At 38.3% G+C, this 70,796-nt stretch overlaps 5 protein-coding genes across 7 annotated transcripts in view; 3 read left to right on the forward strand and 2 right to left on the reverse strand.

Annotated features, from left to right (window-relative positions):
- Window positions 1-1,191: 1,191 nt before the first annotated feature.
- On the reverse strand, window positions 1,192-8,737 carry LOC133873496 (uncharacterized). The gene is made up of 3 exons (XM_062311196.1): window positions 8,472-8,737; window positions 1,674-1,752; window positions 1,192-1,517 (listed from the first exon to the last, which is right to left on the reverse strand). The coding sequence occupies exons 1-3, from the start codon at window positions 8,621-8,623 to the stop codon at window positions 1,449-1,451; spliced, it is 300 nt and encodes a 99-aa protein (XP_062167180.1). The 5' UTR covers window positions 8,624-8,737; the 3' UTR covers window positions 1,192-1,448.
- Window positions 8,738-28,527: 19,790 nt separating this feature from the next.
- On the forward strand, window positions 28,528-30,592 carry LOC133873986 (transcription initiation factor TFIID subunit 8). The gene has a single exon (XM_062311804.1). It carries the CDS (start codon window positions 29,216-29,218, stop codon window positions 30,323-30,325), a length of 1,110 nt encoding a protein of 369 aa, XP_062167788.1. The 5' UTR covers window positions 28,528-29,215; the 3' UTR covers window positions 30,326-30,592.
- Window positions 30,593-34,327: 3,735 nt separating this feature from the next.
- Window positions 34,328-39,970, reverse strand: LOC133872931 (membrane magnesium transporter-like). Its single transcript, XM_062310593.1, has 4 exons — window positions 39,763-39,970; window positions 39,570-39,622; window positions 39,382-39,482; window positions 34,328-34,670 (listed from the first exon to the last, which is right to left on the reverse strand). The coding sequence occupies exons 1-4, from the start codon at window positions 39,833-39,835 to the stop codon at window positions 34,577-34,579; spliced, it is 321 nt and encodes a 106-aa protein (XP_062166577.1). The 5' UTR covers window positions 39,836-39,970; the 3' UTR covers window positions 34,328-34,576.
- A 155-nt stretch (window positions 39,971-40,125) lies between these two features.
- On the forward strand, window positions 40,126-60,050 carry LOC133872929 (uncharacterized). Of its 2 annotated transcripts, XM_062310591.1 has the most exons (15): window positions 40,126-40,185; window positions 40,376-40,560; window positions 40,643-40,683; window positions 41,400-41,670; window positions 41,866-42,209; window positions 42,342-42,627; window positions 45,721-45,788; window positions 46,412-46,663; window positions 47,810-47,885; window positions 48,196-48,272; window positions 48,393-48,442; window positions 57,293-57,377; window positions 58,528-58,626; window positions 59,017-59,415; window positions 59,697-60,050. In XM_062310591.1, exons 2-14 carry the CDS (start codon window positions 40,407-40,409, stop codon window positions 59,245-59,247), a joined length of 2,034 nt encoding a protein of 677 aa, XP_062166575.1. In that variant the 5' UTR covers window positions 40,126-40,185; window positions 40,376-40,406; the 3' UTR covers window positions 59,248-59,415; window positions 59,697-60,050. The 2 variants fall into 2 exon arrangements, with proteins under 2 accessions (XP_062166575.1, XP_062166576.1); XM_062310592.1 differs by lacking the exons at window positions 57,293-57,377; window positions 59,697-60,050 and having other exon boundaries at window positions 59,017-59,151.
- Window positions 60,051-63,736: 3,686 nt separating this feature from the next.
- Window positions 63,737-70,796, forward strand: part of LOC133872757 (TSL-kinase interacting protein 1) — an 11,405-nt gene continuing 4,345 nt past the window's right edge. The window contains exons 1-8 of one of the 2 annotated variants that reach the window (XM_062310354.1): window positions 63,737-63,920; window positions 65,506-65,542; window positions 65,689-65,923; window positions 66,033-66,115; window positions 66,195-66,242; window positions 66,337-66,446; window positions 66,812-66,896; window positions 66,998-67,277. In XM_062310354.1, coding sequence (XP_062166338.1) covers window positions 65,797-65,923; window positions 66,033-66,115; window positions 66,195-66,242; window positions 66,337-66,446; window positions 66,812-66,896; window positions 66,998-67,277 — 733 coding nt within the window. In that variant the 5' untranslated portion in view covers window positions 63,737-63,920; window positions 65,506-65,542; window positions 65,689-65,796. The remainder of the gene's footprint in view (window positions 63,921-65,505; window positions 65,543-65,688; window positions 65,924-66,032; window positions 66,116-66,194; window positions 66,243-66,336; window positions 66,447-66,811; window positions 66,897-66,997; window positions 67,278-70,796) is intronic. The other variant, XM_062310352.1, reaches the window with a different exon arrangement.

The following is a 70,796-nucleotide window of genomic DNA, read 5'->3' on the forward strand; positions in this document are numbered from 1 at the left end:
AAAATTACATGCAGCAGATTTCTTATAGTTTCCCTAAGCATTGAAAATTTTGCAATACTTCCCAATATGTAAGGAATCGAAAAAACTTTCCTATGACCTCTCTCTCCTCTCACCTCTCTTCTCCTTCTCTTCTCTCACCTCTCTTCCCTCTCCTTATAATAAAGTAAAAGTATGTATATATATATATATATATATATATATATATATATATATATATATATATATATATAGAGTTTAGGAAAAAATTAACGGAAATTATTGTAAAGCATTTTTAAATAAGGAAGCAAAAAATAGTTTTATTCCATAATAAAGCCTATCTGTTCAGTTATGTCATTTTGTTGTGGTGTATAAAGGGTGACAAATATTCACTCCCTCAATCAAACCTCTAAAGCCTTAATCTTTTTATCCAATTCATTTTTCTACTTCAACTTAATTTTTTTATTATTAATTTTTTTTAAAAAAATTGTTTCAACCTCTTTTTTTTTAGGGATATTGTGGAAAGATTTGTTCCTAAAAATCCACATGCCTATTGCATGAATTTATTTCTATCAAAAAAGACGAACTTAAGTTAACAGATGGGCAACATTGAAAAATTTAAAAACTTGATGAGAATACATTGCAAATTTGTATACAATTGAAGGCAAAATTGAACAAATGATAAAACTTTAGGGAGATAAAATGTATTTTTCCCAATAAGGATCATGATTCCAAGACCGAGCTTTATTGAACTTCAGTTATTCAATAAAATTGTAACCCTTGAAGATACAAACAAATCTTCCAGGAAACCTAATACCATAAAGCCCTTGATTGAATGAAAAAAAATCTTCCCGGAAACGCAATTGAAGAACGTTTTATTTCTGACAAATTGGCAGGATTCTGCAAAACTTGTTCCATTCACTTGTCAAGCAATGTGAAATTGGAAGTGTTGAGATTGAAAATGACTCGCGATACGGGGTATGCTAGCCCCTTGGCCCCTAAAACACAGCTTGGAATTGCTCCATGAAAGACTTGAAAAGGCCCCCAAATAGGATCAAAGCCAAATTGGGGAGTCATGATTTGAATAAGTCCAGCAGGAAGCCTTCAGACCCATTCATACCCCTAAATGTAAAATATATGCAAATTTTTTTTTTTTAGGTGTAGGCCTAGCACTCCTTCAGAAAAAGAATAATGCATGTCTTCAAGGCAAAGGCATTCAAATAACCATATTTTAGGGGTGATGTCACAGTAGTGCCACCATCTGCATTGTAAGTAAATAATGTTCCAAAACATCTTTCATACAATACAGATTAATCAACCCTTAAACATAATGGCTACACAGCTTAATGGGATCAAATGAATCACTACAAACAAGAAATACGGCTTTTATTCAAGTCTTGAAATCCAGGGGAAGAGAAGGATGGGCAATCCAGGTTACACGAGTCTCATTGTTCTCAAGCTTATTACAAAGCCTAAGGGAAGTAAATGGGCCAATTAAAATAATATGCATCACGGTGGTCCTTGTCCATGTACTGGTTCCACTGCAACAATGTAAAGTTTAAACAGAACACTTTTCACTTGGTCACATCATAACAAGCATAATTCAAAATTAACACAGTACTTAAACCTCAGATTTTGAGAAATCACATTTTTTTTTTATAAGAGAAATCACAGATTTAGAAAGTGAAACAATATACCTTGAATTTGTAAGGCTGATTCTTCTCCATTGCCTTTTTCCAGTGGTACTGCTCAAACAACATTGCTTTGTCGTGCCAACTGCACAATGAAGAAACTCAATATCTGAGAATAAGAAGAACGAAGTAGAGAAATAAAGGAAAACACACAAGCGCACAGAAACTGATGGAGTTCACATCATCAAAGCAGCCGAACACAAACCACAAGATGGACATGTAGAGTCCAAACTAACAAACAGATAAAACTGCAAATAAATAGAGAAATTCAGCTGTGTACTTCCTTGTGACCCAGAAATGACGCAAGCAAGGTGTAGAATGAGGAACAAAACTTCAACCGTTTGCCATTGAAAATATTCATCACCTGCGAAGCATTTCACTTTTTTTCCACCTTCCTATTGGTTACTGGAATATTCAAGATTTGAAGTATAATTTTATGAAAGTCAACAACAATAATTCTCTCAAAGTGCACCATCAAAGCACAACACTAACTCTTTAATGAGATAAAAGATGAAATCCATATTTGGCAGGGAGACAGATGGAGGGAGTGAGAAAGGGCTAGGGCAGCCAAGCCCATCTGTTTCATACAATAAGTCACAACACTAACTCTTTGATGCCAAAATTGTCAACCAAGTTATATGCTACATACCTTATTCTGTTAGAGCACCCACATCAAGCTCTCCAAAATTTTCTCTAAATTTAACCTAAACAATCTACTTTTTTGATTTTATCTCACACTTTTGAAACACTTTCTACATCAAACTCTCTAAATATTTCTTTATTTTAATTATATATTATTTTTTATTAGTTTTAACACCAACCAATTTAACTGTATAAATTATGAACATCAAATTTTTCTACCAAAAACAATCCCACTACAATCATCTACGCACATAACCACAATCTCAAAATTACACTATACCACTAAACCGGCCTTTTTTTAAAAAAAAAAAAAAAAAAAAAAAAAAAAAAAAAAAAAAAAACCGACCTCCTGCTGTAAAACACAAACTGCCCAGCTCCATCCAAAAGCCGCCACGTATACTGAAGATGACACAGTGGCCTTATCTCCAAAAGCTTCTCAAGACTTCCTAAACTTCATCTCTTGCTTAGTCTTCACTTCAGTTTGTTTCTTCCCTTCACTTTAGTTTTAGCTTCCTTCCTCAATAACCGCATTCCTTGCCTGATGATGAATCAACCCGTGACAAGTTCTCTCTTCCCACTCATTCTCCAAGCAACAACGCCGTCTGCGAATCCACAGAGTCCTTTGTTTCAGCAACTGTCCTCCACGGAGCTAAAAGACATCGCGCCAGAGAGAGATGATGCGGAACTTGAAGGCGCGGAGGAAAAGTGAAGACGCGCGGGAAGAGAAAAAAAACGATATTAAAGTGAATGGCGTAAGAGCAAATGGGGTTAAATTTAGAGAGAGTTTCTGACAAGAGTTAGTTTGTGGAAATAATAGAGAGCTCAATGCATGGAGGTTTTTGAAAAGTTTCTCTAATATATGGTGAAAAGTTCAAAATGGAGAGTTTGATGCTGATGCTCTTACACGGCAACACAACTTGATAAGGGAAATTACAACCCACACCACCACCCCCCCCCCCCCCCCCCCCCCCCCCCCCCCCCCAAAAAAAAAAAAAAAAAATTGGCTCTATTATGACAAATGAGGATCTGAGTTTTTGACAATTAAGGATTTGAGTTTTGACCATAAAACTGGACAGAAGTGCCAGCTAGCATCTTCTCCATGTAAGACTGATGAAATTGCCCCATGTGTATTAAAAAGCCATGTCATCATATCACATATGCCCAAAAAATAGAAAATATAAAAAAGAAAAAGAAAAGAAAGGAAAAGATGAAAAAAAAAAAAAAAAAAAAAAAAAAAAAAAATTAGACAAAAGGTTTGGCTTCACCCTTTAGCCAACCTCACCAACACCCTCGCAAGGGGGGCATTAAGACCCCAAACAGTGGAGGTGGCTTGCGCAGCCACACCCCAGCTGTGAGTTAGTCGCCCGGCCACCCCCATTGCACCCCCAATAATAGGGTTGGCTCGCCGACCAACCCTAGCAACAGAGGGGTCCACCCCCCCCCCCCCCCACCCCCCACCACAACCCAGCTATGAGTTAGTCGCGCGGCCATCCCCATTGCACCCTCGATAATAGGGTTGGCTCACGCGACCACCCCTAGCAACAGAGGGGGTCCATCCCCCTCCACCCACTATGAGAGTGGAGGGTTGGAGCCACTCTTCTTTTTTGCAGGGGGTGGGAGCCACGCTTGTTTTTTTTTTTTCAGCCGTGATGAGATAGCTTCTAATCATGTGGCATGATTGGTTTTACATAGATAATATGCAAGCAACACTTCTACTGTTAAAAACTGGACGAAAAAAGTTGACGAGAAGACTTATTTGACACATGGCCAAAACTTAGATCTCTAATTGTCAAAATTAAAAACTGATGTCGTTATTTATCATAGGGCTAAAAAATCCAAGGGGGTATGGGGCAATTTCCCTATTAAGAATGTATATCTTATAGATAAAAGCTCCCTCCCTCCCTCTCTCTCTCTCCTCACAGCATGCGGGCCAATAAGCGACTTAAATGTTAAAAGTTATAAGGTAGTGTTCTCCAACTATCAACATATGCAAAGCCAAGAAGGAATACTAATGGCTTGTTTTGAAACAACGAAATTCCTCCTCTTGTGAGATGCTTTTCAATAATGATGGTCTACATAAAGAGGAACAAGAACGTCAAACAAGCCAAACCAATGTTCCCACTCTCAAAATTAAAGATCTTTCAAGAAAAAAAATTGCTTGTGCAATATATGCGAACTTTCAAGTTCACAAATACTCTACACATGCATGCAGAAGCTCATCGGACATGGGAATGGCATAGCTCATTGGACAGTTTATCAGATAAGAAAAAAGGGCTGGGGGGCACACAGTTTATAAGTTGAAGACTTCAATTGCCCTCTTGAAAGGAAAAAGAAATCGAAAGAATTTCTCCGGTTCAAACAAGATAAGCAATCATGTGAGTGCACACCATAAAATCAGGTTACTTGGGGTTCTAAGCCCCCCAAGTTCACAGATTACGGAATCGTAATACACATTTCAGCTGAATTATGCCCTATTTTGGGCTGAGTAGCTGAATGTTAGCTCCATCAATACTTGTAGAAGCATAATACACAAAATATCATAAGGAATGAAAATTTACTCCAATCCTATGCAATTAAATCACCCACTACTTCCTTTTCAACCGAACAGGCCTAACGTGATAACCCACAAAAAGAAGAAGAAGAAGAAAAAGAATATATAGTCAAGAACGCAACAGACATATTGTACCTTTAAGCTGTTTCAAGTGCTTCCCATATATGATTGAGCATATCATGGAAGGTCTAGGGTCAACACAGCAATACAACCACGTCCATTGTCCATCTCATGAAAACTCAATCACTTAAGAGTGTCTCCTGTAATGTTTTATTACTATTTTTCAGGCGAATCCATCCAATTAAATGGTTCTAAGGCGTTCTTAATTATCATCCCGTCGTTTCAACTTTGAAAGGTAAGAGTTTGTGGTGTGTTAAGGTCCCACAGAATTGCTCTTGGTGTTGGAGAAAACTTTAGAAGATCCGGGATGCAGCTAGAAGATTTCTCCAATATAACGTTGGAGATGGTAGAAACATTTTTCTGTGGTATGATTTGTGGCACCCAGATGGTGTTTTATATGAGGTGTATGGGCATCGTGTTGTCTATGACTCTGTTTTGAGGAAGAAAGTGTGTTCTTGGCCACCAGCTCGATCTGACAGTTTAGTGCAAATTCAGAATCGATTGCATGATATGGAAATAGGGAATGAGCATCAACCTGATTGGAATTGCTCTAAAAAGGGTCAATACTCCTGCTCTGAAACTTGGGAGGCAGTACCTTTTAGACTACCTCTGGTTTCTTTGTGGAAGATGGTTTGGTTCAATTTGTCTATTCCTCGGCATGCCTTCATCTTATGGTTGGTGGCTAGGAAACGCATTATCTACTGATGGAAACTTGCTTAAATGGAGTTATGTAGGTAATGTTCTTTGCTTATTCTGTAGAGGTAGCATTTTTTTTTTTGATAAATAATGATAGTTTTATTGAGAGCGTAAGGCGCCCCTACGTACACTAGAAGTATACAACAGGAAACACCTAACTAGAAAGAGCAAAAGAAGCAAGAAATTCAGCAAAGCTGATAGATAAAGGGTACAGATAAGCCATCGACCAGACATACAATGTATGGAGAAATAACTCCAGCACCTCCTCTAGGGAGCTCTCTAGGTTCTCAAAATGCCTAAGATTTCTCTCTCTCCAAATACACCAAAAAAGACAAACAGGAACCATCTTCCATGTAGTAGCGCTCCCCGGTCTCCCAGACTTCCACCAACCATCAACTAAGTCCCGCACACTCCTAGGCATGACCCACGAAATACCAAAGCGGGAGAAGATGTTGTTCCAAAGAGAATAGGCTAAGTCACAATGCAGAAGAATATGATCCACTGATTCCCCATCCCTCTTGCACAGACAGCATCTATCCACAATAATAATGTGCCTTTTCCTAAGATTGTCCAAGGTAAGAATACTGCCTAGAGCTGCAGACCAAGTGAAGAAGGCTGCCCTCTGGGGAGCCTGAGACCGCCACACACACTTCCATGGGAACCACGTATCTCCAGAACCCATCATAGAACCAAAAAATGACTTCACCCCAAACAGACCTTTCTTGGACGGAACCCATTTGAGACAATCAGCCCTCTCAAAATTCACCTTGGTATCGCCCAGTGCCTGGAAAAAGGAGGAAAAAACATCGACTTCCCAATCATGAGCCTCTCTAACAAAGCTCACGTTCCAATGAGTAGACCCTCCCACACTTTCCACATTATCGGCCACTGACGCATCCTTCACCCGAGCAATGCCAAATAGATCAGGAAAGACATCTTTCAGAATTGAATCCCCACACCACAAGTCATGCCAAAATCTAACCCTGCTCCCATCCCCCACCTCGAATCTAAGAAGGTTAGAGAATTTCTCCCATCCTTTCCTTATAAACTTCCACAACCCAACTCCGTGCGCCCCAGACACCTCTCGGGAACACCACCCCCCCCCCCCCACAAACTTCCATATTTGGAATCCACCGCGACTCTCCACCAAGCATCTCTATCCATGCCATAGCGCCATAACCATTTACCTAGCAGTGCTCGATTAAACTGAACCAACTTCCTAATGCCCAGCCCCCCCTTCGAAATAGGATTACAAACCTTCTCCCAACTCACCAAGTGGTATTTAAAATCATCACCCATTCCACCCCAAAGAAAGTCGCGTTGCAACTTCTCAATGCGCGAAGCAACGCTCACCGGCATAGGGAACAAAGACATATAGTACGTTGGCAAGTTAGAGAGCGTGCTCTTGATAAGGGTCACTCTCCCTCCCTTGGAGAGGTATAACCTTTTCCATCTAGCCAGTCGTTTATCAACCTTCTCAATAACTCCCTCCCAGATACGAGTAGACTTGTAAGGAGCCCCCAAAGGAAGACCCAGATACATCACAGGCAAATGAGCAACTTCACACTCTAAAATCTCGGCTAACCTTCCCACGTGAGCGACATTCCCCACTGGAATAATGCTGGATTTAGCCAAATTAACCTTAAGACCCGATACAGCCTCGAATAAGAGCAAGAGAGCTCGCAAATTCCGAACCTTAGAAGAGCTTGCATCACAGAAAATCAATGTATCGTCAGCGAACAAAAGGTGGGAAAAAGAAGCTTCCCCCACACTGAAGCCATCCAACACACCCCCACTCACTGCCGCTGTAATCATCCGACTCAGCGCCTCCATAACAAACACAAACAACAGTGGGGACAAAGGGTCTCCTTGCCTCAGGCCACGCGAGCTGCTGAAAAAGCCATGGGGTGAGCCATTAACTAGCACTGAAAACTTGAAGGTAGATCCCATACGTTTTTTCATTGTAGTTTTAGTAGACGTATTTGGCAAGAATATATGAGCTCTAATTTGATTATAGATCCTCAGATTTCCTAGGATGAAGTGGTGGTGTGGGGGTGCACAGGAGTTGAAGGGGTGTGGTTTGAAAACTAGTCTCTGCCGATTGAGTTTAGGGGCGGTGGTCTATAATCATTGGAAGCACCGTAATGATATTAAGCATGGTAATACCCCACTCTCTGAGGATAGAATTATTCAGAAAATCAAATGGGAAATTTGCACAAGGATTCTGTCTAAAGGCAGATTCAAGTTAACAAAACAGAATATGGAAATATGTCACAACTGGAATTTACAATTGAAGATTCTGGGGGAGGTGAGATGTTTCTGATAATTGGTTGAAGAAGCTGAGTTAGTTCTGCAGATTGTGTGGTGTTAATAAGTTTCCCGTTTTGTTTTGCTGTTTTGTTTATAGATAGATATGGTTTAGTGCTTATTCTGCACTAGAGTACATTTTCTTTGTTGGGATAGGGTCGTCTGGTTCTTTTGAACTGGAGGTTCTAAAGCGGTATTCCAGCACTTTTGCGTGCTGGAGTGTTTCATCAATACAAATTACTCATTCGACTAAAAAAAAAACAACAGAAACATTTTGATTTTCCAAAATGTTATGACAGCGAAATGGACTAACTCCATTCCCTAGTGCTGTTATGCTGACATTTTATCCCATTCAATGACATCAACAAAAGCAAAAAAAAAAAAAAAAATGAAGCTCCAAAGAAGAATCTTCATAAACCCTAAATTATCTTTTAAGGGACAAAAGAGAGAGAGAGAGAGAGAGAGAGAGAGAGAGAGAGAGAGAATACTTGAATTGATTGGAGAGTTGCCACATGTAAGGGTTGAACCAGGTGATAGCGGAGAAGGCAGCAGAGCCTATCCAGATGTTGACAAATGCGTCTGGGTTGGCGTGTGGGACGCCTGGGTCACCTCGGTACGCGTTCCCGAAATACTTCTCCATTTTCGCTCTCGAGCTCTCCTCCCGTCCGCTGTGAGAGACACTTTGTCACGGGTAGGGGCCAAAAAGTTGCGCAAGGAAGACGGGAAGAAAGCTTGGAGTTTGAAGATTCTGGAAGAAGAAGTAAGATAAGTTGAAGTGGGTGATCTGTTGTGCACGTGGCAGCTAGTTTTTTATTTTTTATTTTTGATAGGCGGCAGCTATTTAGTAAATAAAAGCCAAGTCGTCCTCAAGAAGAAACTCAATCGGTTGAGACCATGCCCTATGAAACAGAAGTTATTAATTTAGATCTTCATTTTCCGTCTTGTGTGAACATGTCAAAATAAATAAATAAATAAAATAAAAGGCAAGTGCAGTCCAGTTGGAAGGCACTTTGCTGGACTAAAACGGTGCGTGGAAGATGTTCCCCACCGCTACGTTTTATTTGTTGCTATTTGTCGTTTTCAGCTGGCTTAGTATGTTGCGTTTTATGTGTTAGTGATATGCGTTTTAGTAGCTTTCCTGTAAGGCCGGTATATAAGGCCATAAGGATGTAACAAAAGGGATCTTTTGATGCTGTGAGAAACAGAATTGGAGGGAAGGCATCCTCAAATTTGCCTATTATCTGTAATTTCCATTTTATCAATCAAATTCCTTTGAATTTCTTCATCCATTTCTTCCTAAATCCATCCTTAATCCAATAACAGTGAAATTACCTGTGACACACTTCTCTAACATTTATCTTATTATTGTCTTACTCCGTGCCCGTGGACCCACTTTTTGCCGGAGCAATCCAAGACGCTCCGGCTGTTACGTATGTTTAGACATAACCTAACGGTTATGTTTGATGAAAGGGTGTTGGCGATTGGCGATTAGATGATTAGGTTTTGCTAAAGAAGTTAGCACAGCGGCGACTAGAGTTGCTAAAGAAGAAAGAAGAGTATAGGATGAGAAGGAAAATGCGTGGATGAGTCTAGAATGTGGAACGAGTGTGGGCCAGAATTAATGGGCTGTTAGGAGTTTCAGTCAGGTTAGTTTGAGAACATGCGTGGGCCTTAAATGGTAGGCTGTTAGTCAGAATCTGTTGAGTGGTTTGGGCTTTATATAGCCTTTAGGAAGTCTGATAGATGAATGAAATGACTTGAAGCTTGTTTGTAGTTTTCTCTGGAGAATTAGGGAATCTCAAATATCCTGTTATGTTACTTCTTTGCAATTCAATCAATATACAGTTTACTTCTCTTTGATTCATAAATACATTGTGTTCATAATGTTGAAAAGTGAATGACTCATATTGATTAACGAAAAGTTCACATTGGTTAATGGAAAGTTCATATTGGTTAACGAAAAGATTTTTTGTATGCCTAATATTTGATTGCTCTCTTTAAAGTTTATCTGCAAGTTTTAAATTTGTTATTCCTTCAAGGCACCGATTCATCGAATGACGTTTAGTCTTCCAACGTTTACAATAAGTTTCTCAATGTATCTTTCATGCTATTATTTTTTTATAAAATGGAGTTTGTTTCAGGAACTAAGATATAAATTTGTGAGAGAAAATTGAGTGTATTTGTGATATGGGTTTGTGAGTGTTTAACACTCTTTTGTGTACTCCTCTTTTTTGATATAGTGAAATCTCTCCATGTTGTTGCACTGTGAACGTAGGCAATTGTCTTACTCACATTTGTTCCGCTTGAGTGTTTGTGTGAGAAATTCGCGACTTTTCGCACAAAAAATTAGTATCAGAGCTTTGGGTTTCGACCTAGGCAATTTTTTTGCTTTGGGCTGATTTAAGTGTTTATTAAAAAAAAATGAAATACTACGATAGCTGAGGGATCAACTTCGAAATCTGTTGGTTCTGCACCTGTGGTGAGATTAGTTATCTCGAATGCTAAATTTGATGTGGAAAAATTTGATGGAAAAAATAACTTCGGCATGCGGCAGTGCGAAGTTATGGATGTTTTGGCTCAATAAGAACTTGATGTGACTCTGGAAGATAAGCCAGAGGAGATGTCAAAGGCAAATTGGAGAAACCTTAATCGTCAAGCTTGTGGAATAATCAGGCTCTATCTTGCGAATGATCGAAAGTATTTTGTTATGAAGAAAACTATGGCAAGGGATATGTGGAACAAGCTGGAAGACAAATATATGACCAAGGGCATTGAAAATAAGCTATTTTTGAAGAGAAAGTTTTTTGGCTTTAGGTATGTTGAAGGTACTTCTATGCCAGAGCATTTGAATAATCTTAATAAAATACTTGCTGATTTGCAAAATTTAGAAGTTGAAATTGCTGATGAAGATAAAGCTATGGTGTTAATTAATTCGCTTCCAGATACATATGAACATCTTGCTACTACTTTAATGTATGGTAAAGATACGCTTAGATTTGATGATATATCTAATGCTTTGATGAATGATGAGTATCGAAGGAAGGATAAGCAAGCCCACAGCGAAACATCAGGAGCATCAACAGTAAGAGGCAGATCTGAAAGTAAGAGGCTCTTGGGTAAACACCGCTCTGCTTCAAGGAAAAGAGGTACTTTGTCAGACAGGAAAATTTCGGGGAATGATGAATGTGCGTTTTGTCACCAGAAAGGCCATTGGAAGAAGGATTGTCCTAAGTTGCAAACTAAGGGCAAGGAGCATAAAGCTAATCTGGTGCGCACGAAAACTGGGGATTCAAATTCAGATATTGCTTTGGCTAGAACATCTTTTGTTTGCAATTCAAAAGGATGGATTATGGACTCTGCTTGTACCTTTCACATTTGTCTAAACAATGAGTGGTTTTCTAGTTTGGATTTGATTAATGGTGGAGTAGTTCTTATGGGAAATGACGTCACCTGTAAGACGAAAGGGACAGGAAAAATCCGTTTGAAGTTACATGATGGATCGGCTAGAGTTTTGGAAGAAGTTCGGTACGTAACGGACATGAAGAAAAATCTAATTTCTGTGGGAACTCTTAAAGAGAAAGGCTACAAGATCACAATGGAGAATGGAGCCATGAAAGTGATTTCTGGCACACTAGTGGTGATGAAAGCTACTCGACAAAATGATTTGTATCATTTACAAGAGACTACCATTGTAAGAGCAGCTGCCACAATTTCTAACAACTCTAATAAGGTAATCCCTGATAATAATAAATTATGGCATATGAAATTGGGTCATGCAGGTGAGAAGTCTTTGCAAGGGCTATCAAAGGAAGGTCTGTTGGATAGTTACACGACAGGCAAATTTGGATTTTGTGAACATTGCATTTTTGGCAAACAGACAAGAGTCAAGTTTGGCATAACAGTTCACAACACGAAAGGGACTCTTGATTACATTCACACAGGTGTTTGGAGACCTACAAAGGTTCAATCATTGGGAGGTAAACATTATTTTGTTACATTTGCTGATGACTTCTCTAGAAGAATTTAGGTGTACAACATGAAGCATAAAGATGAAGTCTTGGGAATTTTCTTGACATGGAAGAAAATGATTGAAACTCAAACTGGCAGAAAAATTAAGAGACTCAAGTTAGATAATGGCGATGAGTACACATCAAATCCATTTTTGAAGATATGCCAGGATGATGGGATTATCAGACACTTCACGATCAGCAGGACTCCGCAACAGAATGGAGTGGCAGAGCACATGAACTGTACTATTCTGGAGAAGGTACAATGTATATTGTCCAATGCTGGATTGGACAAGAGTTTTTGGGCTGAGGTTGTGAATTATGCGTGTCATCTCATAATAGGTTGCCAGCTGATACGATTGATGGAAGATCTCCTATTGAAGTATGGTCAGGTAAACTGGCTAATGATTATGATAAATTGCATATTTTTGGTTGCCCAACATTTTTTCATGACAGAAACAACAAGTTAGATCCGTGAGCCAAGAAAGCTGTATTCTTGGGATTTAGCTCAGGTGTAAAGGGCTACAGACTCTAGTGTCCTGATTTGAAGAAAGTTATTCTCAGTAGAGATGTAACTTTCAATGAAGATGAAATGGTTAGTCAGTGTAAGGAGTATAATTCTCAAATTGAGGAATCTGATCATTCTACAGAGAAGACTATGTAACAGGTGGAGCTTGAGGTTCCCTTACATCTCTGAACGCGGCTACTGAATTTCCTGGCAGCTAGCTAGTCACCTGAGTACAGGTTCAAACAATTATTACTACACTCGTAATTGGACAACATACTGATATAACTATTGCTTGGTTTGCTAGCCTATTGAGAATGGATTCCAAGATATAATTAACGACATTAACTGAAAATATTCAGACCATTAAATAGGCAACAACACACACACACACACACACACACATATATGGGTCCATACACGCTAACCAAGGAATAAAAGAAGTGAGAAGACAAGGGACATGGTCCACAAGGCTACGGTTAAAGGAAAAAACAAAATATATATATATATATAATGGGTCTCAAGTATAGCAGGAAAAAGGAAGGAGACAATAAAATTATAATATATATAAGCAAGAAGTAAAGGTGGGTCTCTCTCTCGTACAACAAGAAATGAGAGAAAAAAAAATAATAATAACAAGCAAAAAAAATAAAAGGGTAAAGGACTTGTCCCACACTGAACAAGGAAATAGAAAGAAAGAAATTACAAGGCTATAAAACAAGACAAGGACCGAAAATGAAGGAAAAGAAAAGGTGAAGAGGACAGGTCATGGGTACGGTGTACTAGGTGTACATAAGTCTAGATCTAGCACTTGAAGAAGAAGAAGACAACAAAATAATAATAAGAAAAGCAACACATCCAGTACAGGAAATAAAGAAGAAATACAACCAAATATAAAAGTATTGAAAGTGAGTGAAACAAGAAGATAAAGAAAAACAAATCAGTAGCAGAAGGGCAAGGAAATGACCGGCCCCACCATTTGTGTACCACAAACCGAGAAAAGGAGATAATGAAGCTAAAAGACAGCAAGATCATTAAATAAATATCATGTCTGATAGCACAAACGGAAATGTTAAGATACATAACGAAAAGGAAAAATAAGCAAGTGATTGTAGAAATGTCAGATAGTAAAACAAGGAAGGAGAGGTATAAGGAAATTACCTTGTTGCAAGAGTCAAAAGTTCTACAAGGGGGGATGTGGCTGTTAGGGTTGTGGAGGAAAAATAGTACTGACTATATAGATATATAACCAAAATAGTTGCTAGAGCTTATAGACCAAAAAACAGTTGATAGGGTTTATAAAATAAGTAGTAAAATATAGGTATTTCAATAGTATTAAAAAAAAAAAAATCACTAAAATCAAATATCTATTATTTGAAAATATTAAATCACCCCCCCCCCCCCCCCCCCCCCACACTTTTTTTTTTCTTCTTTTTTAAAGCCATTCTCATTGCTAAGTCAAACCTTCAATTTACTAACTTAACTCTAAAGGAAGATCTAGATTATTACAGTCAAAGTGCTATTCATTTGGTGAAAAATAAAGTTTATCATTCTCAAACAAAACACATAGATGTCCGTTTCCATTTTGTTCGTGAAATCATAGAAGAAGGTGATATTCTTCTTCAAAAGATTAGAACTGCCGATAATCTTGCAGATATGCTAACCAAAGTGGTTGTTGGAGCTAAGTTCAAACATTGTTCGGACTTTGTCAATATAGAGGAAATTTGAAACATATTGGGAGTGCAACAATAAGGTGGAGAATATTTGCCAAGGTGGAGAATTGTTGAAAAGTGAATGACTCATAAAAGTTTACATTGGTTAACAAAAAGTTCACACTGGTTAATGGAAAGTTCATATTGGTTAACAAAAAGTTTTTTTGTATGCCCAATATTTGATTGTTCTCTGCTGTTGCACTGTGGACGTAGGCAATTGCGTAACTCACATTTGTTCCACTTGAGTGTTTGTGTGAGAAATTCACGACTTTTTGCACAACACATAAGAATTCTAGTAAAGTAGCAGCAAGTTCTTTACACCCGCATTATTATTATTTATTTATTTATCAACTTTAAAAATTATCATTAGATTTATACTATATTCTATTAAAATTTTGATCCAATAGTAATTTTAAAAGTCAAATTAAAGGAAATAAAATGAAATAGAGAGGAACCTATTATTGTTAAAAGAAGGGCAAAATTGCCTCAACTTTAAAATTTGCACAATTTTACTCATTGTATTTGCACTAACTGGCTCTTCTCCATTTCAAATAGGGTCATTCTCCAAGTCATATAGTGTAGGAGTAAGAGAGTATGTATTTACTCTTTTTTGCTTTGTCTACCTCACATCATGCCCTGCAGATTGTGTAATCATTTTTTATGGAGTAATGTTGTACTTCACCCTCATTTCTCCTTATTCTCCAAATCATATATACTGTAGGGGTGTACAAACGGTTATAACCAACGGTTATTTGCTAAAATCGCTAATCGTTAACCGCCTAGCGGTTATTGTATTTTACCAACTGCAATCGCTAATCTCCTAGGCGGAGGCGGTTATAAAAATAACCGCCGGTTAACGGTTATTGAGTAGATGATCGGCAGTTGTATAACCGATTTTCAATCTGAGTTTTAGGCAGGTTTTGGACCGATTTTGGGCCCGTTTTGACTCGATTTTGGGCCAGTTTTGGCCACTTTTTTGCCGATTTTAATGCAGGTTTTAAATCCAAAATCCATAACAGTAACAAATCCAAAACCAATTATAAATATAAATCCAAAACATAACAAATCCAAATAACCAAATACAAACAAATTCAAAACCCAAACATTACAAATGCAAATACAAATCCAACACATTACAAATCCGCTCTCTTCTTTGTATCTTTTGTACGTCGCTTCTTTCTCCTTAATCTGTGTAAATAAACTTTATCAGTACTGAAGATACCATGTCCCAGGAAAATTTGGATAGTGTAGTAATCTGTAGTCATCCTTCTGAGACGCAATCCACCACCCCTCAAAAGGTTGGTCAAATGGCTCGTAGTAGATCTATTCATTTGACAAATACTCCATGAATTATTATTTTTATTGAAAAATAAAATAGAAAAGAAGAAGAGATGAAAGTGTCAAACATTTTCAGAGAGAGCGGGTGGGGCTAATGAAAATCTTACCACATCGAAAGCGCAGATCTGAGAGGCATGAAGCAATCACCAGTGCTGCTATCACCTGTTGGAGTGGATGGATTTTTCAGCTCCCTTCCATCGCCAAACCCTAACCCAAAGCCAGCCCCCGAATCAGAAAAAAAAAAAAAAAAAAAAAAAAAAAAAAAAAAAAAATCAAACAAAAGGAGGAAAGTTTTTTTTAAGAATAAGTGAGCAGAGAGAGGGAAAGAGTAAAAAGAAAGAGGCGAGCAATGCGTAGATCAAATTACCTTTCCAAATGGGGGTGACTTTGACGCTCCACTACTTTTTCCCCTTTCAAAACACAGAGATGAACATATTCGAAGTGTCCATTGTCACTTCGGTAAGGGTGGGTTGGGGGTCATTTTTCTCCTTAATCAGTGCTGGGCAAAGAGGAATGGCAACAAGGCTGGAGAATGGAGACTCGAGAGGAGAGGCTAGAGGGGCGAGCGGCGATTGAATGAGAAATGAGGAGAAATAAAGTATGAAATCCTAAAAGATGTTTATATAAATCTTCTTTTCTGTCCAAAACAACGTCGTTTTGGGATTCAGCAATGCCCAAAACAGCGCCCCTCTCCTAGGTTTTTAAGTTATATATATAAGCGGTTAGCAGTTATTAACCGCTTTTGCCAAATCCTATAACCGCTAACTGCCTTCGCCTAGGCAATTAGCTGTTTTAAAGTGGTTATAACTGCTCTGTTTGTACACCTTTAATATATAACGTGGTTCCTAGTAGCATTTTGTGCATAAAAATTGGTTTTTTGGTTGAAGACCGTGTCATATGAGCTTTGGGGGGTAGGAGATGGGGAGCGATAAAACATAATTATTTTATTTTATGCCGTGTTTAACCAGTTTGAATTATGGGTGACAATTTTTTATGAGACCAATTCGATATGAGCCAAATACGAAATTAACAAATTATGGTTGATGGTTTGACATATTTAAGTAAATAAGTCAGGTTATGGTTGACCTATATACTCTTATATTCATTCATTGACATGACTCAAACCCAAAATGCAACATTTATGGCTGACAAATTTTGATATAACCCACGAACCTGACACAATCCCAACATGAAATTAGTAAATTAGGCTTGAGATGTCTAACCCGCTTAATTAAATGGGTCGGAGTAGAAGTGACCTGTACAATCTTATACCCAAGTCTCGATATGACCCGAACCCAACACTTGAACACGAATTGTTACTTCTTGTTTGAACATATCATTATCATCTGTAATTCTTATTACAACAGTTGATTATATAAGTTTTTAGAATAAAATTATTATTTTTAAATTAAATCATTTAAATTTGGTATATAAATTTTAGGGGTAATTACCTTTTCCCCTATCAACTACCAGCCATTGTCAACATGCCCCCATGAATTGACACCTCGACCAAAAGAGAGCATCCAACTACCAACTTTACATACTTTGCCCCCCTCTGTCAGGGAATCCCGTTAACTTGGATGGAATATTCCATTTTTTGGCGTTAATTTTGGTTTAAAGACCAAAATGCCATCCAACAGTAATTAATAATAAAAATATTAAAATTAATATGTTTAAAAAAGTTGAAGGCATTTATGTCATTTTTGAATTTGAGTTAGGGTATTTAAGTCTTTTTATGAATTAAACTGACGGAATGGGGCAAAGAATGTAAAGTTGGTAGTTGGATGCTCTCTTTTGGTCGATGTGTCAGTTCATGGGGCCATGTTGACAATGGCTTGTAGTTGATGGGGGAAAAAGGTAATTACCCCTAAATTTTATCATTTTTTAAAATATAATGAAATACAATAAAATAAATACTAATATACTAATATATAAAACTCCTGTAAATTTAATTATTTAATTTCAAATAATAATTGAGATTTAAGGAATTCCATATGATAGAATATTCTAAAAATAGAAAAAATCTCAATTATGTCTTAACCATTAGGGGTGTACAACCGGTTGTGATTGCGCTTTATTTGGTCATAACCACAATTGTAACAGGGTATCCAATTATTCTCATTTCAATAATCGCGGTTTTTACCAACTACTGGTTATCCGGTTATTTAACCGGATAACCGGTTTTGAATTAAGTATCAAAGTCGATTTCATATAGTTGTGAGGAAAATGTTGGGAATTAGAATGTTGTGGATCTTACCCACTGAATTTGTTGTTTTATTGTTTCCTTTTTGAGATTGTGAGTCTCGCTACAAGTCAACAAGTACAAATCCATTCCCTATGGATGATATTAATTAAGAAGACACAACTATATATATGAAAAAATCAATTAAAGAATCCAATTCTATTACAACAGTATGTTTAAATTTATAAAGGAATTAAGCATTGAAATTCCTTGAACTCTATTTCTCTGGCTTTCAAAATGCAATTATGCGTGTGTACCTGTCCTTCTTCCAACTAACACTATACAAGTCCCCCAAGCAAGTGATGTACTCTGGAGGGGGAGAAGTAGGGGTGAAATAACTACCCTCTAATAATCGTTCGCTAACCACTAACCGTACAATCGCAAAACCGCTTTAAAAACTATTATTCGCAAACCGCTCTAGTGGGGCGGTTAGCAATTATAACCACTAACCGCCTTTATTTTTGTGTGTATATATATATATATAGATGAAACGACGTCATTTCACCCTATACCCTAAAGAACCAAAAAAAAAAAAAAAAAAAAAAAAAAAAAAAAAAAAAAAAAACCTCAGATAGTCTCCTCTCTATTATCTCATAATCTCATTCCGCCTCTCTCTCTCTCTCTCTCTCTCTCCCCATCGCATTTTCAAATGGCTTGGAGCTTCGCATCCACGGAGGTGTGGAAAGGCTGGTACTTGGAGTCCCCGTGGTGGCGGAGGTTGGGGAAGTTGAGCCTGGCGAAGTCACCGCAGAGCTTGTAGGCTGTCGTAGGCCAAGGCGGCCTCTTCGGCGGTGTTGAAGGTGCCGAGCCAAAGCTGGGTACGGTTCTTGGGGAGACGGATCTCGGCCACCCATTTGCCCTAATGTCGCTGCCTCACTCCTATGTAGAGCTTGGTGGGTTTTGGGGGTGACCCCACTTGCTTCATTGGGATGGGTTTGGTAGAGGTGAAAAACCATGTTGCTAGTTTTGGAATTGGATCTGGGCTTAGATCTGGTGGGTCTGAGATGGGGTTAGTTGGTTTAGCCTGATTGAGCACAATTGCTGAAAATCGATTAGGTTTTCCATCGAGAATTTGTCTAAAAACATTTGGGTCATCGAGGTTGAGCAACCATCTGGGTAGAAAGCTCCAAGCCATTTTCAATTTGAATCGGCATTTTACAGGTATACTGTATTGGATCACAAGACTTATCTTCTAGTGAGAAAGCTAAATTAGTTGAGTTAGACTAAGTGTCTTCCTATTTTAGATAAATGTTAAGTTGTTAAGTTGTAAATATATTAGGTCTCTATGTTAAGAGATACGATTGATGAGATTAGATAGAAGTTGTTTTGATGTAAATCGCATCTAGAGATAGAAGTTGTTTCGGTGTAAATCACATTTAGAGATTATCTAGATGTTTTGGTTCTATATATATCAAGGACTGCAATACAATTGAAGTATGCAGATTATCAACAAACACTCTAAATCCTATATGGTATCAGAGCCTCTCAAGACCTGCGTCTATGGCTACCCCTACTTCTGAAACTGATTCCTCCCTAACTTCTCCATCTCTCTCAAATACTTCCTCTTCCGCCTTACCACCTCAAATCCAGAATGTGCATGCTCATATCTCCGAGAAACTGACCCAAGACAACTATATTCTCTGACAGTTTCCCATGGTCCCCTTCCTAGAAGGCCAAAATCTGTTCGGGTATGTCGATGGCATAACCCCCCGACCTCCTCAGCTCCTGCCCGATCCCACATCTGGACTTCTTGTTGCAAATCTGAGCTACCACTCATGGTACCATCAAGATCGGATGATATTCAGTGCTACTATCCCCACCCTCTCTGTCGAAACTCTCCCTCATGTCATTGGACTCAAAACTTCCTGTGAAGTCTAGCTCACATTGGAAACTCACTTCTCTGCCCAATCTCAGTCTCGGATCATGCAGCTCAAACAACAAGTGTCCAACATGAAGAAAGGATCTCAAAAAATCTCCACTTACTTCCAGAAAGCACAGGGATTTTCTCATCTCCTAGTAGCGGTTGGCAAACCAATCGACGCCTATGAACTTGTCTCTCACATACTCGCTGGACTTGGTGCCGAGTATGACCCTTTTGTCACATCAGTAACTACAGGGCAAGATTCTATATCCCTAAATGATCTCTATGGTTATATGTTGTCCTATGAGCTGCATCTAGAGCAACGCAAGTCTGCTCTTGAGATAAATATATCCACTGCTAACACGGCTTAACGCCAAAGTCTTGCCTATTCCCACAACACCCGGGGCTACAATATTGGATATCGCAACACAAATTTTAATCGAGGCAGGGGTTGTGGACCACTCCAGCAGTTTTCCACATCCAGCACCAGTGTGTCCCAGTGCCCAATTTGTCAAGTCTGCCACAAACTCGGTCATACAGCAGCCACATGTTGGTTCAGGTACGAGCAAGGCAACTAGGCTGACTCTTCTCCGATGCAAGTCAACATGACTTTAACAACCTCTGCCTTTGACCCTTCCTGGTATCCAGATACAGGCACCAAGTTCATCTCACCAATGATCTATCAAATCTCAATTTGAATGCTGAGGAATACACAGGCACAGGCCAAATTCGCGTAGGCAATGGACAAGGTTTGCAAATCTCACATTCTGGCCGTGGTCTCTTACCAACACCTTCACATAATTTCAATTTATTCTCCCTATTTCATGTTCCTCAGATTTAGAAAAATCTTATTTATGTAAATCAATTCACTAGAGATAGAGATAACCATGTTTTCATTGAATTTCATCCCAATTTTTTCTGTGTTAAGGACATTCCAACTTGGCAGCTCCTCCAAGGCCCGAGTAAGTTCGGCCTTTATCCATGGCCATCCTCAAATGTTCATTTTTCCAAGTCTCTTGCTGCTTTTGCTGGTGAAAAAGTATCCTTGGATCAATGGCATCTCTGGCTTGGCCATCCTGCCACTCCCATCGTCAACCAAGTCATTCAATTCAATAAGCTGCCCGTGTCTTCTTCCAAGACTCCTTCCTTCTACTTTCCATGCCAGCAAGGAAAAAGCCATTGTTTACATTTCAATATTTCTCCTTCCACCTTCAGCAAACCTTTACAGTTGCTGTTTCTTGGTGCATGGGGCCCTGCTTCTCAAAATTCTGTAACCAATAAGAGATTTTATCTAAGTGTGGTTGATGATTTTAGTAAGTATACATAGCTTTATCCTCTTGAAACTAAATCTGAAGTTTGTGCTACCTTTCTTAGGTTTAAACAATTGGTTGAAACCTATTTCAATACCAATATTGTTTCTGTCTAGAGTGATAGTGGCGGTGAATTTAGTCCTCTTAAGACCTCTCTCACCTCTATGGGAATTTCATATAGACTAAGTTGTCTCCATACACATCATCAAATGGGAACGGTAGAAAGAAAACATAGACATATTGTTGAAATCGGCCTATCTCTCCTAGCTACTGCCAGCATACCCTTAACCTTTTGGGACTTAGCCTTTGAAACCGCCACTTATCTCATCAATAGACTTCCTTCTAAAGTCACACAGAAAAAGTCTCCCTTTGAGTTACTGTTTCATCAAACTCCTGATTACAAACTCTTAAAGATCTTTGGTTGTGAATGCTGGTCATTTCTTCGTCCATATAATTCTACTAAGTTTTCTTTCCATTCCACATCATGCGTGTTCATTGGATATAGGAAAAATCATCTTAGATATAAATGTCTCCACATTCCTTCTGGTAAAATCTATATTGCCCGACATGTTGTTTTCAATGAAACAAATTTTCCCTTTTCCAAATCCGAAGTCCCTAACAGCTCCTCCTCCTCAAAATCTTATTCTTCTATGACTCTCCCTTTGGTTCTTCCTTCGTCACTTCCTCTGTCTAGCTCCAGGCATGACTCTCCTGACATTCCAACACCAAATCCACCTTCTCTTGTCTCAGTTCCCACAGAAACTGACACTGTCTCTCCAATAAATTATCACATTGTTCCCTTTGAGTCATCTACTGAAATTGAGTCTCTTCCTCCAATCCGGGTTTATGGTATGACCACACAGTCTCAGAATTTGATTTTCAAACCTTTAAAGTTTACTGATGGCATAATTAAATATCCACTTCCTTAAGCCCTCATGGCTTCCATTGCTCTCCATGAAGAAGAACCGACCTGTTTTTCTCAAGCCACCAGAGTGGCTCATAGCAATGAATACCGAGTTTGATGCTCTTCTCAAAAATGGCACTTGGTCTCTTGTTCCCTCCTCTCCAAACATGAATATAATTGGTTCAAAGTGGGTATTCTGCATTAAAAGGAGAGTTGCTGGGCAAATAGAAAGGTACAAGGCTCGTTTAGTGGCAAAAGGGTTTCATCAACAACTTGGGATTGATTTTGCTAAAACCTATAGTCCTGTGGTTAAACCAATTACCATTAGAACTGTTCTAGCTATTGCTGTCTCTGGAGGATGGGTTATACGACAGGTGGATGTCAGCAACGCCTTTCTACATGGACTTCTTCAAGAAATGGTTTATATGGCTCAACCTCCTGGTTTTCATTATCCAAATCATCCCACAGCAGTTTGCAAGCTTCACAAAGCTATTTATAGTTTGAAGCAAGCCCCCCGCGCATGGTTCTCGTGCTTAAGTGCCCGGTTACTTGAACTGAAGTTTCATAGCTCCAAATTCGATTCTTCATTGTTCATTTACAGATACTCTGGTGTTACTATTTTTGTGTTGATATACGTTGACGACATAATTATCACTAGCTCTCATTCAGCAGCCATTTCTCAACTCATTGGTGATCTTTACTCTTCTTTTGCACTCAAAGATCTCGGGCCTCTCCATTTCTTCCTTGGTGTTGAAGCTACATGGCACTCGGATGGTTTGAATTTATCTCAACAAAGGTATATAAATGATATTCTTACAAAGACTAACATGGTTCTTGTGAAGCCTGTTTCTACTCCTATGGCAGCTTCTACAATCCTTAGTGGGTTTGAAGGATCCACCATGACGGACACAACTTTGTACCGAAGCACTATGGGTTCTTTTCAATACTTATCGCTTACCCAACTTGACATAGCCTTTGCAGTTAATAAAGTCTCTTAGTTCATGCAAGAACCTCATGACACTCATTGGTCTGCTGTGAAGCGTATCTTATGCTATTTGAAGTTCACCATCACCCATACTTTCTGCATTCACAGGAACTCCTCCAAGCAGCTCACAGCCTTCTTGGATTCGGACTGGGCCAATTGTCCTGATGATAGAAGATCAACTTCCGGCTATTGTGTTCTACTTGGTAAAAACCTTCTATCATGGAGCTCCAAGAAACAACCAACGATATCTCGCTCGAGTATCGAATCTAAATATACAGCCATTGCAAATGCATCAGCCGAGTTAGTATGGATTTAAACCATACTTGGTGAACTTGGTATTATTTCTCCTTGACCACCTGTCTTGCACTGTGCAATACCCCGTATTTTAAGATATTGAATAAAATATCTTAAAATATGATTTAAGACCTAATAATAAAGTAAAAGAATAAATATGAATATTTATGAAAATAAATATTCATTTAGAAGCATTTATAGTTTTAAATTGATAAAAACTCAAACGGACCTTAAACTTTGGAATAACGAAAACAGGGTCAAACGAACCCCGTTTTGGTTGATTCAAAATCCAGAACACTTGTCTCCAAGTCCTCTAGCTATCCTCCAAATTTCATTATTTTGGACTCCGTTTAGTACGTGAAAATACTCATGAAAAATGATATCCTGATTTGGACGAAAATTGGACATTAATATTTATAGGCCCATTTTATTTATATAAAAACCCACCCCAGCCCATGTGAACCCAGCCTAGCCTCCATACACGCTGATACTGCCCAGTTTACTGCCCGGTTTAATTACAAAGAGAATCAAGACAACTAGTTAGAACCTAATCACTCGTTCGTTGGAGATACGAGAATCTTATCAATTGCAGATTTTCTTCCACCTACGAACTAGCTCATAGGCCACTTGCCATTACCCCAACCTTTGATCAAGAGCTACCAGGTGGAAATCTAGCCGTCCAAGCTAAGTGCAGACCCCCTTTCACGCACGTCATGCCCAGCTCACTCCCTCAGCTCATCAACAACGTGCTGCCTTCTTCACCGAATACGTGCAGCATCTTCAGCCATGGATGGTTTAATCCGAGATTGATCCCAACCATCCAAAGCTTCTATAAGAAGAGATGCAAACCCCCTACAATCGCACATCTCTTCCTTCTCTCAAATGTCTCTGTTTCTCTGTAATTCCTGCAAAAACTCACCCAAGTTCTCTTCTCTTCTCCTTTCTCTAATCTCTCACAGTAGCAATCTATCTTCTTCCTTTTAAATCAGAAAATCAGCATCATAACGGAGAAAAGAATATCTCTTCTCTTCTCTTCCTCGGTGCAGACCAGCAGTAGAAAACCCAGCACCTTCTCTTTTAAGTTGCAGAATCTCTCTTCCTCTTCCTCTTCCTCTTCCTCTTGGCTTTACATGTGGATGTTGGAAATAATATAAACAATTACTTAAACTAACATGCGCAGCGGAAAACAAATATGACAGGATTTAAGCTTACCTCTAGCCATATTTGCTTAAGCTTTTCCACGATCCATCTGAAGAACAAGAAAAGATTATTTGAGGGATCTTCTAACCTATGCCTATGACTGTATTGTCGTACTGATGGTGTACACAGGCTATTAATTTATAGGCTAGGTCAGGGACCCTCAAATATGGTAAATACCGTATTGTTCCTCCCATCAAGGAAACAATATTATTAATTGATTTTAAATCAATTAAAACGATTCCATTACGGTAATTTAATTAATTAAATTACCTAACCGTAATACCGTATATACTATTTATTTATTAAATATTAATAAATACTTCTTTATGTGGCATATAGGCCATATATGGAGATAATATCTTACAGTGGTTACAGTGGAGCCCAAGCCTTAAACTCTCTCACCGTAAGTCTCTCCTTCAACTCTCTGTTTTCTTCTTTATGTGTATGTGTGTGAAAGTAAAGAAAAGAAGACAAAAGACAAGATAAGAAAGGAATAAGTAAAAGAAATGGATAAATATAAAGGAGGCATACGTGTGTGTGTGTGTGTGTAATTGTATGTGGGCCTTTTATATATATATATATATATATAACTTGAAGGTTATTTTATATTCATGTGCCAGTATGTCTAATAAATATATACATATAACTGATTGCATGATGAGAATAATATATATATATACCGAATTGTATACCTATAGATATATATTTATATATTAAAAATATATATGTGTGGTTAGATTGATTTGAAATAAGATAAAAATATTTATTTATAAAGCGCCGTTATGCCGTTATAATATCTTGAAAGTAGTATTAGGCATTATTAATATTAATGTCGTTATTATGCTCAATTTTATAGAATATAAAATTGGAATTATTTTATAACTGTGCAATCATTATTCCTGTGGATCTCTCTTTATAGCAGAGAACTGTGAGTATTTCTTACTCATTGAGGGTGATGCTGAATTTCCATAATGTTATGATTTCTGCTTTATTTAATTGGTTGCGCATGTGAAATTTGCATATTTTGTTATTTAATTAATGAATCTAATTATAAAAGAGTTGGGAGTGACGCCTGCCAACGTACCAGGGAGTGACGTCTGCTTGAGCCAAAAATATTAATAAAGAACAGAGTAGGGAGTAACGTCTGCCTACGGATCAGGGAGTGACGTCTGCCTGTGCCAAAAAGATAATAAATTATTAGAGGAGTGACGTCTCCTTAGAACTCGCTAAACGGGAGTGACGTCTCCTATAACACGTTAGACAAGAGTCACATCTCCTAAATGGAATTACGTTTCCTTGAATTTATGTGTTTTACATCTCTATAATATTGAATGCAAGAAGCTCATGATTTATTTTATAATAAAACTGTGCATATAAAACTGTCGTCACTTTTTATTATTGCATTATGATGCATTTACTTAAATAAATCAGCACTCATATTATTATTGAAAACAGTGGACTAACTAGGTATTTTTGTATTATTATTTCTCTCTATATTATATATTAATACATGTTATGAAGAAGAGGAGTATCAGGATTGTCCAGACCTTTAAGTGATCTTGGTAGTAGTGTCTGAGGCTAGGATGCCTTTCATTTTTGTGGACTACTATGTCTAGTCAATTATTATTATTATATTCGGTGAACAATATTTATATTTTTGTTGGTATGTATTAATGATGCTATGATTATAATGTTTGAAAATTATCCGTGCCATATATGATACAAATACTATTTTAATGTGTAATTATTTAATTACACTCTTTATATATATTTTGAAATATTTTTGTTAGAAGCTTTGATGTGTTATCATTAAAAAAATATATTCCGCAACCAATTTATAACTCTGATGATGTCGTAATGTCACTTGAAAATTGAAATTTTCACTTACGTCTTTTTGTAAAAGGCGGGGCGTTACATACTGTGACAATATTGGCGCCACATATCTCACTGCAAATCCTCTCCATCATGCTCGCACAAAGCATATAAAGATTGACTATCATTTTGTCCGAGACACGATTGTTAAAAAAACTCTTGATGTTCGATTTATTTCAGGCCAAGATCAGTTGGCCGATATCCTCACTAAACCGTTAGCTGCTGCCAGATTCATCCTACTCAAATCCAACCTCAACGTTCAGCTTCCCACGTCGAGTTTGAGAGGGCGTATTGGATCACAAGACTTATCTTCTAGTGATAAAGCTAAAGTAGTTGAGTTAGACTAAGTGTCTTCTTATTTTAGATAAATGTTAAGTTGTTGAGTTGTAAATATATTAGGTCTCTATGTTAAGAGATATGGTTGATAAGATTAAATAGAAGTTGTTTTGAATCACATCTAGAGATAGGAGTTGTTTTGGTGTAAATCACATCTAAAGATTATCTAGATGTTTCGATTATATATATATATATATATATAAAGGACTGCAATACAATTGAAGTATGCAGATTATCAACAAACACTCTAAATCCTATATACTGTTCTATGTGATTCTTATGTGATAAATAATTTGGGAATTCATATCTAATTAGTGGATTTGACACAAGATATCTTCATAAAAGGATATCTGTGTTGTGATCTTTGTGTACATTAGTATGCAAAGTGGTGATTGAAGAACTTAAGAAAAGAAATAGATGACAAGGGGAAGATCTGATGGTGTGCAAAAGAAGCATTTAATCACTTATGTTAGCCAATAGCCAAAAAAAGAAAAAGAAATCCACGAATTGTCTTTTCACCCTAAGGAGAAGGTTCCATCCCAGGACAAGAAGTTCTCCAGCTACTCTCTTGTGCATTTGATGCTGTTGTTCCATAAATGTTTAAATCTATGGGCATTATGCCTTCAAAGACGCTCCCACTCTCAATATATATATGTATATATAAACTGATTATCGGTTACTCGGTTATTAACTGGTATTTTAAAATGTTATAACCGGTAATTGCAACTGGGTACCCGGTTATCCGGTTACAGTTATTTTCGATTTTTTGGTTTCTCCGGTTAGCAATTACTGATTATTTCCGATTAATAACTGTCTTACTTATACACCCCTATTAACCATATCACAAGTTTTGTTATTTTTCATTTATATATAAATGAGATTGTTATTAAAAAACATAATAAATAGTCTCTTTATTGGTTGAATATTATTTATGTTAGATAAATGTCATGTTAAGAAAGATTTTTTTTCTTTGGTATTATTTATTTGTTGAAAAAAAGGCTTTTATAAAGGTTATAATAATTGAAAAAAAAAATAGGTTTTGATGTAACAATTCCAATTAATTTTTGGATCAGTCATTATTTTAAAAAGAAGAATAACATTATTTAATAAACTATTATACGACTGTTATATAATTTTTATTGTCACAACATTGTAATTGTATAATAATTAAATAGTAGTCTATAAAATAACATGGATATAAATTTCTTACAAATCGGTTTGGAGGAAATTTCCTACAACTCACAACTAAGATTGACATGTGTCACTTGGTAAGTGAGAAGTACATATTATTTTAATAGCATGTGTTTCTTACAAGCTTTTTTAATAGCATTAATAAAAAAAACATGTGCTTCTCACATGCTTAAGGGACACGTGTCATTTTTATATGTGGGTTGTAGGAAATTTCTTACAAACCGGTTTATAAAAAATTTATGTTCAAATAACATTATTAATAAAAGTAAGAAAAGTGAGATTTATTTATTAATAATTTAAAAAAGAGATGTAATTTATAGTATAATCGAATTGAGGAATAGTAAATAAGACAGGATACTAAGGGTGTATTTGAGAATGTAATTTTATAGACAAAAAATACGATTTTAAACAAAATCGTAAAAAATAGATATTTTGAGAATTACGTTCTTTTAAAAAATTACAATTTAAAAACGCAGTACAAACTTAATGTTCGATTTTAAGGATCAAACCATACTTTTTAATTGCCACTTTTTTAAAACGCAAACTCTAACTAACTTAAACCAAACTAACATGCGCATTTAAAACGGGCGTTCCGTGGTTTGCTTTCCTACCACATGCCCCACCCAATTCTCAAGCGCCAAGCCCAACACTACAGCGAAAGCCTAGCGAGTACAACCTCATATGGCACACGCGCGAGTAGGCGTGCAGGCCTCGGCCTCTAATTTGTTAAACCAATTGACTAGGCTCTATAAATAAACACCAAGCAGCGCACAGTTTTGATCATCGAACACAGCGGTCTCTTTATCATCTTCCTTGGATCCCTAGGGTCTTACCAGGGTTTATCAAAATTCTATTTATTTTTTGAAAATTCCCTAAATTCCATCTATGTCCCTAACGTCCTTCACTGTTTCTAAACCTCAACAGTCAATGTTCAAAACCCTAGCGTCCTCATTCTCGTATTCTATGCTATTCGCTACTCTTGGTTCTTTTTTCTTTCTTTCTTTGGATCCGAATCTGGTTGATTGACGCCACGATTCGTTTCGAAGTCTTGGAATTACTGGTAAGATTCCAAAGGACTATTCTTTACGACCATTTTTTTTTTTCTTCCTTTGTAATTTTCTTTGCTCAGTAGCTCAGCTTCAAATCCGTTAGGGTTTCTTGGTTGCAATTCTTTTTTAGTTATTTTCTCGCTTCTGTTTGGTTTCGGGGAAATTTTATATAAGAAATTGAGGTCCTAGAGAAAGGATTTTTCCACTCAATTGAAGGTGGTAAAGAATTTGGCCAAGCTGAGTTGAATTTCGAGGTTTTTTTGATTTGATTTCTCCATTTTCTCGGCAGCCAAACGGGAAATAGGTGCTTTGTTCGTGGATGAGTGTTGTATGTTACTGAATGTTGGGGAGCATTATAGCTGGTGAAGATTTATGGGGTGAGTAATGCGGGTTCGAGAAAACCCTAAATGATATGAGGGTTTGAATATGAGCCATGGAGGTGTAAATGTTACGAGAGGGAATGAGCAAGAAGATCGTGATGCGTCGAGAAGACTCGGAGCTGATGGCTTTGGGCGAGCGGTGTCGAAAGTTGCGGTGGCGCAGATATGTGAGAGCGTGGGGTTTCAGAGCTTCAAAGACTCTGCTTTGGAGGCTCTCACTGATATTGCCATTCGATATCTCAGTGACTTAGGAAAGACGGCGAGATTCTATGCTAACTTAGCTGGTAGGACAGAGTGTAATGTGTTTGATATTGTTAGAGGGTTGGAGGAATTGGAAGCTTCACAAGGCTTTCCGGGTGCCTCGGAGGTTAATAATTGTCTTGCCGGTTCAGGAATGGTGAGGGGGATTATTGAGTATGTGGGTTCAGCAGAGGAGATTCCATTTGCTCAGCCGGTGCCACAGTTTCCAGTGATTAAGAATCGGAAACTGATTCCGAGTTTTGTACAAATGGATGAGATGCCGCCTGGTAAACACATACCGGCTTGGTTGCCAGCTTTGCCCGATCCGCATACGTATATTCATACACCCGTGTGGAATGAGAGGGCGACAGATCCTCGTGCAGATAAGATGGAGCAAGCACGACAACGCAGAAAGGCAGAGAGGTCTTTGTTGAGTTTACAGCAAAGGTTGTTGTCCGATGGTTCGGTGGGAACTTCGGCTTTGGCCTCATCCAGTGATGTAAAGGAATTGGACGGGGTTGACAAAAACCCATTCCTTGGGACGCCTCTGCAACCAGGGCAGAAAGATGTTTCTCCAGTTGTCTTACCGAGTAAGCCTCTGGATGAAATGGTGGGGAGGAACCATATCTCTGTGCTAGAGGCATTTGCTCCTGCAATTGAAGCAGTGAAAGGTGGTTTTTCTGATGACGGAGAAGATGGGAAAAAGGTTCTTCCTGATGTGAGGCCTGCTGTTCAGTTAAAATTCAGAACTGGCAAGAAGTTTCTAGGTGAATCATTGGATTTGAGTCTTCAGAAGGGTGTTGGGAGAGCAGCATCTTGGGTTGCACGGGATGACGAGAGGGATGACAAGAAGAGGAGAGCTGAGTTTATTCTTAGACATACTACGGAATTCCCACAGGAACTCAGTCAGTTGTAAACTAGTTAGTTTAGGAGTCGGCATTAGCAGTGGGCTATGGGTTCTCAAAAATGGAGGGCATACTCTGTTCTGATATGGATATTTACAGAATCTAGTTGTGAGTTCCTCATGGTCCACTTAACATTTTTAGAGGCATGTCCATGTATGTTTCCTTGTTACTCCCGACATTTGCTTATGATTCTTTGAAAATGAAGTCTCTGATTTTTGTATACACTGAGTTCTGTTGTGTGAAATGATATACTGAATTCTCTTCTCCTTTTTTGATAAGATTTTAAAATATGGAACTGAATTGTCTCTTCTCCTGGGATCATGATCTTCATTCTCTTGTTTCATGCAATTTTATGGAACTGTACAAAATATTTCAGTGTCATTGCAAGTTATATAGCATAGTTGTTATTTTATTACCAATAAGTTATATTTGTAAGGTTTATTTATTTTTTATTTTTTTACTATTTAAAAGAAAAATTAAGGTCTAGTACCCGTACATGACTAAACTACTTTGAACAAAAACGGATTTTGCAACTAAATTAACAAACAATCTGATGAGTTAATGCATGAGGTTGATTAAAACGTATGAGTAGTTTGGTATTGACCAAATAAAGCTGAATGTATGGAACTTTGTATGTAGTTACTTGTTAAGCATGTAGAAAGAAATGCTAAACTTCCGCATCAGTTTACTGATTGATCAGATAGCCTTATGGTCAAACTTATTCTTTTCTTTTACTTAAACAATTCTTTTAGTTGGGGGTATTGAATTATTAATTACACAACTCCATGCTAGACAAGGACAGTACAATTACAGTGAAGAGAAAGTTGGCCAAGATGGATTGTCACGTGCACTCTAATAAAATTTATTACTTATAAAAAAAAAAATACTGATAAGCAATATTGTGCTCCTTGTTGTTTAACATCATTAAAACTGCAGGTGTTTTTATAGTTATTCTCAAAGGTCAAATTGCTCTTGAACAGGGAAGATGCTCCACGAAGGGGGAATTTTTTTATAACTTTTTTTAGGGGCCAATGATATTTGTGTTGCGTTTTACGTGGGGGGACTTGGGGAGGGGGTATTGATTGATTGCACTAAGAGTCAACACGGGGAGAGGTATACTCGTCGGGCAGAGTAAAGGAGATGGATATCCTATACCAACTGGGGAGCCTGGCTTGCTTGCCTAAGAAGGAAGGTGGATTGGGGATCAAAGGTTGACAAGCCACTTCAAGGAGGCGACTAGACTGGAGGGCTTTCATCAAATTATGCATGTGGGCTAAGCCATTCCTATCCCAAGTGGTTGCCTGATTCGGTCTGGTCTGGTCGGGAAGAGATTCACATAGAGATCATTGCTATCTGGGAATATCTCAGTCACTTACTTGGCACAAGCAAGCAATCTCTTCCCTTCCTATCCCGCTGGTCGAGCAAAGAATGCTTTGTTTTAGACTCTATTGGAACAAAGCAAAGGAGGCAGAATCGAGAAAGGAAAGAGACAAGTTACTTGGCTCGAAAGCTGCTGGTTCGGGGGTAGGGTAAGGTACTAAAGGTCTTCTCTTGAATGGTATAGTGTCGCTCCGTCTCATTCAGTTTACAGCTCTCATAAGCTATGTGATGCCCCTATTGGATGGCACCATGCCAATTGCAAAGTCAAATACCCGAATAGAATTTGGGGAGATGGAATGTAACATTCAATTCAGGAAAGATGGGGGCCCATTTGTTTATATTTAACCAAGGAGGGCAAAGAACCAATGGTATGGGGAAAGAAAAATATGGGATGGAAAAGCTCCCTGAATTACTTGCAGATATCGAAGTGAATCGCCGCAATAATATCTACTAGATGGAATCGAAATACTGCTATGAACATGGCATAGTTCCTCAATACACCACTCCTGGGACTCCTGCAGGTCGGTTTTTCTGAAAGGAGAAATTGGGGATGCTGAAATGTGTGTTCTTGAGCATGGTTGGACTTTCGTTGTTCCAAAACGCATCTTGGGCATAAATGTGGTCACCTTAAGGGCCATATTAGTTGGCACAAACCAACGTGCCTTTAGTCAGTAAAGCTGTTAAAATTTCGCTGTTTGTGCTTTTCAGCCTTATGATTAAAACTATATATCTTGAATTATTTTTATTTGAACTTGTTCATTGGTGTTCCATGCCATGTACTTCATGAAATCTGACAAGGCAGAGGAGCACTTCCCCAAGGTATATCCTGCTTCTTGCTCTTTTCATACATCGTCAATTGAAGTGAAACTGCTTAATAATATGTCTAGAATACAGTGATTATTTTTTGTCTTTCTTTCCATTTTGTATGCCATTGCAATCTATTCCTATATTTATTTTGTTGCTTTTTTGCTGTATAATGTTTATTCCCTGCTATAGGATTTTATGATGTCCTGTGAATATCTTCAAAATTTTATATGGTTGATGACTAATATATTTGAGAAGCTCATTTTCTTGCAACTTAAATCAAAGAAAACTTGATAGGAACAGGAGTTTGTGGGTTCCTCCTCAAAATTTAATTGGTAAAATGACAGTAATCACATTTTGAAGGAAAAGGATACAGCAGGTTATGTCCAGCAAACCCTTTTGATTGAATCCGAATTCTTGTTCTGCTGCATCTAATAACTTGATATATGGTGGATAGGCAAGATATGTACTGCAACTGAGAACTTTTGGTCGATCCCTTGCCCAGTGCAAGCACGGGAAACTGCCTTTTCTTGGTACATTTTATATTGTTAGCTTTACTGACAGCATTCCGTTCTCTGGTTTCGCGAAGCTAGAGGAAACCCTTCTTCAAATTGTCTCATAGCATACTTAGCCCTGAGAAGGGAGCTGTTTTTCCTCAATTTGATTTTTCAGATTGAAGTATTTGAACTTCTAAATTGCTTTAATATCATTGGATTTAAATAGAAAAAAGCAGGGAGATTTGAAACACTCGTCACTGAATTTTGTGCCTGTGGTATGTCCCCCTTATTTTTTGTCTTGTCATCTTGATGAGTCTCCTCTTTTTTAACCCCACCCCTGGCGTGGGGGTGAAGACATATCCTTTAAGGTTACCTACTTGGAAGCCTCTAAAGAAAAATGGATTAGAATAACTAGCTGATAATAATTTCATAATTGTCTTCTATATTTTCTTTTCTTTCTCTTTTTTGCTTGTATTAATGTTAAAAGAAATTTGGTCTCATCTTTTTATATATCTATTTACAAGTAGTCGATAATTTTTCTATATCTAAACTCCATAGTCATATTGTCTATTTAAAAGTCACTTATGTTTTTCTTCTTCTACTTTTTACTGTGTTATTTATGGGAACAGGGGATGTACTTAAATGCTGTTGCTTGGAATATAGTATGCAAAAACTGTGACGTTTAGCCACTTTAGTTTGTTTCTGCTAAGTTATCCGAAGCTAAATATAGAGAGTTGGCTGCAGTATGAAGAAGAAAAGGACTCATGACTGGGTTGTTGGATGTTGGCCTTTAGGTGTGTAGGCGTGTAGAAGAGGAAAAGGAGCAATGATTGGGGTTCGTCTGCTTTTGCCTTGTAGATTTGTGTGCGTCTGTGTGCGTGACTCAATTACAAATGAGAAATGCTGTGTCTTTCAAATTTTCATTCTTAAAAGTGGTTTTGAGAGTGGTTTTCAAATGATGTGTCACCATCCCATAAAATATTGATACATTTTTCAAAATAATAGAACTCATATTTGATTGACACATTATTTAGAAATCAACTTTTGATAAAAAATTTTTGGTAAGTGTAACACTTCTCATTACAAATTCATGCATGGAGAAGCCACCAGCAACAATGCAGGCATCCGGGCGAGTACTTTGTTGATGTGGGGTTACCGTGATTACTAAGATCTCAATTGATTGGGCTCAATTGATTGGGCAGCAACTTTTTTTTTCTCCTTTTGTTTTACCAAATCTTGGTTGGATGTGCATAAAATACTGTTGTTCATTCAACTTCCACAGGCTATAAACACTGATGGGTTACAAAAAAGACAAACAAAATCCCATTGGGATTATAAAAAAAAAATCCCAAAGTTTAAATTAGCAGACCAAGGTAGACAATAGAGAAGTATTTTTGTAATAAGTTGCGAAAGTAAAGAGATGATACAATGACATCATCTAAAACGACTAAGCAAGGGGAAAACAGCATGCTTATAGGCCAAGTGCCACTGTTTTTCTCTTTACACTTCAACGAGACAGGAAAATGACTCTCTCTTCAAGTAAAGCCCAAAGGAGACCCTTTTTACTTCATAGAAATGAACTCAATGTTTGAGCTTCAAATCCATTTCCAAAGGAAATACTTTGCCTCGATGGTTGAAAATCATGAAGTCTAAATTGGCTGGTAAAGACACAATCCTGCATCCAAAAATACACAAATCCGGCTTTCAATAATCCAAGTAATAATCCTACAGCAATCATTGAAGAGTTCTGACTCTGAAATTAATACAAAGCAACAACGGAAAGCGACTGAGAAATTCTACTGAGACAACTTTCTTTGCAGATGATGTACTAACAGGCTGACCATTAAAAATGACAGCCAGAATATTTTTTTGCGTCAAGAATTTATCTTAGCCCCATCAAGTACATGCAGCAAGGCTTAGCTCTCGATGTTTTCTAGAACAAGTGATATCTCACTTTGGAGAAAATTAAAAGACAAATGAAACAAAAAGGACGCACAAAACAATTAACTTGAGAAGTAATAGAGAAAATAGCGAAAGGTATTCTAGAGTTAGACATGAACCTTCTAGGATATCTGTCTCTGAAAAATATATGTTTCCAAATTAGCAATTCTGACTTAAATCAAGCAATCCAAGGTTCAAGGGTCCTTGCTGTATTGGTATCACTTATTATTGTATGGTAAGTATGCATAATGTTTACTTACAAAGAAAAAAAGTATGTATACAAAAAAAAAAAATGCACCTTTATCACATTAATTTTTTTTTTTTTATAAGTAAGAAGACTCTATTAAAGAAAGCGTAAGGCGCCCCTAAGTACACAAAAAGTATACACAGGAACAACCAAAGCTAACCCGCAAAAACCCAAAAGAACCAATACGACCCGAACCCCCGAAAACGAAGAAAAACCCTGAAACAAATTACAATAGCACCCAACTAAGAACAAAACAACCCACCTCCCACCCACCAAAACACACAAACCTACATCATGTGTGCCTTGCCTTTCCTACTCCTAGAGGGACCTTTAGCATCACCATAATTGATGGACCTATGCAGATTTAGAAGCTCCTTTTTTCCTCTAGACTTTTGATGCGCAATCATCTTCTCCCGCTAAAAATCTTCTTCCATGGCATCCCTAATTGCCAAGGCCTCCTCCCAAAAATCCCCTTCCAATGCCCAATCCAAGGGCAATCCATTCCAATAATCATCTTCCACCTCCTCCCAAACTACAATCTCCCCGTTGTGGTCAAAACCGACAGGCCAATTTCGAGAATGGGAGAATCCATTTCCCTCAATGGAACAAGGAGAGATGCAGCCACTTGGAGGAGAGAAAGGACGAACCACCCCGACGTCCTTAACCTCCCGCGGCAAAACGGGGGGTATAGAAACAATTGGGGGAAAATTAAAAAATCCCTTCCTAAAAAGACCCTTTTTCGCTAGAAATTCTGTCTTCTTTTTCGCATGAAACTCTGCACCCGTATCCTTAAAAAGAACAGGTTCTACGGACAGCTTCGAGGCTTCCAAAGAGTCAGAAAGAAACCCATCATTCCATAACACAGAATGCCTTGCCCTGAGCTCCTTAGCCCTCCTGGAATATCGCTGAAACGGGCGACTATGTAGCAAGGGGGAGGGGGAAGAACGAATCTTCTTCCCCAACTCAAAGGCTCCTGAGAGAGAAGGAACAGAAGAGACAGACAGATCTACACCACACAAAAGCCCAGTCGACGCCGGAGAAGCAGCCAAAGCCGCCGGCGACGGCAACTCCGCAATCGGCAGAGAAGGGAAGACGAACGGAGGAACCGATTTAACCAGAGACGACCCACCCCCAGATCGGTCTTCGCACAAAGGAACCCCAACGGGAAACTCCGACAGATTGAGATCGCACGGCCCAGAAGAAGCCACCAGCGTCGTCTCCGTCGAGAAACTCGACGACCGGAAGGGTATAGGTTTTCGCAAGAAACGACCCAAACACAAACCCTTTCGTCTCAGTCCATTCCTTGCAAGTCGGCCCAGAAGCTTCTTAGCAGCCCGACCCAAAGCCAAGTTGAAACCTATGACCCGCTTACTCCACGTGCACAACTTTGAAATTTCAAATTTCAAGCTCGCATGTGGGAGAAAAGTCTTACCCATCAGATGGTGATCCTGGTCCTTACCCAATAGATCAAACGAAGAACACTCCAAGGTTGAACAGTCCAACGCCGACCTCAGATCTGCATCTATCACCCTCACCGCTGGAAGAAGGTCAAGCTCACACTGATCCATTGGTGTAACCATTCTCCCGGACAAACGACCCCCCACGATAGGCGCCTTCTTCATGACAGCGGCCGAGTCTGCCTTCAACACCTCCACAAAGGAGGGCCCCTTCGTGAAAGGAACCAAACCCGGCCACGCCTCTACTTTCTTCCCCTTATTCTCCATCGACTCATGCAAGAGCCCAGACCCCAGCCCACTGAAGCAGAGAAGGAAACAACGGCCTTCCTCAGCTCGTCGAAGAATTTGATCCAACCCCACCTTCCACGTCCCTCAGGGATCAGAATAAACCCCTTTCGGCCACCCATCCCGAATGAAGCTGCCTCTAAGAAACGGCCGGCTTGGTTATACCCTCTTCGAGCAATCAAGACTCTCGATCCTTCCCTGAAAGATTTGATAAAAACTTGATTTTCCGAAAAATCCACAAGACACTCCAATGTCGAAGCCAACCACTCAGAGCACGAAGAACTAATGAAAATTTCCCCGGAGAAGCTATTTCTCTTCTCCCCCACCCTCAGTGTCGATGCCCCATCCAGAACCGAGAAGACAAAAGTCTTCGACTCCACGATAAAACTTAACTCCATCTCAAAAAACACCCATAACCCAAGCGGCCGACCCAGAGAATGATCACATTTTCGACGGAAAGGAGCCACACAGACACGAGACCCACCGGTTGACGCCCCTATGCGAGCAACTAACGCGTCCCACAAACACCAGATGCTCAACACACTATCCCCGAACAACAACCAGGTGTTTGATAGGCGGATCAAGGCAAACTCCTACGCAACGCGCTCTCACGCGCCGCCACTAGGGCAAAGAGAGAGAGAGAGAGAGAGAGAGAGAGAGAGAGAGAGAGAGAGAGAGAGAGAGAGAGATGTTGCGGAGTCATGAAAGATTTTAACATTAGAACATCTAGGTTTTTATCACATTAATGGATAAGTAGTACCATAAAATAGCATGGAAATTATAAACTGGTCTGTTTTGCACTTTTTCCCCACTCTAAGCTGGTCGATCTGTTTAGTACTTACAAGATGATTAACCGAGTCAAATGCAAAAAGCTTCATATTTTTTACATTTTATTTTTATGAATAATAATAATAATTTTATAGAAAGAAAAGGGCAAAACCCTCGTATACGAAAAGTATACAAGAGAGCCGAATACCCTAGACCTAGAGGCCACTACAATCTAAAAAACAATTCAAATCTTCCAAATTCTCGGAGAGTCGTGATTCATTTTCAACTTTAAATGGTATGAATTGGAAACTGTCATGAAAAGGGGGAAAAGAAAACCCACATAATGTTAATCTTACGATTGCTAGGGACGTTTGTACAACAAGCTCTATAGTAGCTATGTGGATAGCTAATTGCATCACTAAGGCCACCAAAAGAATCTAGGTGTGCAATCTTCACAAGTTGCAACCAACAATGTGCTAAAATTGCTCTTTAAACACGCAAGAAATGGCATGAGGGTTGACATCAGTCTTATCAAGAAACAGCTAAACAAATTCAGATAAATGAGTATTTCAACAGGGAAATCTACTGCATAAATGAACAAGAAGATTAACTAACTCATTAAATGAAAGAATTAGTTTTAAACCTCTGTTCTAAAGGGTTATAGACATTTATCACATAGCATCACTTGCTGCCTTGCACATACTTTCATGTGCCTCAACAAGACAAAGTTGCTTCTAAAGGTAGAAAGTTTGGATATCATAAGAAAAGTCCTTCATTGTAACATTGTAACTATCTACCACAGTTTAGAAGACAATAAGGGAATGAAGACCATTTGTAACTTGGTCACTCATTAGAACAGGTAGTAAAGAAAAAAGGCATGCACTGGACATAATCATTAATCTTGACAATGCTTCTATTTTCTTTTTATAGGTGCACTACACTCATACCCAGCGGATTTTGTATCCATGACTTCACCTCCACCCCATTCTTGGGGGGGGGGGGGGGGGGGGGGGGGTGCGGCTACAACTCTTAAACAAAAATTTAACAATGCTTCTCCTACACAAAGGCACTTTAGTATTGAAATGTGATTTGATTGGAAAAATCATTCCAATCCACCCCCATGGAGCAACTCAATGGTTATCTGACTAAGCATGTGAATTTCTTATTTCTTATGATATGTGAAACAACAACAACAAAGTAAAATTGGTTATAGTTTAAAGATCAAAGCTCAAACAATATAGAAGGCAAGCATCTACAAGAAGGTGAGTAGAAAGCAATGTGGTCTAAGTGGCAAGAGGCTGATAGTCTGTAAGTCAAAGCTCAAACAGTTACACTGCACCTAGTGATTTTTAAATGCAAGACTTCACCCCTCATCCTGTTCTTACAAAAGGAGGAAGTCCCATTTGATGCACAACTCATTAGCTTTAGAATTAGCCTTAGAAGACGACTGAGTTCAGAGGCATCCAGTTGTGAGCTTATATGTCAGTATCATAAATAACCATTTAAGTAGTTTCGCATATGGGTACATCAGACCCCCATGTCACTTAACAGAATCTAAATCTGGTCTTTTTCATTTCAACTTTTGACTATATGTTTTATAAGGGAAAACCTTAATGCTACAGAAAAGAAAAACCTCCAATCAAAATAAAACAAAAATTTAAGAAACAGAAAGAAAGGCATAGCAATACCTATTCTCTTCGGAATGGGGCTGTATGGAAAGAAACTTCCCCGGCACAGTCAGCGCCGCCCACATACAGAAGACTAACCCTAGAAGCAACTCAACCACCACCTGCACTCCCAATAAACCCCCAGATTCATATAAACACCACAAAACCATAATTCAAGGATCAAAGAAGAGCCAATAAATAATACACACATTCAATGGAGGTCCTGAAAACTCGTCCTCCGTAATCTTCGACAGACCCCTATCTGCAACCACAATCAAATCCATCAGAACAAAACCAAAGCATAAAAAATTCAACACCCAGAAAAAACTAACTTCAAATTTCATAAATTTCATATGGATTCATGTTTTTGGGTATGCCGATGTATATATACAAAGTGCTTACATTGGATGGTTGAATAAGCGGCATGGGCGAGAATTAGGGCTCCAAAGACGCCTACCACGAAGCCCGAACCCATTTCAACTGAGACCCTTCTGGTATTTTCTCAGATCTCCGGCCGGCGATAGCTCCAGGCACTGCTTTTTCTCTCTCTCTCTCTCTCACTGGCTAGTCTGGCTTTGTTCTCGTGCGAAGTGCGGAACATATCTAACGACGTCGTTCCGCTTTTATGTATGTCAAACTCAAACACAAAGACGCTTTTGACCTTTTTCTCGAAACTCACCGTTTCGTCAGCTGGTCGATTCTAGAAACGCTCCGTTTTTTGTGACCCCTGCATTAAAAAGAAGAAGAAGAAGAAGAAGATAAACAAATGAAATGAAATACTACAACATTGGCGCTCCTCGCATTTTCTCCTTCTGGTACTCGAAGGTGGCCTTTCTATATATAATATACTCATTTTTGTTTTTTCTTTTCAATTTCTCTCTTATGCGTCCACGGTCCACGAGAAAGTGTTTGTGCTGGACACCCACTTGCGTTTTCATTCACATTCTTGCTGCTTTTTTTGTGTGTGTGTGTGTGTGTGTGTGGGGTTTCTTATTTTATTCAATGCAATTTACAGCTCCAATTTGGCAAAGGGAGTCAAGAGGGTGATGGGTCAGCTTCTGAATCTAGTCCAAGCAACTTTCTTTCTAAACAAATTTAGTTTCTACGATGGACCCAAGTTGCTTCGGCAAAAATCGTGTTCATACGTAGGAAACTATGCTCAACTTCAGATGTACCATGGTCTTCAATTGCCTTTGCAAGGTCATAGAACTTGTATAAATGGTTTAGCTTGTAATTTCTTTTCCCATGTTACTCTAGTGAAATGTGGAATTACTTTTGACAGGGGTGGTTGTAGGTCGTGTTGACAGCTTATTTAAATGTAAGGTATTGATTATACTGCCCAGCTTTCTTCTTTAGCTTATTCAGAGTTACTCCTTCCTGATAGTGATTTTGTATTAGAATTCTTGTTTGTAGTAAGATAGTATTTTTGTAAGTATGATCAAAGTTTCATTTCTTTGTCTGTATACTTTACCTGATGTTCATTCTATCTTTAGAATAATTACTTCCATGCTCTGCATCGTCAACAATTGATATTCGTGAAGCAAAGTTGAAAAAAAAAATCCTTTGAAAATGGAGCTATGGAGATAACTGAAAAGAAGCCACTTTGTCCAGCATAGTTTTTTTGGCAGCTTCTCTCTTTTTCTTTTATACGGAATGAATACTATTAAAGAAGGGGTTACTTAAGAACGTGGAAAGTATACAAAAGAAAGCGCTGACGAAGTACTGGTTACCAATTGATATTGTAATTAATTCCCTGTTTATACACATATTTATAGATTCGAAATAAAAGGGAAAAAAAAGAAGAAATGTGCCCTTTTGGTATCAATCTCCAGGGAAACATTTCTTTCTTGTTTAATTCAAGTGAAATATCAAGGCCCTTGGAGACATATCTCCAAAGTCCCTAAATGCTGTGTTGAACAACCAGATATTGTGCCTGTATCGGCTTGCACAGTGTTGTCTTATTAAATCATTCAAAGTCTGTGAAAGCTCTTTTTATAAGCTGGCTGTGGTATTAATGTGAAAACCGCTTTTTCCCTTAGGGCTATTTTTGTAATGGAGGAGAATTGGATGCCTTACCGCACATACAAACTCTTAGAAAATTTTCCAAGGAGGAGCTAGCCGCAAAAGTTGTTATGGTCAGATTTGATTCTACCATATTGCTTCGGGAAGAACTGGACCAGCAGACTCGATCAGTCTCCAATGCGCTTTTCACCATTAAGTATTTATATGAAGCTGGGGCCAAAGTAATTCTAGCGAGTGACTGGAGTAAAAAAAGTAACCCAAAACTTGTTCTTGCAGAGTCAGTTGCAGGTACTATCTGAAGCAATTCCTGCTCCTGATGTAGAACACCTTTGATTTAGTTTTGCATTTAGGATTCTGCTATCCTGCTATCCTGGTTCATTTATACTGGATATTAAGTGCTTAACTCAAAACTGAAAGTTCTACATTGTTTATTAATTTATGGAGTTGCTTTATAATTAATGCTTGAAGGTCTCTATATTTCAGATTTCTTGTCATCAATCCTTCATTGCAAAGTTGTTCCAGTACACTGCATTTCTTGTGACACGCCATCAAAGATGGAAGACCTTGAGAATGCGGACATCTTTATTCTTGATAATCTTTCCAAGTTCAAAGAGGAAGTTGCCAATTGTTCAAAGTTTGCTCAAACGTTATCATCAGGAGTTGATATTTTTGTTAATGACTGCTTTTCCCATTCTCATAAAATCCTTGCATCCACTGTTGGTGTTGCTCGCTTCTGTCATTCCTGTGTAGCTGGTTTTCACTTTGAGGAGAGCCTATGTCAACTAAAGAAGGTTGCTGAAACCAGCAGAAATCCTTATGTTGCAGTTGTAAGTCTCTGCTGCTGTTTAGAAGTTATAATCTACTTTCTTAATAGTGCAAAGCTTCTGTGGAGTTCTAGAAGTCTTGGGACCTTTTCTCTATTAATTTCTGTACCAAATTTTTTACATATGGAATGCCAGATTGGAGGGGATAATCTCTTTGACAAAGCAGATGCCTTGCATTTCTTGGCTTCTAAATGTGATGGTTTGGTCTTTGTCGGAAAGATGTCGTTTCAAATAATGCATGCATTGGGAATATCTGTTCCTTTGGAATTCGTGGAATATGGGGCACTCAAAGAAGCTTTAGATATAGTCCAGCTTGTGCAAAATAGAGATGTACAAATTCTCTGTCCAAAAGATTTTTGGTGCAAGAATGATCGTGTTCCAGGGCAGTTGGAATTGTTTCATGCTCATGGCATTTTGGATGGTAAGATTGCTTGTAATTGACCCTGGAATGTGAAACTTTGCATCTACTTTTTAATGATTGGACTATTCAAGAAATTGGTGATCCTCATGAAAGGTCAAGTGCGGTCAAGCATAGATATCTCTTTTGCCTATGACTAAATTTTGTCTTCAATGTGATGGTCGGGAATCTTTGATATTGTTAGCTTGTCATGCGTTAATTTTATGATTCTTATAGTAAAATGATCTGGTCTTAACACCTCTGTTCCCCCCCCCCCCCCCCCCCCCCCGCGAAAAAAAAAATCTTATTTAAAAGGTTATCTACGTGGTTTAGAAGAGTTGATAGACAGATGTTAGCCATCTAGTTTCTTTATTGTTTTAGTTCCCATTTTCCTTCACTACCTTTCAGCTTTGGCTGTGAGCATATAGTACATGAGAAACAGCATTGTTGTTCACGTCCAAGTTCTTTGTGGTATACTCCACAATTCATACTCAACTTATAGGGAAGATCCATCATTTAACACAGGGTTAATATATATTGGTTCTCTCTATATATTTAATTAAATCATAGTTATAACCATTAGGAAAGCCTTATTTGAGCTTTAGCTCAAATGGCACTTCCTCCCTTCGTAGCAGGGTGGAGGGGGAGGTCGTGGGTTCAAGTCCCACCTAGTGCTTGAGTAACTTACCAATTAAAAAAAAAAAAAAAAAGGAAAATTGTAGTTTAGTTGCACCTGTTTGCTTTTTATGTTTGATTAGATTACGTAGATTTCAGAGTCTCCTGATCAATTAACACAATGAGTATGAGAGGCCAGTTTAAAATGAGCCATTGAGCCCATTGATTACTTATAACAATCCATTTGCAGCTATATTTGGTAGTCCCATTTGATTAATTTTTAAATGGGAAAGGATGATCGGTGCACAGGGGGAAATGACAACTGATATGTATTCTATCAAATTATACACATTTGGTGTGCTGGTTCACATATAACTCATGAATGGTGGCTATTTGCATATGTAGTTGCCGAAGAAAAAGTAAAAATCTATTGCATTACGTGAGACCTGTTACTAATACATAGGGTTCTCCTTCCCAGCCCTCCTTTCTCCTATTTAGAGATTCATTTTATTATATAGCACCTCTCACCAGTGCAATCATTCAGGTTTTAAGCAGGGGCAGAAGGGGGGGGTGGGGGGGGGGGGGTTCAAGGGGACACAATTGACCCCCACATCCTCATATTTAAGATATTCTTATAGTTGATAGGGCAACAACTATTGCCCCTCCAGAACCATTTTTTTCTGGAAGTTGCCCCTCAACTTATAAATGAAAGCAATGATCAAATTTTACTATTCATATCAGTTTGGACAGATGAGGTGGGTTTTGTATAAAACCAATAGTAGAAATTCTAATTACTAAAATGTTTGTGATAAATTAATACTAGTTCATAGTTGGTATAGTCCCTGCAATTATTATAAAGTTTTTCAGTTACCCTTCATACTTATTTGAAGATGTTGGAAAGTCTCAACGTCATATTGTTTGGTTAAATTGTTATCCTTAATATGTTCTCTTATTGGCATAATTGGTGGTGTGAGGATAGATCTTTGAAGCAATGCTTTCCAGTTTTGTTTAGTATTGTGAGGAGCAAAGATACGATGGTGGTGGATAACTTGGTCTTTCATAATGGAGTTATTCAATGGAATGTTCTTTTTACGCGGCAAATCCAGGATTGGGAGATGGAGACTGTTCTTTCTTTCTTCGAGCGGCTTTGCTGCACTTCGGTTTGACATGGAGAGGGTGACAGGTTAGTTTGGAACCCCTTTAAAAGGGGTTTATTTGAAGTGAGGTCCTATTATGAAGTCCTTATTAGGAAAGATGGCCCATCATTTCCGTGGAAGAGTATCTAGCGTGTTAAAGCTCCGATAAGGGTGACTTTCTTTGTATGGTCAATAGTTTTAGGTAAAATTTTGACGCATGACAATTTGCGTAAGAGGAATGTCGTAGTGATTGAGTGGTGTTGTATGTGTAAAAAGAATGGAGGGACTATTGATCATTTGTTGCTTCATTGTGAAGTCGCCCGTGATCTGTGGAATTACATTCTTACTTTATTTGGGGTCGAGTGGGTTATGCAGCGAATAGTGCTAGAGTTGTTGACTAGTTAGGGTGCGTCGATTGGGTATAGTCCTAATAAAGAAGCTTGGCAGTTAGTTCCTCTGTGTTTAATGTGGTGTATCTGGCAGGAGTGGAATGCGAGGCTCTTTGAAGATGTAGAGATATCAATGGTGGAGATACGGAAGCATTTGCTTAATACATTATATATTTGGATAGCGTCTCATCATTGCTTGAATGTTTTTACTTATGTAGACTTTTTAAATTTATTCTCTGTTCCATCCTTTTAGGGGCACTCTTGTATACTTTCCGCATATTAGGGTTGTGCCCCTCTGCGCTTTTAAGGAATTGAATTGAAATTACTTATAAAAAAAAAAAAAAAAAAATTAGTACCGACTTAGGATTTCTAATGCTTTATTTATTTATTTATTTTCTCATTAAAAGATGTTAATGACTCAATCTCATTATTGGTGAGCTCCTCCCTCCAACAAAAACTCTGGCTCCACCACTAGTTTTATGTCATCACCTATTGGGACTATCTTAAGTACTACCAAATGTGCTGATTCCTTCTATTTCTCTACTAGTTTTTATTGGTTTTGGCCCCATAACCCTTCAGAAGCATGAATCTATTTTTGCCATGCCACTCGTGAGTAGAGGGGAGAATTCTCGCTCCTTTTAATAATAAATGAGCCTAAATGCAAGAGATACTCCAACCATAGAAGAAGTGTCTGCAGGAATGCTAGCGAGTCCAGAATTCGTTATACTGTGTCTGAGGTCCAATACTTTGTTGTGATATCTGATGTGGTGTACATCATTATTTTCTTACATTAGGTGAGTAATATGTGTTTCAGTATGCAAAACCACCGAAAGAATGAAAGAAAATCTACAATTGGTGGATCAGGTGGTTTTCAACATCACAGTTTTTGGTTGTTCTAATTATATAGTCATGATTCCAAAAAATGATAATAATTTCTGAACTTTGAATTATTTATACAAAAGTTCTTCCTGTTTTAGGTTGGTTACCTGTTGATCTCGGGCCTATCTCATTGGACGAAATAAACTCCTTGCTAACAAAGTGCAAGGTAAAAAACGAATAAAGCCAAATGAATTCCATTTTTCATTTGTTTTTGTAATTGGAAACTGTCAGATTTTGTGAGGGTTACTGTTTAAGTATAAGTATTGCTGCATACCGCACAAGCATCCTACAAAGTTGACTTGGCAGGGTCTAGTAGCCCTCGGATCGTTCCTTGTTAAAAAGAATAAATATCCAAGGGCTACTAGACTTTGCCACATAAGCTTTGTGAGATATTCGTGTAGCATTTAGGATTACTCTTTAAATATATAGGCAAGGGTTTCCATTGTTAAAGCGAGTAGCTTTTTAAGAGTCTTACTAATTCATTCTCTACTCCCATTGTAGCCTATTATTGTTGTTTGACAAAAAAGTAAAGAGTGAATTAGTAAATTTTTAATCATTTTTCTAGGACGGATAAAATGATGAAGTTCGTCTTAAGTAAATACTTATTTTATTTTAGGATGGCTTTGCGTTCTCAGGACCTTTTTTTTTTTTAAAAAAAATATATATATTTATTATTATTATTATTATTTTTTATCTCCTGAGCTTTATGTTGTCAGGACTAGTTTGCTATTGTTGCCGCTTTTGTCGTGTTTAGATCTACCTGACATCTTTTTCCTTATTGTATTACAGAAAATTATATGGATTGGTCCAGTGAAATTCTGTAACACAAATCAACATACAAATGGAGCATCTAAATTGGCACAGATGTTGGATCTTCTAAGTCAAAGCAACTGCGATTTAACTGTTGTTGGGAACACGGCATGCAAATTGATAATGCAGGAATCGAGTTCTGTCTCTGATTTTAATATGCTTGAGAATGGTTCAGTTGCATGGGAGTTTCTCAAAGGAAGAAAGCTCCCAGGGGTTATGGCCTTAGATAAAGTAAGTTTCATTTTGTTCTTTGATCACTTCTACTGCTGCAATATGAAACATTTTGTTGAACCAGGACTATAGAATCAAAAAAGACCAATCATTTGTCATTTCTGCTCATGTCACATACCCCTCATGGTTGGATCTACCGTTTGATGGGACTTTCCACTAAATTCTTCAAGTGAAAAAAATTGCATGTAACGAATGATGTTTGCAATTGGATGTGGTGAAAAACCAATTTCATTCAAATGATCATTTGTTGGTTAGTGTTGCTGGATCATGTTAATATTTGTATTGTAAAATCTAGATGACTCATTGCTGGGGGGAAGTTCTTGAAACATGTATTCTAAGCTATGTGAAATGATGGATTGAATCAGTTTACCTAGTATGTCTGAAGACCCCCCAAGTGACTTATCAATTCTTATATTTTGTGTCGCATAGAAATTCACTTTAGCACATAAAGATCATCTTAGCATTGAAACATAAATATGTCCATGTCCTAAAGTTAAATCTCTTTGGCCTATTCCCATGCTCCACATGCCTATATCACAATTTGTTGGGATTCTTGCTTCATATCTGAATATTGTGGTGGTAGTTTTCATGGCAATTGCAACATATGAATATGACATAAACAATCTAAGAGTATCTCCAACGGGAATAGTCAAAATAATTATTGAAAAAGTACAAATTTTTATTTTAGCTACTCATTTTTCTATACACACTCCAACAGATTCTCTATTCTACTATCTATTTTCTTTAAATATTATTTTGTGTGTGTGTGTGTGTGTGTGTGTGAGAGAGAGAGAGAGAGAGAGAGAGAGAGTAAAAGATGGAAAACGAGAGAGAAAATAATAAAAAACTCTTTGTAGTGCGAATAGTGAATAGGCAAAAGAACCTATTTACTATTTACACTAGAAGGAAAAATTCTATTATGCCTATTTTGCTGGAGAAGAAAAATAGTTCATAATAGTCAAATTTGACTATTATGAGTCATTTGACAATTCTGTTGGAGATGCTCTAAACCAAGGGAGCTAAGGGATCTGACTTATTTATTCCCACACTTAATGGGCTAGAAGGTCTAAGAAGTTCCGCACTCCATAGTCCATACTATAATAATAGGGTACTGTTCAAATTGCTTAAATTAGTTGCTCTGTGCAGGAATACCCATTTGAGATCAACTGGAATGCTACCTATTCTGATCCGATGCAGCCTTTGGTAGTTGATATTGGAAGTGGTACCGCTTCCTTGTTCCCTTCCTATGGTTTTTTTTTTTTTTTTTTGGCATGGTTCCCTTTCTATGGTTTAGTTTCAGTATATTAGTTGTTTCAGATTATATAGAGCTGAAAAGAAAACTAGTGATGTTCCTCTTAAGCTAAACTAGAAGCAATGGATATAAGTCTATGATTCAAGAGAAAAGATAATGTAAAATTCCTTTATGTGATTTGATTCTTAGATAGTAACTAAAGCTCCTAGACATGAAAGGCAAAAGAATCTGCAATCTGCAATTACTGCTTCTTTCCTGACATTTGGATTATGAATGTTAGGTAATGGACTTTTTATTCTGGGGATGGCTAGAAAGAGGAAGGATTTAAATTTTCTTGGTTTGGAGATTAATGAAAAGGTTTTCTTCTTTCTTTCTTTTTATTTTATTTTATTTAATTTATTATGATCTTTCTTCTTGCTTAAGTCTTAGATTTCATCAATCATCACATTTATTAATTGCTTTTACAACTATTTTCAGCTTGTAAGCCGCTCTCTAGACTCTGTTCGACGATTTGGTATAAAGAATGGGTAAGGGCTATTGACTTGTGGCTGCATAGAAATTATGCACCTGTGACAAAAATCGATTTGTCAGTCTAACTAAAACTTTGTGTTAAGTTTGTCTTTACTGGATTATACCAGTACTTTTGTGTTGTGTGTGAAACTTATGCTTTCATTATCCGTATGTTAAAAAATTATAAGTTTTGGTTTCATGTTCGATAGGCAAAATGACATTGTTGATTCTACCAGTACTTTTGATTTCTTTCTCTCCTTTCCGTCGGTGAGTGGTGGCACAGGTAGGCTCGTCTGCTCGTCTTCTTCTAGCTTCTAGCTTTTTTTGGCTTCGGCATCAGTTTTAGGTATTCTGTCTTTTTGCGAATCATGGGTTTTTCGTGGAGGCAAAGTCCTTTTGAGTTTTCGGTAGAGGCAGGGGTCTCAATTGTTAGAATATTTGAAAGGAGTAGGGGTGTTCTTCGCTCGGTAGTCTTGTGGAAAGTCATTGTGTTGTGGATATTGGCTACAATGGAGGTTGTGGTTCAAGTAGAGGGTATGAAGGAGTTTGCGAGATCCTCTAGGGTTGGGAACTAAGCATTCATTGCACAACGTTGTTCTAATAAGCATGACCACTTCATGGACCTCGTGGAGTATGGTGCTGGTGGTCGAAGAGGTTTGTTCATTATTGCAAAACGTAGAGATAATAAGGGTTGGAAAGCTTTTTGCTGTGAACTCCGCGGGACGTTAGTTCATTTCCACTTGTTTTTCGGCGAAGGGTGTAGAGCGTGGCCTTACCGGAAGCCTCCACGTGCTTTGCCTAGCTTGGGTGGTTCGATGTCAGGGATAGTTGGAGGAAAGTTGTATGCAAAAGTGCTGGTAGGGTCGGGATTGCTTTCGGCATATACTTCAACGCTCAAGGGCAATTTTGGTCATTCAGTGGCAAACGGTTTGAAGGACGGTTACCAGGGGCACGTCTAGGGTTTGCTTGGGAAAATCTCTGAATTACAACTGACGCAGACTGTTCAAAGGAACGTGGTGCTATTTCGGTGCAATTCTAGATTTTTGCAGCCTAAAAAAATCTCATTTTTCAATCTAAAAGGAGAAATTGAGCGTTGTATTGAGAGATTAGAATTGGGCCTGGGCCCTCTTGGTTTAGAGAGTTTTGTAGGCCCAGCGAGAGATGGTGCGGATGGTTCGAAGTCCAAGGTCGTTGGGAGAGCCCCTTCAATTGATATCGTGGTTTGATCGCTAAGCTTAGATTCATCTCTGTTAGCCATGTCCAAGGGCATCTTCTATTGGGCCTCAGCTTAACTTTAAGATTCGGCCCAGACTCTTTCCCCCTCTTGAGGGGTTTTTGAGCTTAGACGTGGGGGGTCCTTGCCCTGCCCTTGGTGGTCCATCCTATCAAGACTAAGGCTCATCGTTTGAAAAGCTTTCGGCCTAAACCCAAACTCTCTCTCATTTGGAGAGTGAGATCGGACGCAGGTATGGGTTTGGATCCCAATCTCGCTCAGACCGCTGGTTCGCCAAGAGCTCTAGTGGTCGTTTCCGATTGCTCTGGTGGAGATGGAAATGGTAATCCAAGCATTTTGAGGGGTGTAGACTCAGTGAGCCTTGCCAGCAATTCTCAAGCCAAGGTGTCATCCTTTGGTTCTTGGCAATTGTTGTTGCTTGTCTGGGCCTCTATCTCTTTCACAAATCTTGCCAAATGACAAACTTAGAATGCTTTTATTAAGGGGAGACAGATCTTAGACTCTGTTCTCATTGTTAATGAATGCCTTAACAACAGAATAAGAACAAGGGTTCCAAGAATGCTATGTAAATTGGATCTAGAGAAGACTTATGATCATGTTAATTGAAGTTTCCTGTTGTATATGTTGAGGAGATGTGGTTTTGGGGGGAAATGGTGCTAGTGGATTGCTCATTGTATATCAATGGTGCGGTTCTCTGTTTTGATTGATGGAACTCCTTATTGCTTTTTTAATAGCTCTCGTGGCTTGAGACAGACGATCATTTATCCCCATTGCTTTTTGTGGTTGTTATGGAGGCCTTGAGTAGGATGCTATCCACTACCGTGGATAGGGAGATTTTTTAGTGGGGTTTAGGAATAACAACGAGCTTCTCGTCTCGTTTCCGTTTTGTGGATGACACTTTAATCATTTGTGAGGGGATACAGATCATCTTCGTCATTTACACTTCCTTTTCTTACGATTTGTAGTTGTTCGAGGGTTGAAAATTAATTTGGCCAAATCAAAGTTAGTCCTTGTTGGTGTCGGGGAAGATGTTGGAGGCATGGCCCACATCCTTCATTGTAAGGTGTCCTCTCTTCCCATGAAGTATCTGGATCTTCCTTTTGGGGCTTCTTTCAAGGCAAAATCGATATGGGATGGTGTTATTGAGAAGATGAAACGTCAGTTAGCTAGTTGTAAGTGATTTTGTTTGTCAAAAGGTGGTAGGATTACAATGATTAAAATCACTTTATCTAATCTGCCTACCTATTATTTGTCCATCTTCCCCATCCCTGTTGGTGTGACCAATCGTATTGTGTAACTACGATGGGATTTTTTTGTGGGGTGGAGTTGGTGAGTTCAAATTTCATCTTGTTTGTCGATCTAAGATTTGCACTCCAATTACCTTGGGTGGTTGGGGGGTTTGAACTTGCTTTTGTTTAATGGAACACTTTTGGAGAAGTAGTTATCATTATGCCACAGAGATGAAGGCTTTGTGGAGATCGGTTGTGGAAGTTAAATATGGTAGTATGTGGAGAGGGTGTTATAATGCGATCATTGGGTCTTTTGGTGTTGGGTTGTGAAAATTCATTGGGAGGGAGAGGGGGGAATTCGAGGGGAATTCTCTAAATTGGTTAGATTTGAGGTTGGTGATGGGTCTAAAATAAGATTTTAGCGGGATGCATGGTGTGAGGATCAATCCTTGAGGGCAACGTTCCTGTAGTTGTTTAGTATTGCCTGTTGTAAGGAGGCTTTAGTGTCAGATTTGTTGTAGATTCATAAAGGCATTTCACAACGAAACATTACTTTTATCAGATTTGTGCAGGATTGGGAGGTGGAGTTGATATCTTCATTTTTTTTTATCTTTTGTATTCTTTCAAGTTGAGAAGAGGCAGTGAGGATAGAATTTGTTGGATTCCCTCCAAAAGATGGACATTCGAGGTCAGATCCTTCTATCATGCAATTAGTCCCCCCACTGGCCCCCCCTTTTTCTTGGAAGAATAAGGTTCTTTCGAGGGTGGTGTTTTTTGTTTTGACGGCAGCTTTAAGGAAGATCTTAACGTTGGATAATTTGAAAAAGAGAGGCGCGTCATAATGACATATTGGTGTTGTATGTGTAAGGAGAGTGGAGAATCTATTGATCAATCTTTTGCTCCACTGTGTGGTGGCATGAGATTTGTGGGCTTCAATTTTTAGTCTAGTTGGGATAGAGGGGGTCATGCCCCTGACAAATGGTGGAGCTAATGGTTAGTTGGAGAGGTCAGCCTATAAATCTCCGCATTTCAGAAGTTTGAGAATTGTTACTCTTTGTTTAATGTGGCATATTTGGAGGGAACGTAATGCTCAAAGCTTTGAAGAAGAATGTGAGAGGACGATGCATGAGCTAAAAGCGTTTTATGTTCAGATCCCTTTATATTTGGATGGTTGCATTCAATAGTTCTCGCTTTTCAAATTTCCTAGGATTCTTGAATTTGCATTTGGATGGTTGCGTTTAATAGTTATCGCTTTTGTAATATCCTAGAATTTCTGAATTTGTTCTCTTCCTCTCCTCCCTAATAGGGGGTTGCTCTGGTTTACTTTTTGAAATCTTGGGTTGTGCCTCTTTGTACTTTTTAATAAAATTGATTTACTTATTATTTTTTTTGAAAAAATAATAATAAAAAAAAGAATGAAAAGTAGATCATGAATTTGATAGATTATGAGTTTGTGTGGATGTACCTCTGTGATTTTTTATTTTTTTTCAATAGCAAGAAGTGTTTTTCATGTTCTTGGACAATCGGAAGGGGAATCGGGGCCTCCTTTCCGGCTTCTGAGAATGTGTTGTGCGGTGGGGGAGGAGAATCGGAAGCCTTGCAGTTAGCCATAAGACAGCCGGAGGAGTTAGCGGTCGTATCTCCAGGGTCGAAATCAGATTGCTCTTGTCAGTCTGGGTTCGGCTCACATGAAGCTAGAAAGTCTATCTAGTTAGAGGAGAAGGGTTCTGTCATAGAAGAAGGATCTTCACTGGTTTTGTCGGAAGGTATTGGAGGTTTGTTGCTGGCTCCTCAGGTTTCCAGTTCGCAAGTGTATGCTGTTTTGGGGAATTCTGAGTTTGGTATAGAATTAGTGGATTAGAGGCAAGAAGGAGGCAATCTTGAGCTGGTGATTTGTTCAAGAGAAGAGGACAAAGTGGGCTACAAAACCGAAGCATCTACGGTGGGATCTCTAGTGGGAAACCACCTATGGGAAGGTACAGGGGACAAAATGGAGGTTGGGGGGTCTTCTTTAAATAACTTGGTGGCTGAGGAGGGAGCTCATCTTGATTGTTCTTTGAATTTGCAAGACCATTTTTCTGAAGGCCTCTTGCTACAAGATAAAGATTGGGATGTTCAGGGGGAGTTAGAGAGATGTGAGCTGATGGTAATCACACCATTGGCTGTGGAAGATGGAGAGGGGCAGAGGGTGTCACCTAGATGGGTGGTGGAAAGAATCAAGAGATTTTATCCAATTATAGGGCTATCTTGTGGTGGTTTGGAGGACAAATTGTTGGCTGTGCTTGAAGAGATTGAAGCTGCCAGAGACCACGCATTGGCAGCACCTAAGACTAATTACTTGTCTCCACAAGGGGCGAAAGGGCAGAGGGAATTAAATAGGTTGGCTTGGTCTATTAACTATGAAAAGAAAGGGGCTCATTCTGATAAATGCCGACATAAAGGTAGGGTTTCATCTCGTCTCTATGAAACCTAAAATACTTACGTGGAACGTTAGAGGGCTTAATGCGATTGAAAAAAGATTGGAGATTAGAGGGCTTCTAAAGGAGTGGAAGGCGGATATTGTATGCTTGGTGGAGACAAAGATGGCAGTTATCTCTAGGGAGGTGGTGCGAAGTTTATGGGGTTGCTATCATGTTGATTGGTGCTATTTGGGGGCCAATGGAGCGTCGGGTGGGATCTTGTTAATGTGGGATAGAAGGGTGGTGGAAAAAGTGGAGGAATGCGTAGGTAGGTACACCGTTGCTTGTTCTTTGCGCAACACCGGGGATAATGTAGTTTGGGCTTTTGGGTGTATTTATGGCCCGAATGATGACAGGGATAGGAATGATTTGTGGATTGAATTAGCTGGTTTAATGAGTTTGTGGGAGTTGCCTTGGTGTATTGGGGGAGATTTTAATGTGGTCCGTTTTCCGAGTGAGAGATCTAGTGGTGCAGGCTATTCCGCAGCTATGGAAGAGTTTTCAGACTTCATTTTCATGCAAAATTTGGTGGATCTTCCTCTTGAAGGTGGCCTGTTCACTTGGTCAAATAATCAGGAAGATCAAATATGGTCTAGAATTGATAGATTCTTAGTTTCTCCGGAGTGGGAAGAAAGATTTCCTGAAGTGATTCAGAAGAGATTGCCAAGACTTCTATCTGATCATTTTCCTTTGTTGTTGGATTGTGGGGCACCAAGAGGAGGTAACAAGTACTTTAAGTTTGAGAACATGTGGCTGAAACATGAGGGTTTTGTTGAGCAGGTTAAGAATTGGTGGTTGTCTTATGAATTTTCTGGTTTACCTAGTTTTATTTTGGCTAATAAATTGAAGGCATTGAAGAAAGATTTGAAGAAATGGAACGTAGAAGTGTTTGGTGATATAGGGAAGCAAAAGAAAGAATTATTGGAGGGTATTCGAGAGCTGGATGCTATTGAAGAATGTCGTAGCTTAGAGGAGGACGAAAGGGTTCGTAAGATTGATATGTCGAGAGAGATGGAGAAAACTCTTCTTTTTGAGGAATTGAACTGGAGACAAAAATCTAGAGCTTTGTGGCTGAAGGAAGGGGACAAGAATACAAATTTTTTTCACAGGGTGGCAAACTCACATCGTAAATTCAATCAAGTGAACTCTTTGAGGATCAATGGTGAAATTTCCAAGAACCTTGCGGAGATTCAGGAGCACATAGTCCAGTTTTACAACAATCTGTACTTTGAGAATTGTTCTTGGCGACCAAGGGTGGATGGTCTTTCTTTCCTATCCATTGATGAGGATGAAAGTATTTGGTTAGAAAGAGGTTTTGAGGAGAAGGAGGTGTGGGATGTGATCAGGGAGTTGAACGGAGATAAGGCATCGGGGCCAGACGGCTTCACTATGGCATTCTTTCAGAAGTGTTGGGATATTTTAAAAATATGATATTATGGCTGTTTTTGCAGAATTTCACTCTTGAGGTAAGTTCGAAAAGAGCTTTAATGCTACTTTCGTTTCTTTGATTCCAAAGAAGACTGGTGCCATGGAGGTGAAAGATTTTCGCCCTATTAGTTTGATTGGAGGGATTTACAAGATTATATCCAAGGTCCTTGCGAACAGATTTAAATCTGTTTTGGGCAAGATTATCTCCAACACACAGAATGCGTTTATTGGTGGTAGACAAATCTTGGACTCTGTGCTTATTGCTAATGAATGTGTGGATAGTCAGATTCGATCGGGGGACCCAGGACTCCTGTGTAAGCTAGATTTGGAGAAGGCATATGATTATGTGAACTGGGACTTCTTGCTTTATTTGTTGCAAAGATGTGGTTTGGGGGGAAAATGGAGGGATTTGATACGTTTTTGTGTTTCTACGGTGAGATTTTCTTTTCTTGTAAATGGAACCTTGTCGGGTTTTTTTAGTAGTTTTCGTGGTTTGCGACAAGGACATCCTCTTTCTCCTTTGTTGTTTGTGGTGGTTATGGAGGCTTTGAGTCGGATACTGACTGCCGCATTGGATCAACGTAATTTGACAGGGTTTTCAGTGGGTTATAGGGATTTTGAGGCCTTAGTTGTGAATCACCTTGTGTTTGCTAATGACACTTTGATCTTTTGTGGTGCTCAAGAAGAACAAATTCGACATCTGAGGTGTATCTTCTTATGCTTTGAGGCAACTTCTGGTTTGAGAATTAACTTAGGAAAATCAGAAATTGTTCCTATTGGTGAAGTAGAGGATGTCGAAGGGTTAGCTAATCTTCTTGGATGTCGGGTTGCATCTTTGCCTATGGCTTACTTGGGTTTGCCTTTGGGTGCCTCTTACAAGTCCACTTCTATTTGGAATGGTGTTATTGAAAAAATGGAAAGGAGGTTGGCGGGATGGAAGCAAATGTATTTGTCGAAGGGTGCCCGGTTGACTCTTATTAATAGTACGCTCTTCAATATTCCTACGTATTACTTATCATTGTTTCCTATTCCAGTGAGGGTGGCTAATCGTCATGATAAAATTCAAAAGGCTTTTCTTTGGGGTGGCATTGGTGACGAGGCCAAATTTCATCTAGTGAATTGGAACAAGATTTGTACTCCTTTGCATGCAGGTGGGTTGGGAGCTCACAATTTCATCCAGTTCAATAGAGCACTCCTGGGTAAGTGGTTGTGGAGATATGGTAGGGAGAGAGAGGCTTTATGGCGATTGGTGATTGATGCCAAATTTGAGAGTCTAAAGGGTGGGTGGTGCTCGAAAGAGGAGTCGGGTTCTTTTGGAGTGGATGTATGGAAACATATTAGGAGGGGGTGGGAGAAGTTTCGCAATTTTATTCGTTTTGAAGTGGGGAATGGATCACATATTAGTTTTTGGCATGATTGGTGGTGTGGGGATAGACCCTTGAAGCAATGCTTTCCACCTCTTTTTAGTATAGTGAGGAACAAAGATGCGATGGTGGTGGATAATTCTGCTGTTCATAATTGTGTAATTCAGTGGAATATTCTTTTTACACAACAAATTCAGAATTGGGAGATGGATATGGTCATTTCTTTCTTCGGTCGACTATACTCTGTTTCGGCTCGACGTGGAGAGGGCGACAGGTTAGTGTGGAATCCCTCTAAAAAAGGTTTATTTGATGTGAGATCCTTCTATGAAGAGCTTATTAGGAAAGATGGCCCATCTTTTCCTTCTTTTCCCTGGAAGAATATATGACGTGTTAAGGCTCCAACAAGGGTGGCTTTCTTCGTTTGGTCAGCTGTTTTGGGCAGAATATTGACACATGATAACTTGCGTAAGAGAAATGTTATAGTGATTGAGTGGTGTTGTTTGTGTAAGAAGAGTGGGGAGTCTATTGATCATTTGTTGCTTCACTGCGAAATCGCCCAGGGTCTTTGGAGCTGCATTTTTATTTTATTTGGGGTAGAGTGGGTTATGCCACAGACGGTGTTGGAGTTGTTGAATAGTTGGGGGTTGGCGATAGGGTGTGGTCGTGCTAAAGAAGTTTGGCAATTAGCTCCTCTATGCTTATTGTGGTGTATTTGGAGGGAGCGGAATGCCCGGCTTTTTGAAGATGTAGAGACATCTATGGTGAAGCTACGGAAGCGGTTGCTCAATATGTTTTATATTTGGATAGCGTCCCATCATACTTTGAATGTTTTTACTTATTTAGACTTTTTAAATTTATTCTCTGTTCGTCCATTTTAGGGGTTTTCTTGTATACTTCCCATGAATAAGGGTTGCGCCCCTCTGCTCTTTTTTATAAATTGCAATTACTTATAAAAAAAAAAAATGTTCTTGGACAACTATTTTCTTCTAAAATACTATAGGTTGAAGATGCAGCAGGCATATTTTGGACTTTTGGATTTCAATTTTTCATAGCTGGTTTAAAATTTTGCAATTTTCTATGTTGAATCCATGGATTTCGATTTTATTTTTTTTTCACCGTCTTAGCTATGTTTTCTTGGTTTTGTCTGTTTAAGGTACTTCATTGCGACAAATGCGACCACAACATTTCGTTCCATAGTTTCTAGTTACCCAGGAGAGTTGGTTCTTGTTTCAATACAGGTCAGAACTAAAATTTCATAACCAATTTGGAGTATCCACTTCTTTTATTTAAGTAACCATAGTTCTTGTTAATGTGTCTATTAGGCTTAGCCATGAAGAAATTCGAACATTAGAACCTTTTAGATTGTGTCCTTTTATGTGTAATGGAATTTGATGTAGTTGACAATGCATTCTCAGCAAAAATTGGCGATTAGTTAGTCAAGATGAGGTTGCATTCATGAAGAATAATCTGTGACATTCCCCCCTCGTTCCCCCCCACCAACATCACATATTGGGCTACAATGCCACCATGCTGCCAAAAACACCACTTAACTGCTATCCTGCGACAACCAGTGCCTCTAACATTGTGGTTGGTGCTCTTTGCCATTACCAGGTCTTGACCACAGCTTTCGCAACTGTGTCCTTCACAACCCCTATTATCATTCTTCACCATGACCGCCATTCATTAGGTGTGGCAATTGTAGCTTACCATGTGTTTCCACTTATTTTTACCGGAAATGTTGGCTTTTGTCTCCCTAAAGTCATTTTGACTCATAAGAGTCGGAGCCAATTTTGTGGCGCATATATTTTTTGCTGTCTTCACTATCTGATTTTGCATGAGGGCTTTGGAAGGGAAGGAAAGAACTCTTCCTTTTCCTTTCTTCTGTTTGCTCTGGAAAGAGTTTTAAATAAGGTGGATTTGGTTATTGGCAACTATGGACCCTAGACCTAATGTTGTTGAACATGGGGGGTTGGAATGGTTCATATGTTATTTTTCCTTATCGTCCAGTTCAGCTCGCTTTTGGTTGAGACTTGAAACTGCACTGATGTTATTCCAACTCTCCTGAATCCTTCTATATAAATTTAGAATTTTTTTTTTCTTTAAAAAAAAGAAAGATTAAGAAAAAGAAAGCAGTTTCCATTTTTTTCTCATTAGAAGTTGATGAAGGTGCATGTAGGAGTTGAAAAAAACAAGTTCTTGTCTTTAATTCAATTTACTCTTTCTCCTTGAAAATGAAACTGAAAATAGGCCACTACGTTATGATGTAGTTACAAAAATTTGATGACATTGACTTGCTTTTTCCTTGTAATTTCATTCCTTCTTTAGTGTCAGTTGCTAGATTTCAGTGTACCTATAGTTTCACTAAGATTTTTTTTTTTCTCCATATAGTGTCCAAATCCTGATTTCAATAAACCAGAATATAGATGGAGAATGCTGCAAAAGACATTAGTTGAAGCAGTAGTAGATATTCTTACATCTGATGGAAAGGTAACAGTGTTTCTGACTTTCTGTGCAGCCTAATATTTTTAATTTTGTTTCATACTCTGATCATCATTCCCTTGGAAAATCAGGGGTATATTAGAATTCCATCTGTTTTGCTTTTGTAAGTTGTGACACATGCTCAGGTTCGACACCCTACACAAACAGCTCGGTCTTGAGCGATACTTGTCTCTTGCTGGAGGGGGCTGGTATCTGGGGTTTACTCCGGTCCCACTAAAGGTGGGGTTGGGGGTTCCATGTCATAAAAAAATAAAACAGTTCTGTGACACATCATTTTACCATGGTGTGGATTGCTTTTAAAATCAGGCAACCAGGAAAAGCTCTGATCAGTTTGAAGCCAGCTACATATTATTTACCATCTTTTCTTGTATTTACTAGGTCTTTCTGCAATCTGACATAGAAGCAGTGGCTGTGAGAATGAGAGAACAATTTTTAAAATATGGAAAGGGTAAACTTTCTGTTGTGCATGACCAAGGAGACGCTAAATGTAGCGGAGGGTGGCTTGAGGAAAACCCATTTGGAGTTAGGTCAGATTGGGAACAACATGTTGTAGATCGTGGGGCCCCTATGTACAGATCAATGCTTTCTAAATCAACTGGTGTTGAATGAAGTTGCTGGATTCTTGAATTGTGAAAGCTGGCTGTAGTATATACCAGTGAAGCTAACTGGACGTCCATACCTCTCAAAAAGCATGCAAAAGTGAGCAAATGTCACTGCATCAAGGCTCTATCCTTTCTAAGAGGCAATTGTTTTTCCAAGCGACATTGTCTTCAAATGGTAATCTACTAGAACGATGCTGCATCTTAGTAACATTTTATCGATTCACACAAGGATAGATTTATGTGTGCTTCCAGTTGTGTCACTTTCATTTTACCTGATGATTGGACATGGAATTGATATGTGGTGGATAGCATGAACCTAACTGGTTGTGGAAAACACCTTTTTCTTTTCTTTTTTTTTTGGTTTTTTTAAGGAAATTTTATCCTTTATAAATGAAGCAAATTAAAAAATGACCTTTGGATGAAGATGACATTCTGGGTAACTTTGCATACTTGCAGGGGCGAACAGTCTTCCAAGTTAATGAAAGCACAGTTGGATGCTGGGCAGCTTTAGGTATACAACATGCAAAGGTTTAAAAAGGACAGGTGCAAAGGGCAATTACCGATGATTATCAATTATGTCTACAGGGACAAGGAGTAGGGAATTCAGACTCCATTCCTTCCCACCTAAACTTGCTATCTATTTCTTTAAAATTTTCTCCTTTTTTCAATCTCCTTCATGTATCCATATATAACTAGGACTAAGATCTTCTAGAATTCTGTGGATATTAGAATGTAAATTTCCTCAAATCCCAACCATTATTTTCAAATTAAACGGATGGGATTTTGTTATATGAGCATTTATCACCTCTACCAACTCAACATTTACCATATTTTCTGGTATTTTTATGGCATAAATGCTAATAGGGCAAAATCCCAACCATTGAAGACAATAGTTGGAATTTGAGAAAATCTACATAGAATACCCTAAGAATCATAGAGGATCGTAATCCGTATATTTGTTTTACCTCTTGAGTTTGTTTAGGATTTATAGGATCAGTTGTCCATCTGCTTAATGTTATCTTATGAATTTGCTAGTGCTTGAACTTCCAGGACACTCTATCCATTTCTTCTTTGAAATCGAAATGAAAATCAGTTTTTCTTTTTGCTTCAATTTCTATGCTTATGATCCTCTTAATCAAGAGGGAAAAAAGGTGTGGTTGGCTGGTTGCCATCCTTTAATTAATTAATTAATTTAGAACACGATGCAATATGGATGGTGCCACACATTGGTTCTAATCTTCAATATGTGCATGGATGAGAATTAAGATCCTTTAGAATTCTTGAGGTATTCATTCTCCCTTGTAAACTTCAACTGTTATTTGTAAAATTAAATAACTGAGATTTTGCTACCTCAGTGATTTTCATCCAATGGATGGTGCTTGAGATGCCTATTGGGGGCTTCAATGAATGTGTCGTATTCAAACTCAATTTGCCAGTTTGCAAAAATAGCCTATTCATTACTGGAGTTGATAGGTATAGCCTCGCATCTTGAGCCATGTGGTTTGTTTTTATTGTTTTGTGGGGTATAAAGGTAGGAAAATACTAAAAAAACACTGAAAATTACACACCTCTTCACATGGGGTGGGTCACATGCTCATGGGATCTACCCCATGTGAGGGGGTGTGTAGTGGGTGTGTAATTTTGAGTGTTCTTCTAACACTCCCTAAAGGTAAGGGATTTGATTCTTGCACTACACTATCACAACAATTGTACAACAACCTTTCACATGAGGGTGGGCCCCAATGTGTAGGTCTAACATGTGAGAGGTTGTTGTGCAGTTGTTGTATTGGTGTTGTAAATCTAACATTTTCCTAAATGTAATGTTCTGTCTCTTTTTATTGTTTTCTATTTCTATAAAAGAGTGAAACAAGGTGTGAAATTACAGTTTGTCCTTGGTATTTTTTAGTAATGTGAAAACTATTGAAGTGTATTTTTTTTTTAATTTTATTATTTTTATTTACCATCATATTTTTTTTTCCTTTTAAGGAAAAATAAAAGTGGAAGTGATGTTGTACAGATCTTAGATTGATGGATCTAAACATTGAACCATAAACCATTAAACCATACACCACATTCAAGATACAATTAGAAAATAAAGTTCTTTTTAAAAATTTATTTATCTTATGCTTAGTGGGCTTTTAATCGATTTTACTAAGTCAACATTGGCTCAATTGGACAAGTCTGCACATTCTAAGCAAGCCATTCACCACCTTTGGTGCACCTACGAACAAAACTAATATATAATCGCTCGATTGATTACACTCGGATAAAATTTTAATCCATTTTAAACTTTAGATATATTGTCATTAAGTATTTGGTTCTTTTAAACCTAAATTGATGAATATTCATATTTAGTTTATTAGGCCTAAATTCCTACTTTAAGATATTTTATTCAATATCTTCAAATACGGAATATTAGATTGGGCAACACCAAAATTACATCTTCTTTCTCTAAAATCTCTCTCTCACTCAAGAATTAAGGTTGCGAAGATGCATGGGGTGTGAAGACATTTGAGGGGATGTGAGGGTGGCTTATATCGAACGATGTGAATAGTAAGTTAAAATTGTTTTTAGGCAACATTGAACGTTCGGTATATGAGCTCGAACTTTCAGTGTACTATTTTGAAAAAGGAAAAGGGGTCCTCATCGAACATTCAAGAGATAACGTTCAAGAAATGTTTCAAACGTTCGAATGGGGGTCCATGTCGAACGTTCTAACTTCCAAGGATTTGTCAAACGTTCGATTAGGGTTTATTTTATTGATTAATTATCAAATTAAGGTAATTATTATTATTATTATTATTGCAAATTAGTAAGGCACGTATATTTTGTAAAAAGATTTTAGTTACTGATTATTATCACAAAAATTGAAATTTCATAATAAATTATGGTTTGATTGTTGGGTATTACAATCTCCAACAAACTTCCATCGCAACATCTCGATGTCTGCAACTCGTATTTCCATGTTTGCGCATCAACGCCTTCTACCTTCCATCGAGGACTGTCTTACATCTTAAGGGGAAAAAAAACTGTACTACACACCCTATTGCATACACTCACGCCTACACATTCTTTTGTTCATCGGGTAATGGAGATATTATTTGTATGGTCTTTGAAATTTTGTATTTTTGGACGGTGGTGTATTTATCTTGTTACGGGTTTACATCTTATGGCAGAAGAAGTCTTATAGTAACAAGACTCTCTTAATTTAGAATAAGAATGTATAATTTTATTAAGAGTTTAAGACTATAATAACTCAGAGATAATAAGTTTTCTTTATTGATAACCATTAGAACTTGGATTAGATTAGGATTTAAATGTTATAGATAATATGTATGTTCTCATTATTGATAATATCAGAAGTGGTTTATTCTATTTAGTCTTTTACTTGTACTTTGCATTGTAAGTGTCTATTTAAAGACATCATAAGTTCTTTAATAAAATGAAGCAAAGATTATTAATATTCGACTATTGAGTTAATTTGGGAGGTATTATGGTTCTTCGAACTGCCTTTATCTATCTGTTACGTGTTTGAGTAATTAGGCATGTAACATGTCTCCTCTGTCGATTAGTTTTAATGATTTTCTGTTTTGTTTTGCCCTTTCTAGTTAGGTTATTTGTTTTGTATACTTCATGTAAACCGCAAGGCGCCTTACGCTTTCAATGAGATTAGTTTTATTATTTAGCAAAACAACAATGTTAAAGCCACCCCTTGGAGTGGCCGAGCCACCTCCTTCTTCTAGCCCTTACCCTTTTTTGAAACTTTTTTTTTTAAAACCTTTATATATATATATATAGTTTTATATGTAGTATATTTATATTTTTTTTTTATTACGAGTAACACGTGTTATGATGTTATTGGCTCCTACCATACAATAGGGAGTAATTTGTTATTTATGTATAATGCAAGGTGCTTTCAGAATATTTTGATACTACAAAGAACTTATTGTAAATCAGGTAAATCATATGAACTGATTTTATATTTTTTCCTAAATAGTTTATTGTACAATTTTTTTTTTTTTTTTTTTGGTAAACCTCATAGAAAATGCTTTATAAATCTGGATCCTACTTTTTCAACTTTATATCATATCAAAGAGATATGATACGGTTTACAATTTTTATACAACTCCAACAACTTTTTTTTAAAATCAACTATTGGATATATAAGACTCACATGTATGAAAAGAGATCAAATGATTAGTTTGAAAAAAAATTGTGAGAGTCGTACAAAAATTATATAGAAGTTGTAAACGTATTATTTTTCCGTATCAAAAAGTTTAAAAAAAAAAAAAAAAAAATTCAAATAGAAAGGAAAAAGAAAGAAAGAGTCTTTAATAAGTTTAATAACCATAGGTCATTTAGCATACCCTGTTTGCCTTACCCTTTGTAGGAACCAAAAACAGGTTGGAAAAAACTCTTTCGTAATATACTCAATAGCACCTTTTTTTGTTTATTTTTATTCCTTTTAAGTTTGAAGGAATTAACTAATAACACTCGCTTTTTTTTTTTTTTCCTTTTCCTTTTTTTCTTTTTTCCAAAGTAAAATTCGTTCTTTTCTTTATCTCTGTAACTGTAGACGTCTGTCGGAAGATTCTTTCCGATTTCCATTCCTTTTGTTCGATACCTTAAGCTCGCGCGTGCGGTTTTAGGGTTTACTGGACCTTTCGAAATCTCTCGCAGGTACTGTGAATTCGAATTTTTCAGATTCAATTTTTATTTTTATTTTTATGTGATTGAGAGCTCGTACTGAAGTCAACTGTATAATTCGAAACCCTAGCCCTTGTTTGGCCGCCGAGAAAGTACTGGAAAAGATTAAGGTTTTTTAGCTTTTAATCTTTGTTTTTGTTGCTGTTATGGTCTTTGATTAGGACGATTCAGCCTAACTTAGCCAAGTGGTTGTATTAGGCACGGTTGAGTTGAATATTTGTTATTTGGATCTGATATAACGAATTATCGAACGGTCAAAATCCTAATGTATTTTTAGTTTCCCACATTTTCTCTCCTACCAAACGGAGGTGAAATTACTGGTTTTTGTTTGATTTATTGATGTTTGAAGCCTAATTACTTGCTTGACTTTGTTAATTTTGATTTTTAGGTTTTGTAGGCTAAAGAAATGCTAATTATGTTCCGTTAGCATGACTTGAATTGTGTAAATTTGCAATCAGGTTCCTTTTATTAAAGTACTTATGCAACTTGGAATTTTTATTTCGTGCTGATTGTTTATTTGGCGAAATTGAATTCGTAGTTTTGGACATTAAGTCAAGATCCTTATTCATCTGAAGGATTGTAATGGATTTACATTGGATTAAGGAATGTAACGTTTTTATTGCATATACCTAGGAGCGAACCATCTATGCTAGACTCAGCAGAATGGCTTTACTGTTTGTAATGGTCCTTAGTAATAAAAAATTTAGAGGAGAAAGTTGATCTGTTTCAATGCCATACACCTTTTGGAAGGCTATTAGCTCTTGATTTTGTTTTCTATATCTGTCTGGCAAAAAGTATTGAAACCAGCAGAGTGGTTAATAGATGGTTGTATGTTTATGTATTATGCCATGGCTAATTGAGGCATTGTTCTTCACTTGAGACTTCCTTCAATTTCAGATGAAATATTTCAAATATTTGTGAAGCCATTTATTGCCACTTTTATTTTAAAAATCATGACTATAGTTCTATGGCTGCAAGTTCAATTTATACCATGATTGCATACTTGGAATATAAATTTGATTATGCAAATAGCTGAACTGGTTGTATCACAAGTTTAATGTCTATAAGGTTTTTTTGACAAGTAATGTCAAATTCTATAAAAAGTGTGAGGCGTCCCTAAGTACATTGAAGTATATAGAAGGAACACCAAAAAACCCAAAAAAAAGAAGAACAAAGTACCTATCCAAGGACACCCGCAAAAACCCGCAAAGAGAGCCCACAACCATCCAAGAACATAGAATTACAACAATACACCCCCAACCCAAGAGTACTGGGCTTCGTCAGAATGCTGAAAAAACCCTCTTGCGTTTACCCTGGCTAGAACAAACACTTCTAGCATCAAAATTGATAGAACACTCCAAGTTTTTAAGCTCCTTTCTCCCCTTCGGTTTAGAAGGGGAAACCAAAACCTCATGACCCTCCAATTTTAATGTCTATAAGTTACATCTATGCATTTTTTTTTTTTTACTTATACAAAAAAAGAGGTTCATGAAATTTCATGTTCCCAGTTAATAATGAGAAATCTTTTTTTTGTTTTGTTTTTTAATCTCTCCTTCAGTTTTATCACGTGGAAAGAGGGGGAGGAGCTATTTTGTGTGAGTAGACATCCTTAAGTGCATGTTGAACATCTATATGCATGGTTATAATGGATTTTGATCTCTTAATAATTTGAGTTAACTTGCTCTTGCTCAAACTCAATATTTATTTGGATGCTAAGCAATTCTCCCCTTGCTACTATTAGGTTGCTGCATTTGGACTTTGGACCAAGTTGGAGATTAACACAAATCATCACATGAGTTTTCTGAAGCTGATGAGTATGAGCATATAGTCTTCTTGTAATGTCTATAACATGCAGACAGAGTTACAGGTCTCTTTGGACTCTGAGTCACACCTTCATCCAGAGAATATCTCCTTTCAGGATGGAGATCCTGATTTAACCTTATCCACCACTGATGATGTCCTGCCAAAGAAGCCTGGTATGTTATTGTTTATATATTCTTTACTTTTAATAGGTGACTTAGAGAATGTGGTACGTTGGGAGGTAGAAAATCTCACCTGTAATTGTTGCATAAATGCCCGATGCAGCAAAAAGACCAACACGGCAATGGGCTGCCTGGACACGTCAAGAGGAGGAAAGTTTCTTTACTGCATTACGACAAGTCGGCAAGGCATGTTATTTTCTGTGGATTTGGCATTTGATGTGATTACTTTATAGTGCTCCCTAACTACATTACTCATTCCTTGCAGAATTTTGAAAAGATCACCCGCCGCGTCCAAAGTAAAAACAAAGATCAGGTATTTGCCATTAGATTTTCTTCTGATTCTCATTCAATGCTTTGGAAGTCTTGACTATCTTCCCTTGTCAATATTTTTTGGTTTAATTTTTCAGGTTAGGCATTATTACTATCGACTTGTGAGGCGTATGAACAAGCTGCTCGGTCCAGGGCTGTGTTTGGATGCCAAGAACTCTAAAGATACTAATGCTGCAATGCTTCGATGGTAATATTAACAACTAATGGGTTGATTGTTTCTCTTAAATGCATCAGATAGCTGTTACCATACCTAGTGATTGGGTTTCCTTTTACTATGTCATTGATAGCCCATAAATACATTAGGGACACAATTATGTTAGCTAATGCAATCTTAGTTTGTTGTTGAGTACACGTGTCTCTCTCTTCCCCCCCTCTCTCCCCCTTTTCTGTTGTAGAGCATACAACTTGGGGTATCGTTGACTTTTCCTATTACATTGTTTTATAGTAATGCTAATTACTTGGAATTATGCATAGTTAAATATATTCTTTTTTGTTCCTTTAAAAATTTAATCTGGCATGATCATTTTCTTAAACTGTGACTTTGTGTTATAGGTGGTCCTTACTGGAAAAGTATAGCTGCAAAGCCTCAAAGCTTCACTTGAAGCCCCGGAGATTTAAGATATTTATTGAAGCCTTGGTTAGTCAAGACTGTCTAATTTTCATCCTGGAATGCTTTGCTAAACATGAGGTTGATCTCTTCTGCATGTGCCCAACTGACTGATTATCTTTCCCATGAAGGAGCACCAACTCTTGAAAGACCGTAGGAAGAATGTAAGGAAGCGACCTTCCCCAGGGGAGAACTGTCTCCCTCCTGCTCCAAGCACTGTATCAAACCAAAATAGAGCATCAGGACAAGATGCTCGCACAGTTAAACTGGTTCTTGTAGATAGTCAAAACATTCAAAAATTAGGATCTGGAAAAACAACATTGAAGCGCAATACAAATGTGGGTGTTAACCGAAGTAACAATAGAGGAGAGTCTACCACTATGAAACCGCCAAGGCAACGACGGAAACCAGGTGATTACCCCACCGGCCTTTTTTTTTTTGAAATATAATTAGTTGCTTGATGATCTTCTCAAGTAGAGTTTCTTATGATATCCTTTCATAGTTTTATATTACATCCCTCAAATTGTTTGGTTTTCTGTTGTGGCGCTTATTTGAATGTGATTTATTATGATGTTATTGTTTTTTTTTTTTTTGATAAGTAATAAGACTTTATTAAAGAAAGCATAAGGCGCCCCTAAGTACACAGACAGTATACACAGGAACAACCAAAGCTAACCTGCAAAAACCCAACAGGACCAACAAAACCCGAACCCCCAAAAACTAAGAAAAACCCCAAAACAAACTACAATAGCACCTAACTGCGAACAAAACACCCCACAACCCACCCACCAAAGCACACAAACCTACATCATGTGTGCCTTGCCTTTCCTACTCCTAGAGGGAACTTTAGAATCACCATAATTGATGGAACTATGCAGATTTAGCAGCTCCCTTTTTCCTTTAGACTTTTGGCGCGCAATCTTCTCCCGTTAAAAATCTTCTTCCATGGCATCCCTAATTGCCAAGGCCGCCTCTCCAAAAGCCCCTTCCAATGCCCAATCCAAGGGCAATCCTTCCCAATAATCATCTTCCTCCTCCTCCCAAACTACAATCTCCCCATTGTGATCAAAACCGACAGGCCAATTTCGATATTGGGAGAATCCATTTCCCTCAACGGAACAAGGAGAGAGGAGGGTCGAACCATCCCGACGTCCTTAACCTCTCGCGGCAAGAAGGGAGGGACTGAACCAATCGGGGGAAGATTAAGAAAACCCTTCCTAAACAGACCCATTATCACTGGATTTTCTGTCTTCTTTTTCGCACCAGACTCTCCACTTGTATCCTTAAGAAAAACAGGTTCTGCGGACAGCTTTGAGGCTTCCAAAGAGTCAGAAAGAAACCCATCATTCCAGATGATCGAATGCCTTGCTCTGAGCTCCCTAGCCCTCCTGAAATATTGTTGAAACGGTCGCCTATGCAGCAAGGGGGAAGGGGAAGAATGAATCTTCTTCTCCAACTCAGAGGCCCCTGAAAGTGAAGGAATAGAGTAGACGGAGAGTTCTACACCACACAGAAACCCAGACGGCGCTGGAGGAGCGCCCAAAGTCGCCGGCGACGACGTCTTCGTAGTCGGCAGAGGAGGGAAAACGAACAAAGGAACCGACTTCACCAGAGAAGGCCCACCCCCAGATCGGTCTTCGCACAAAGGATCCCCAACGGGAAACTCCGACGGATTGAGATCGCACGGCCTAGAAGAAGCCACCAACGTCGTCTCCAGCGAGAAACTCGACGATCGTAAGGAATTAGGTTTTCGCAAGAAGCGACCCAAACGCACTCCCTTTCGACTCCGTCCGATTCTTGCAAGCCGGCCTAGAAGCTTCTTTGCAGCCCGGCCCAAAGCCAAATTGAAACCTATGACCCGCTTACTCCACGTGCGCAACTTTGAAATTTCAAATTTCAAACTCGTAAGTGGAAACAAGCTCTGACCCATCGAACGGTGAGGCTGGTCCTTACCCAACAGATCAGACGGAGAAAACTCCAAGGTAGAACAGTCCAACGCCGACCTCAGATCTGCATCTATCACCCTCACCGCCGAAAGAAGGTCAAGCTCACACACTGGCGTAACCACTCTCCTGGACAAACGACCCCCCACCAGAGGCGTCTTCTTCACACCAGTGGCTGAACTTGCCTTCAACACCTCCACAAAATAGGGCCCCTTCGAGAAAGGGACCAAACCCGGCCAAGCCTCTACTTCCTTCCCCTTAAACTCCACCGACTCATGCAAGAAACCAGCCCCCCTGTCCATTGAAGCAGAGAAGGAAACAACGGTCTTTCTCAGCTCGTCGGAGAATTTGATCCAACCCCGCCCTCCACGTTCCTCAGGGATCAGAATAAACCCTTTTTGGCCACCCATCCCGAATGAAGCTGCCTCTAGGAAACGGCCGGCTTGGTTACACCCTCTTCGAGCAATCAAGACTCTCGATCCTTCCCTGAATGATTTGATGAAGTCTTGATCTTCCGGATAATCCACAAGAAGCTCCAATGTCGAAACCAACCACTCAGAGCAAGAAGAACTAATGAAGATTTTGCTGGAGAAGCTTTTTCTCTTCTCCCCCACCCTCAGCGTCGACGCCCCTTCTAGAACCGAGAAGACAAAAGTCGTCGACTCTACGATAAAACTTGACTCCATCTCAAAAAACACCCAGCACCCAAGCGGCCGACCCAGATAATGATCACATTTTCGACGGAAATGAGCCACACAATAATGAGACCCACCGGCTGACGCCCCCACGCGAGCTACTAGCGCGACCCCCAAACACCTGATGCTCAACACTCTATCACCGTACAGCAACCGGGCGCCTGGTAGGCGAATCAAGGCAACCACGTACGAAACGCGCTCTCACCGTACATCATTTATTATGATGTTATTGTTGGAATCCAATATGCATATCAAGCACTTCAAACGCAGCAGAAAAAAAGAAAAAAGAAAAAGAAAAAAAGAATGAGCTTCAAGTATTGCATGCTATGCAATTTTCAAAAACTAACAACAAAGCATAAAGATTAAACAAGAATTGCAAACCTTGATGCTTGTAAAAACAAAACTTCATCTTTTGCTTTTGAAACACCACGTCTTTGCCTCAATGACTGTGAAAGGCCTAGAGTTTGAACTCTCCAAGTGGAAAATCATTTGAAGTAGTTGTGTAGCACTAGGAAGAAACTTGGACACAAAGTTTCTCCTTTTCTCTCCCCTTGGCCGCCCCTCTTAGGGCTGTTCTCACTTGTATATTCGACCACCCCCTTAATGGGGTATATATAGCTTGAGGAGGGACCCTAGGAAAAAATAAAACCCAGCTTCAATGGGCTCAGGACACTTGTCATCTCATGACTTGTTCAAAGTTACCATTAATTACAATTTACTCCACTATAAAATTGTAATTGCACTTTAGAATTTATTTAATTATACAAGAGCTCCCTAACTTCTTATAATTGCATTTGCCCTGTCCAAGAAATATCCATAGTAAAATAGAGTAAAATAAAATTAGTCACTTTATTTTCATTAACTCTTTATTCCTTGAGTCCTCGATTTAATCTCTTGATTATTATTATATTTTTAGAATTGATTTTCATTGAGTATATTTATTTTAGTAAGTCCTTACTAAAATGCTCAAGTCCGAGACTCAGAATAATTGATTTCCACTAAATCTATCTCAAATGGATATTTTTCTATCTCATAATGGATTCCATCTTGAGTATTAGTATTCCCACAATGCTACATGCGATCACCCAATGCATTGCGGTATTGACCATACAAGATCTCACTCCTAAATACATTAAAGCGACCTATACTTCACATTTTAATCCAAATTCCTCTCAGGGATTGAGAGTTAATGCTATAAGTAGTCGTGAGTTCAAGGTACAATTGAAATTAGTTTATAGAATAATAACTCACTGTGGTCCAGTTTAGTGTATTCCAAATACACTAACATATAC

The sequence above is a fragment of the Alnus glutinosa genome, chromosome 7 (genome assembly GCF_958979055.1).
Source record: "Alnus glutinosa chromosome 7, dhAlnGlut1.1, whole genome shotgun sequence".
NCBI classification, from domain to species: Eukaryota; Viridiplantae; Streptophyta; class Magnoliopsida; order Fagales; family Betulaceae; genus Alnus; species Alnus glutinosa.

Excerpts from the sequence above, each read along its gene's own strand:
- LOC133873496 (XM_062311196.1), bottom strand. The coding sequence starts at position 8,623 with ATGGAGAAGTATTTCGGGAACGCGTACCGAGGTGACCCAGGCGTCCCA. Across the intron at positions 1,753-8,471 it reads CAACTCTCCAATCAATTCAA|TTGGCACGACAAAGCAATGT; the intron begins GTATTCTCTCTC and ends TTCATTGTGCAG. Across the intron at positions 1,518-1,673 it reads ATCAGCCTTACAAATTCAAG|TGGAACCAGTACATGGACAA; the intron begins GTATATTGTTTC and ends ACATTGTTGCAG.
- LOC133873986 (XM_062311804.1), top strand. The coding sequence starts at position 29,216 with ATGAGCCATGGAGGTGTAAATGTTACGAGAGGGAATGAGCAAGAAGAT.
- LOC133872931 (XM_062310593.1), bottom strand. The coding sequence starts at position 39,835 with ATGGGTTCGGGCTTCGTGGTAGGCGTCTTTGGAGCCCTAATTCTCGCC. Across the intron at positions 39,623-39,762 it reads CGCTTATTCAACCATCCAAT|ATAGGGGTCTGTCGAAGATT; the intron begins GTAAGCACTTTG and ends TTGTGGTTGCAG. Across the intron at positions 39,483-39,569 it reads TTTCAGGACCTCCATTGAAT|GTGGTGGTTGAGTTGCTTCT; the intron begins GTGTGTATTATT and ends TTGGGAGTGCAG.
- LOC133872929 (XM_062310591.1), top strand. The coding sequence starts at position 40,407 with ATGGGTCAGCTTCTGAATCTAGTCCAAGCAACTTTCTTTCTAAACAAA. Across the intron at positions 40,684-41,399 it reads ACAGCTTATTTAAATGTAAG|GGCTATTTTTGTAATGGAGG; the intron begins GTATTGATTATA and ends TTTTTCCCTTAG. Across the intron at positions 42,628-45,720 it reads TGCTCATGGCATTTTGGATG|GTTGGTTACCTGTTGATCTC; the intron begins GTAAGATTGCTT and ends TTCCTGTTTTAG.